Source organism: Oncorhynchus gorbuscha, unplaced genomic scaffold (assembly GCF_021184085.1).
Source record: "Oncorhynchus gorbuscha isolate QuinsamMale2020 ecotype Even-year unplaced genomic scaffold, OgorEven_v1.0 Un_scaffold_2050, whole genome shotgun sequence".
NCBI lineage: Eukaryota > Metazoa > Chordata > Actinopteri > Salmoniformes > Salmonidae > Oncorhynchus > Oncorhynchus gorbuscha.
The window spans coordinates 32,501-95,865 of record NW_025746655.1 but is presented as its reverse complement, the minus strand read 5'-3'; the positions used below and the strand labels follow the sequence as shown (position 1 = coordinate 95,865).

Sequence of the window (63,365 nt, the reverse complement as noted above, 5' to 3'; positions counted from 1 at the left end):
TGTTGAGAGACGCTATGACTGTGTACACTGGTCTAGCTGTGACCTGACTTCAGGTTAGACATGGGGCCAGTGGTGCAATGGATAACGTGTCTGACTATGGATCAGAAGATTCTAGGTTCGACTCTGGCTGGCTCAATACTTTGTTTAATTGACTGAAATCAAGCTGGGAATGATACTGTATTAAAAAAACATGTAGCTTTTCCCCAAAATCAAACAGGCATAATGTCAACATTTAAAGATTTGTCTGTGATGTGTATTTTAAGTATGTGTCTTCCCATATGGTCTAGCGGTTAGGATTCCTTGTTTTCACCCAGGTGGCCTGGGTTCAACTCCCAATATGGGAAAGAATATCTTGTCATTAGGTACCCACTTGTGTAACAACAGATGCAGCAGTTTCTCACAACACAACAATATTCCCTCAGCAACATGAAATGTGACATGTTATGTATATTCAAATTATACAAAGCTTTTTAAACGTTGAATAAACTTCATGGCTGCCTTTCTTGCTCTGCAGTAAAAATTCATGCAACAACAGGAGGATCAAATTAAGATATGCATCTGAAACAGAAAACCGAGGAACCTTGTTGTTGACAGACGCTAAGACTGTGTACACTGGTCTAGCTGTGACCTGAATTCAGCTTAGACGTGGGGCCAGTGGCGCAATGGATAACGTGTCTGACTACAGATCAGAAGATTCTAGGTTTGACTCTGGCTGGCTCAATACTTTGTTTAATTTACTGAAATCAAGCTGGGAATGATACTGTATACCTTTCAGTGCTTCTGGCTGTTCTCACTTCAAACACATTTTAGACGGATTTCATCTGGACATTCCCCAACATCTCTGAGAAAAAAAAAAAAGATGTAGCTTTTAAATCCAACAGGCATGATGTCAACATTTAAAGATTTGTCTGTGATGTGTATTTTAAGTATGTGTCTTCCCATATGGTCTAGCGGTTAGGATTCCTGGTTTTCACCCAGGTGGCCTGGGTTCAACTCCTGATATGGGAAAGAATATATTTTCGTTAGGTAACCACTTGTGTAACAACAGATGCAGCAGTTTCACACAACACAACAATATTCCCTCAGCAACAGGAAATGTGACATGTTATGTATATTCAAATTATACAAAGCTTTTTAAACGTTGAATAAACTTCATGGCTGCATTTCTTGCTCTGCAGTAAAATTCATGCAACAACAGGAGGATCAAATTAAGATATGCATCTGAAACAGAAAACCGAGGAACCTTGTTGTTGACAGGCACGCCAAGACTGTGTACACTGGTCTAGCTGTGACCTGACTTCAGCTTATACGTGGGGCCAGTGGCGCAATGGATAACGTGTCTGACTACGGATCAGAAGATTCTAGGTTTGACTCCTGGCTGGCTCAATACTTTATTTAATTGACTGAAATCAAGCTGGGAATGATACTGTATAACTTTCAGTGCTTCTGGCTGTTCTCACTTCAAAGACATTTTAGACGGATTTCATCTGGACATTCCCCAACATCTCTGAGAAGAAAGATGTAGTTTTTGAATCCAACAGGCATAATGTCAACATTTAAAGATTTGTTTGTGATGTGTATTTTAAGTATATGTCTTCCCATATGGTCTAAGTGTTAGGATTCCTTTTTTTCACCCAGGTGGCCTGGGTTCGACTCCCGGTATGGGAAAGAATATCTTTTCGTTAGGTACCCACTTGTGTAACAACAGATGCAGCAGTTTCACACAACACAACAATATTCCCTCATCAACAGGAAATGTGACATGTTATGTAGATTCAAATTATACAAGGCTTTTTTAAACGTTAATACACTTCATGGCTGCATTTCTTGCTCTGCAGTAAAATTCATGCAACAACAGGAGGATCAAATTAAGATATGCATCTGAAACAGAAAACCAAGGAACCTTGTTGTTGACAGACGCTATGACTGTGTACATTTGTCTAGCTGTGACCTAACTTCAGCTTAGACGTGGTGCCAGTGAGGGTAGGCAACAACATCTCCTCCCCGCTGATCCTCAACACGGGGGCCCCACAAGGGTGCGTTCTGAGCCCTCTCCTGTACTCCCTGTTCACCCACGACTGCGTGGCCACGCACGCTCCAACTCAATCATCAAGTTTGCGGACGACACAACAGTGGTAGGCTTGATTACCAACAACGACGAGACGGCCTACAGGGAGGAGGGGAGGGCCCTCGGAGTGTGGTGTCAGGAAAATAACCTCACACTCAACGTCAACAAAACTAAGGAGATGATTGTGGACTTCAGGAAACAGCAGAGGGAACACCCCCCCTATCCACATCGATGGAACAGTAGTGGAGAGGGTAGCTAGTTTTAAGTTCCTCGGCATACACATCACAGACAAACTGAATTGGTCCACTCACACTGACAGCGTCGTGAAGAAGGCGCAGCAGCGCCTATTCAACCTCAGGAGGCTGAAGAAATTCGGCTTGTCACCAAAAGCACTCACAAACTTCTACAGATGCACAATCGAGAGCATCCTGGCGGGCTGTATCACCGCCTGGTACGGCAACTGCTCCGCCCTCAACCGTAAGGCTCTCAGAGGGTAGTGAGGACTGCACAACGCATCACCGGGGCAAACTACCTGCCCTCCAGGACACCTACACCACCCGTTGTTACAGGAAGGCCATAAAGATCATCAAGGACATCAACCACCCGAACCACTGCCTGTTCACCCCGCTATCATCCAGAAGGCGAGGTCAGTACAGGTGCATCAAAGCTGGGACCGAGAGACTGAAAAACAGCTTCTATCTCAAGGCCATCAGACTGTTAAACAGCCACCACTAACATTGAGTGGCTGCTGCCAACACACTGTCATTGACACTGACCCAACTCCAGCCATTTTAATAATGGGAATTGATGGGAAATGATGTAAATATATCACTAGCCACTTTAAACAATGCTACCTTTATATAATGTTACTTACCTACATTATTCATCTCATATGCATATGTATATACTGTACTCTACATCATCGACTGCATCCTTATGTAACACATGTATCACTAGCCACTTTAACTATGCCACTTTGTTTACTTTGTCTACACACTCATCTCATATGTATATACTGTACTCGATACCATCTACTGTATGCTGCTCTGTACCATCACTCATTCATATATCCTTATGTACATGTTCCTTATCCCCTTACACTGTGTATAAGACAGTAGTTTTGGAATTGTTAGTTAGATTACTTGTTGGTTATCACTGCATTGTCGGAACTAGAAGCACAAGCATTTCGCTACACTCGCATTAACATCTGCTAACCATGTGTATGTGACAAATAAAATTTGATTTGATTTGATTTGAATGGATAAAGTGTCTGACTACGGATCAGAAGATTCTAGGTTCGACTCCTGGCTGGCTCAATACTTTGTTTAATTGACTGAAATCAAGCAGGGAATGATACTGTATTAAAAAAAGATGTAGCTTTTAAATCAAACAGGCATAATGTCAACATTTAAAGATTTGTCTGTGATGTGTATTTTAAGTATGTGTCTTCCCATATGGTCTAGCAGTTAGGATTCCTGGTTTTCACCCAGGTTGCCTGGGTTCAACTCCCGGTATGGAAAAGAATATCTTGTCGTTAGGTACTCACTTGTGTAACAAAAGATGCAGCAGTTTCTCAGAACACAACAGTATTCCCTCAGGAAATGTTAAATTTATGTAGATTCAAATTATACAAGGGTTTTTAAACGTTGAATAGGATTCCTGGTTTTCACCCAGGTGGTATGGGAATGAATATCTTTTCGTAAGGTACCCACTTGTGTAACAACAGATGCAGCAGTTTCTCACAACACAACAATATTCCCTCAGCAACAGGAAATGTGACAAGTTATGTAGATTCAAATTATACAAGGCTTTTTAAACGTTGAATAGGATTCCTGGTTTTCACCCAGGTGGCCTAGGTTCAACTCCCGGTATCAGAAAGAATAACTTGTCGTTAGGTACGCACTTGTGTAACAACAGATGCAGCAGTTTCACAAAACAATATTCCCTCAGCAACAGGAAATGTGACATGTTATGTATATTCAAATTATACAAAGCTTTTTAAACGTTGAATAAACTTCATGGCTGCATTTCTTGCTCTGCAGTAAAATTCATGCAACAACAGGAGGATCAAATTAAGATATGCATCTGAAACAGAAAACCAAGGAACCTTGTTATTGACAGACGCTACACTGGTCTAGCTGTGACCTGACTTCAGCTTAAATGTGTGGCCAGTGGCGCAATGGATAAAGTGTCTGCCTACGGATAAGAAGATTCTAGGTTCAACTCCTGGCTGGCTCAATACTTTATTGAATTGACCAAAATCAATTTATTGAATTGACCGAAATCATCTGGACATTCCCCAACATCTCTGAGAAAAAAAGATGTCGCTTTTCAATCCAACAGGCATAATGTCAACATTTAAAGATTTATCTGTGATGTGTATTTTTCAGTATGTGTCTTCCCATATGGTCTAGCGGTTAGGATTCCTGGTTTTCGCCCGGGTTCAACTCCCGTTATGGGAAAGAATATATTTTCGTAGGGTATCCACTTGTGTAACAACAGATGCAGCAGTTTCTCACAACACAACAATATTCCCTCAGCAACAGGAAATGTGACATGTTATGTAGATTCAAATTATACAAGGGTTTTTAAACGTTGAATACACTTCATGGCTGCATTTCTTGCTCTGCAGTAAAATTCATGCAACAACAGGAGGATCAAATTAAGATATGCATCTGAAACAGAAACCAAGGAACCTTGTTTTTGACAGACGCTATGACTGTGTTAACTGGTCTAGCTATGACCTGACTTCAACTTAGACGTGGTGCCAGTGGCACAATGGATAATGTGTCTAATAACAGAGCAGAACATTCAAGGTTTGACTCCTGGCTGCCTCAATAGTTTATTTAATTGACTGAAATCAAGCTGGGAATGATACTGTATAGCTTTCAGTGCTTTTGGCTGTTCTCACTTCAAACACATTTTAGACGGATTTCATCTGGACATTCCCCATCACCTCTGGGAAAAAAATGTTTAGCTTTTGAATCCAACAGGCATGATGTCAACATTTAAAGATTTGTCTGTGATGTGTATTTTAAGTATGTGTCTTTGCATATGGTCTAGCGGTTAGGATTCCTGGTTTTCACCCAGGTGGCAAGGGTTCAACTCCCGGTATGGGAAAGAATATCTTTTGGTGTGGTACGCACTTGTGTAACAACAGATGCAGCAGTTTCACACAACACAACAATATTCCCTCAGCAACAAGAAATGTGACATGTTATGTAGATTCAAATTATATAAGGTTTTTTAAACGTTGAATACACTTCATGGCTGCATTTCATGCTCTGCAGTAAAATTCATGCAACAACAGGAGGATCAAATTAAGATATGCATCTGAAACAGAAAACCAAGGAACCTTGTTGTTGAGAAACGCTATGACTGTGTACACTGGTCTAGCTGTGACCTGACTTCAGCTTAGACGTGGTGCCACTGGCGCAATGGATAACGTGTCTGACTACGGATCAGAAGATTCTAGGTTTGACTCCTGGCTGTCTCAATACTTTGTTTAATTGACTGAAATCAAGCAGGGAATGATACTCTATTAAAAAAAGATGTAGCTTTTAAATCAAACAGGCATAATGTCAACATTTAAAGATTTGACTGTGATGTGTATTTTAAGTATGTTTCTTCCCATATGGTCTAGCGGTAAGGATTCCTGGTTTTCACCCAGGTGGCCAGGTTTCAACTCCCGGTATGGGAAAGAATATATTTTCTTTAGGTACCCACTTGTGTAACAACAGATGCAGCAGTTTCTCACAACACAACAATATTCACTCAGCAACAGGAAATGTGACATGATATGTAGATTCAAATTATATAAGGTTTTTTAAACGTTGAATACACTTAATGGCTGAATTTCTTAAAGATTTAATGATTTGTCTGTGATGTGTATTTTAAGTATGTGACTTCCCATATGGTCTAGCAGTTAGGATTCCTGGTTTTCACCCAGGTGTCCTGGGTTCAACTCCCGGTATGGGAAAGAATATCTTGTCATTAGATACGCACTTGTATAACAACAGATGCAGCAGTTTCTCACAACACAACAATATTCCCTCATCAACAGGAAATGTGACATGTTATGTAGATTCAAATTATACAATTATTTTTAAACGTTGAATACACTTCATGGCTGCATTTCTTGCTCTGCAGTAAAATGCATGCAACAACAGGAGGATCAAATTAAGATATGCATCTGAAACAGAAAACCAAGGAACCTTGTTGTTGACAGACGCCATGACTGTGTACACTGGTCTAGCTGTGACCTGACTTCAGCTTAGACGTGGGGCCAGTGGCGCAATGGATAATGTGTCTGACTACGGATCAGAAGATTCTAGGTTCGACTCCTGGCTGGCTCAATACTTTATTTAATTGACTGAAATCAAGCTGGGAATGATACTGTATACCTTTCTGTGCTTCTGGCTGTTCTCACTTCAAACACATTATAGATGGATTTCATCTGGACATTCCCCAACATCTCTGAGAAAAAAAGATGTAGTTTTTGAATCCAACAGGCATAATGTCAACATTTAAAGATTTGTCTGTGATGTGTATTTTAAGTATATGTCTTCCCATTTGGTCTAGCTGTTAGGATTCCTCGTTTTCAAGCAGGTGGCCCTGGTTCAACTCCCGTTATGGGAAAGACTATCTTGTCGTTAGGTACTCACTTGTGTAACAACAGATGCAGCAGTTTCTCACAACACAACAATATTCCCACAGGAAATGTGACATGTTATGTAGATTCAAATTATACAAAGCTTTTTAAACGTTGAATAGGATTCCTGGTTTCACCCAGGTGGCCTAGGATCAACTCCCGGTATAAGAAAGAATAACTTGTCGTTAGGTACGCACTTGTGTAACAACAGATGCAGCAGTTTCAACCACCTGAACCACTGCCTGTTCACCCCGCTATCATCCAGAAGGCGAGGTCAGTACAGGTGCATCAAAGCTGGGACCGAGAGACTGAAAAACAGCTTCTATCTCAAGGCCATCAGACTGTTAAACAGCCACCACTAACATTGAGTGGCTGCTGCCAACACACTGTAATTGACACTGACCCAACTCCAGCCATTTTAATAATGGGAATTGATGGGAAATGATGTAAATATATCACTAGCCACTTTAAACAATGCTACCTTATATAATGTTACTTACCCTACATTATTCATCTCATATGCATATGTATATACTGTACTCTACATCATCGACTGCATCCTTATGTAACACATGTATCACTAGCCACTTTAACTATGCCACTTTGTTTACTTTGTCTACACACTCATCTCATATGTATATACTGTACTCGATACCATCTACTGTATGCTGCTCTGTACCATCACTCATTCATATATCCTTATGTACATGTTCCTTATCCCCTTACACTGTGTATAAGACAGTAGTTTTGGAATTGTTAGTTAGATTACTTGTTGGTTATCACTGCATTGTCGGAACTAGAAGCACAAGCATTTCGCTACACTCGCATTAACATCTGCTAACCATGTGTATGTGACAAATAAAATTTGATTTGATTTGATTTGAATGGATAACGTGTCTGACTACGGATCAGAAGATTCTAGGTTCGACTCTGGCTGGCTCAATACTTTGTTTAAGTGACTGAAATCAAGCAGGGAATGATACTGTATTAAAAAAGATGTAGCTTTTAAATCAAACAGGCATAATGTCAACATTTAAAGATTTGTCTGTGATGTGTATTTTAAGTATGTGTCTTCCCATATGGTCTAGCGGTTAGGATTCCTTCTTTTCAACCAGGTGGCCCGGGTTCAACTCCCGGTATGGGAAAGAATATCTTGTCATTAGGTACCCACTTGTGTAACAACAGATGCAGCAGTTTCTCACAACACAACAATATTCCCTCAGCAACAGGAAATGTGACTTGTTATGTAGATTCAAATTATACAAGGCTTTTTAAACGTTGAATACACTTCATGGCTGCATTTCTTGCTCTGCAGTAAAATTCATGCAACAACAGGAGGATCAAATTAAGATATGCATCTGAAACAGAAAACCAAGGAACCTTGTTGTTGACAGATGCTATGACTGTGTACACTGGTCTAGCTGTGACCTGACTTCAGCTTAGACGTGGTGCCAGTGGCGCAATGGATAACGTGTCTGACTATGGATCAGAAGATTCTAGGTTCGACTCCTGGCTGGCTCAATACTTTGTTTAATTGACTGAAATCAAGCAGGGAATGATACTGTATACCTTTCAGTGCTTCTGGCTGTTCTCACTTCAAAACACATTTTAGACGGATTTCATCTGGACATTCCCCAACATCTCTGAGAAAAAAGATGTAGCATTTAATTCCAACAGGCATAATGTCAACATTTAAAGATTTGTCTGTGATGTGTATTTTAAGTTTTTGTCTTCCCATATGGTCTAGCGGTTAGGATTCCTGGTTTTCACACAGGTGGCCTGGGTTCGACTCCCGGTATGGGAAAGAATATCTTTTCGTTAGGTACCCACTTGTGTAACAACAGATGCAGCAGTTTCACACAACACAACAATATTCCCTCATCAACAGGAAATGTGACATGTTATGTAGATTCAAATTATATACGTTTTTTTAAACGTTGAATACACTTCATGGCTGCATTTCTTGCTCTGCAGTAAAATTCATGCAACAACAGGAGGATCAAATTAAGATATGCATCTGAAACAGAAAACCAAGGAACCTTGTTGTTGACAGGCGCCATGACTGTGTACACTGGTCTAGCTGTGACCTGACTTCAGCTTAGACGTGGGGCCAGTGGCGCAATGGATAATGTGTCTGACTACGGATTAGAAGTTTCTAGGTTTGACTCCTGGCTGGCTCAATACTTTATTTAATTGACTGAAATCAAGCTGGGAATGATACTGTATACCTTTCTGTGTTTCTGGCTGTTCTCACTTCAAACACATTATAGATGGATTTCATCTGGACATTCCCCAACATCTCTGAGAAAAAAAGATGTAGTTTTTGAATCCAACAGGCATAATGTCAACATTTAAAGATTTGTCTGTGATGTGTATTTTAAGTATGTGTCTTCCCATATGGTCTAGCGGTTAGGATTTCTGGTTTTCACCCAGGTGGCCTGGGTTCAACTCCCGGTATGGGAAAGAATATATTTTTGTTATGTTACCCACTTGTGTAACAACAGATGCAGCAGTTTCTCACAACACAACAATATTCCCTCAGCAACAGGAAATGTGACTTGTTATGCAGATTCAAATTATATAAGGCTTTTTAAACGTTGAATACACTTCATGGCTGCATTTCTTGCTCTGCAGTAAAATTCATGCAACAACAGGAGGATCAAATTAAGATATGCATCTGAAACAGAAAACCAAGGAACCTTGTTGTCGACAGACTGTGTACACTGGTCTAGCTGTGACCTGACTTAAGCTTAGACGTGGGGCCAGTGGCGCAATGGATAATGTGTCTGACTAGGGATCAGAAGATTCTAGGATCTACTCCTGGCTGACTCAATACTTTATTTAATTGAATGAAATCAAGCTGGGAATGATACTGTATACCTTTCTGTGCTTCTGGCTGTTCTCACTTCAAACACATTATAGATGGATTTCATCTGGACATTCCCCAACATCTCTGAGAAAAAAATATGTAGTTTTTGAATCCAACAGGCATAATGTCAACATTTAAAGATTTGTCTGTGATGTGTATTTTAATTATGTGTCTTCCCATATGGTCTAGCGGTTAGGATTCCTGGTTTTCACCCAGGTGGCCTGGGTTCAACTCCCGGTATGGGAAAGAATATATTTTTGTTATGTTACCCACTTGTGTAACAACAGATGCAGCAGTTTCTCACAACACAACAATATTCCCTCAGCAACAGGAAATGTGACTTGTTATGTAGATTCAAATTATATAAGTCTTTTTAAACGTTGAATACACTTCATGGCTGCATTTCTTGCTCTGCAGTAAAATTCAAGCAACAACAGGAGGATCAAATTAAGATATGCATCTGAAACAGAAAACCATCACTCATTCATATATCCTTATGTACATGTTCCTTATCCCCTTACACTGTGTATAAGACAGTAGTTTTGGAATTGTTAGTTAGATTACTTGTTGGTTATCACTGCATTGTCGGAACTAGAAGCACAAGCATTTTGCTACACTCGCATTAACATCTGCTAACCATGTGTATGTGACAAATAAAATTTGATTTGATTTGATTTGAATGGATAACGTGTCTGACTACGGATCAGAAGATTCTAGGTTTGACTCCTGGCTGGCTCAATACTTTGTTTAATTGACTGAAATCAAGCAGGGAATGATACTGTATTAAAAAAAGATGTAGCTTTTAAATCAAACAGGCATAATGTCAACATTTAAAGATTTGACTGTGATGTGTATTTTAAGTATGTTTCTTCCCATATGGTCTAGCGGTAAGGATTCCTGGTTTTCACCCAGGTGGCCAGGTTTCAATTCCCGGTATGGGAAAGAATATATTGTCGTTAGGTACGTACTTGTGTAACAACAGATGCAGCAGTTTCTCACAACACAACAATATTCCCTCAGCAACAGGAAATGTGACTTGTTATGTAGATTCAAATTATACATGGCTTTTTAAACGTTGAATACACTTCATGGCTGCATTTCTTGCTCTGCAGTAAAATTCATGCAACAACAGGAGGATCAAATTAAGATATGCATCTGAAACAGAAAACCAAGGAACCTTGTTGTTGACAGACGCCATGACTGTGTACACTAGTCTAGCTGTGACCTGACTTCAGCTTAGACGTGGGGCCAGTGGCGCAATGGATAACGTGTCTGACTACGGATCAGAAGATTCTAGGTTCGACTCCTGGCTGGCTCAAAACTTTGTGTAATTGACTGAAATCAAGCAGGGAATGATACTGTATTAAAAAGATGTAGCTTTTAAATCAAACAGGCATAATGTCAACATTTAAAGATTTGTCTGTGATGTGTATTTTAAGTATGTGTCTTCCCGTATGGTCTAGCGGATAGGATTCCGTGTTTTCACCCAGGTGGCCCGGGTTCAACTCCTGATATGGGAAAGAATATATTTTTGTTAGGTAACCACTTGTGTAACAACAGATGCAGCAGTTTCACACAACACAACAATATTCCCTCATCAACAGGAAATGTGACATGTTATGTAGATTCAAATTATATACGTTTTTTTAAACGTTGAATACACTTCATGGCTGCATTTCTTGCTCTGCAGTAAAATTCATGCAACAACAGTAGGATCAAATTAAGATATGCATCTGAAACAGAAAACCAAGGAACCTTGTTGTTGACAGACGCCATGACTGTGTACACTGGTCTAGCTGTGACCTGACTTCAGTTTAGACGTGGGGCCAGTGGCGCAATGGATAATGTTTCTGACTACGGATCAGAAGATTCTAGGTTCAACTCCTGGCTTGCTCAATACTTTATTTAATTGACTGAAATCAAGCTGGGAATGATACTGTATACCTTTCAGTGCTTTTGGCTGTTCTCACTTCAAACACATTTTAGACGGATTTCATCTGGACATTCCCCAACATCTCTGAGGAAAAAAGATGTCGCTTTTAAATCCAACAGGCATGATGTCAACATTTAAAGATTTGTCTGTGATGTGTATTTTAAGTGTCTTCCCATATGGTCTAGCGGTTAGGATTCCTGGTTTTCACCCAGGTGGCCCGGGTTCAACTCCCGGTATGGGAAAGATCATCTTATCGTTAGGTACTCATTTGTGTAACAACAGATGCAGCAGTTTCACACAACACAACAATATTGCCTCAGCAACAGGAAATGTGACTTGTTATGTAGATTCAAATTATATAAGGCTTTTTAAACGTTGAATACACTTCATGGCTGCATTTCTTGCTCTGCAGTAAAATTCATGCAACAACAGGAGGATCAAATTAAGATATGCATCTGAAACAGAAAACCAAGGAACCTTGTTGTTGACAGACGCCATGACTGTGTACACTGGTCTAGCTATGACCTGACTTCAGCTTAGACGTGGTGCCAGTGGCGAAATGGATAACGTGTCTGACTACAGATCAGAAGATTCTAGGTTCGACTCCTGGCTGGCTCAATACTTTATTTAATTGACTGAAATCAAGCTGGGAATGATACTGTATACCTTTCAGTGCTTCTGGCTGTTCTCACTTTAAACACATTTTAGACGGATTTCATCTGGACATTCCCCAACATCTCTGAGAAAAAAAAGATGTAGTTTTTGAATCCAACAGGCATAATGTCAACATTTAAAGATTTGTCTGTGATGTGTATTTTAAGTATTTGTCTTCCCATATGGTCTAGCGGTTAGGATTCCTGGTTTTCACCCAGGTGGCCCGTGTTCAACTCCCGGTATGGGAAAGAATAACTTGTCATTAGGTACGCACTTGTGTAACAACAGATGCAGTACTTTCACACAACACAACAATATTCACTCAGCAACAGGAAATGTGACATGTTATGTAGATTCATATTGTATAACTTTTTTTAAACGTTGAATACACTTCATGGCTGCATTTCTTGCTCTGCAGTAAAATTCATGCAACAACAGGAGGATCAAATTAACATATGCATCTGAAACAGAAAACCAAGGAACCTTGTTTTTGACAGATGCTATGACTGTGTACACTGGTCTAGCTGTGACCTGACTTTAGCTTAGATGTGGGGCCAGTGGCGCAATGGATAATGTGTCTGACTACGGATCAGAAGATTCTAGGTTCGACTCCTGGCTGGCTCAATACTTTGTTTAATTGACTGAAATCAAGCTCGGAATGATACTGTATATCTTTCAGTGCTTCTGGCTGTTCTCACTTTAAACACATTTTAGATGGATTTCATCTGGACATTCCCCAACATCTCTGAGAAAAAAGATGTAGTTTTTGAATCCAACAGGCATAATGTCAACATTTAAAGATTTGTCTGTGATGTGTATTTTAAGTATGTGTCTTCCCATATGGTCTAGCGGTTAGGATTCCTGGTTTTCACCCAGGTGGCCCGGGTTCAACTCCCGGTATGGGAAAGAATAACTCATCGTTAGGTACCCACTTGTGTAACAACATATGCAGCAGTTTCACACAACACAACAATATTCCCCCAGCAACCGGAAATGTAACATGTTATGTAGATTCAAATTATACAAAGCTTTTTAAACGTTGAATAAACTTCATGGCTGCATTTCTTGCTCTGCAGTAAAATTAATGCAACAACAGGAGGATCAAATTAAGATATGCATCTGAAACAGAAAACCAAGGAACCTTGTTTTTGACAGACGCTATGACTGTGTAAACTGGTCTAGCTGTGACCTGACTTCAACTTAGACGTGGTGCCAGTGGCGCAATGGATAATGTGTCTGACTACAGAGCAGAACAATCAATGTTCGACTCCTGGCTGGCTCAATACTTTGTTTAATTGACTGAAATCAAGCTGGGAATGATACTGTATACCTTTCAGTGCTTTTGGCTGTTCTCACTTCAAACACATTTTAGACGGATTTCATCTGGACATTCCCCAACATCTCTGAGAAAAAAAGATGTAGCTTTTAAATCCAACAGGCATGATGTCAACATTTAAAGATTTGTCTGTGATGTGTATTTTAAGTATATGTCTTCCCATATGGTCTAGCGGTTAGGATTCCTGGTTTTCACCCAGGTGGCACGTGTTCAACTCCCGGTATGGGAAAGAATATATTTTCGTTAGGTACCCACTTGTGTAACAACATATGCAGCAGTTTCACACAACACAACAATATTCCCTCAGCAACAAGAAATGTGACATGTTATGTATATTCAAATTACACAAAGCTTTTTAAACGTTGAATAAACTTCATGGCTGCATTTCTTGCTCTGCAGTAAAATTCATGCAACAACAGGAGGATCAAATTAAGATATGCATCTGAAACAGAAAACCAAGGAACCTTGTTATTGACAGACGCTACACTGGTCTAGCTGTGACCTGACTTCAGCTTAAATGTGTGGCCATTGGAGCAATGGATAAAGTGTCTGACTACGGATCAGAAGATTCTAGGTTCAACTCCTGGCTGGCTCAATACTTTATTGAATTGACCAAAATCAATTTATTTAATTGACCGAAATCATCTGGACATTCCCCAACATCTCTGAGAAAAAAAGATGTCGCTTTTCAATCCAACAGGCATAATGTCAACATTTAAAGATTTGTCTGTGATGTGTATTTTTCAGTATGTGTCTTCCCATATGGTCTAGCGGTTAGGATTCCTGGTTTTCGCCCGGGTTCAACTCCCGTTATGGGAAAGAATATATTTTCGTAGGGTATCCACTTGTGTAACAACAGATGCAGCAGTTTCTCACAACACAACAATATTCCCTCAGCAACAGGAAATGTGACATGTTATGTAGATTCAAATTATACAAGGGTTTTTAAACGTTGAATACACTTCATGGCTGCATTTCTTGCTCTGCAGTAAAATTAATGCAACAACAGGAGGATCAAATTAAGATATGCATCTGAAACAGAAAACCAAGGAACCTTGTTTTTGACAGACGCTATGACTGTGTAAACTGGTCTAGCTGTGACCTGACTTCAACTTAGACGTGGTGCCAGTGGCGCAATGGATAATGTGTCTGACTACAGAGCAGAACAATCAATGTTCGACTCCTGGCTGGCTCAATACTTTGTTTAATTGACTGAAATCAAGCTGGGAATTATACTGTATACCTTTCAGTGCTTTTGGCTGTTCTCACTTCAAACACATTTTAGACGGATTTCATCTGGACATTCCCCAACATCTCTGAGAAAAAAAGATGTAGCTTTTAAATCCAACAGGCATGATGTCAACATTTAAAGATTTGTCTGTGATGTGTATTTTAAGTATATGTCTTCCCATATGGTCTAGAGGTTAGGATTCCTGGTTTTCACCCAGGTGGCACGTGTTCAACTCCCGGTATGGGAAAGAATATATTTTCGTTAGGTACCCACTTGTGTAACAACATATGCAGCAGTTTCACACAACACAACAATATTCCCTCAGCAACAAGAAATGTGACATGTTATGTATATTCAAATTACACAAAGCTTTTTAAACGTTGAATAAACTTCATGGCTGCATTTCTTGCTCTGCAGTAAAATTCATGCAACAACAGGAGGATCAAATTAAGATATGCATCTGAAACAGAAAACCAAGGAACCTTGTTATTGACAGACGCTACACTGGTCTAGCTGTGACCTGACTTCGGCTTAAATGTGTGGCCATTGGCGCAATGGATAAAGTGTCTGACTACGGATCAGAAGATTCTAGGTTCAACTCCTGGCTGGCTCAATACTTTATTGAATTGACCAAAATCAATTTATTGAATTGACCGAAATCATCTGGACATTCCCCAACATCTCTGAGAAAAAAAGATGTCGCTTTTCAATCCAACAGGCATAATGTCAACATTTAAAGATTTGTCTGTGATGTGTATTTTTCAGTATGTGTCTTCCCATATGGTCTAGCGGTTAGGATTCCTGGTTTTCGCCCGGGTTCAACTCCCGTTATGGGAAAGAATATATTTTCGTAGGGTATCCACTTGTGTAACAACAGATGCAGCAGTTTCTCACAACACAACAATATTCCCTCAGCAACAGGAAATGTGACATGTTATGCAGATTCAAATTATACAAGGGTTTTTAAACGTTGAATACACTTCATGGCTGCATTTCTTGCTCTGCAGTAAAATTCATGCAACAACAGGAGGATCAAATTAAGATATGCATCTGAAAATGAAAACCAAGGAACCTTGTTTTTGACAGACGCTATGACTGTGTACACTGGTCTAGCTGTGACCTGACTTCAGCTTAGTCGTTGGGCCAGTGTCGCAATGGATAACATGTCTGACTACGGACCCGAAGATTCTAGGTTCGACTCCTGGCTGGCTCAATACTTTGTTTAATTGACTGAAATCAAGCTGGGAATGATACTGTATACAGGCATAATGTCAACATTTAAAGATTTGACTGTGATGTGTATTTTAAGTATGTTTCTTCCCATATGGTCTAGCGGTAAGGATTCCTGGTTTTCACCCAGGTGGCCAGGTTTCAATTCCCGGTATGGGAAAGAATATATTGTCGTTAGGTACGTACTTGTGTAACAACAGATGCAGCAGTTTCTCACAACACAACAATATTCCCTCAGCAACAGGAAATGTGACTTGTTATGTAGATTCAAATTATACATGGCTTTTTAAACGTTGAATACACTTCATGGCTGCATTTCTTGCTCTGCAGTAAAATTCATGCAACAACAGGAGGATCAAATTAAGATATGCATCTGAAACAGAAAACCAAGGAACCTTGTTTTTGACAGACGCTATGACTGTGTAAACTCGTCTAGCTGTGACCTGACTTCAACTTAGACGTGGTGCCAGTGGCGCAATGGATAATGTGTCTAATTCAGAGCAGAACATTCAAGGTTCGACAGCCTGGCTGCCTCAATAGTTTATTTAATTGACTGAAATCAAGCTGGGAATGATACTGTATAGCTTTCAGTGCTTGTGGCTGTTCTCACTTCAAACTCATTTTAGACGGATTTCATCTGGACATTCCCCATCACCTCTGAGAAAAAAAATGTAGCTTTTGAATCCAACAGGCATAATGTCATCATTTAAAGATTTGTCTGTGATGTGTATTTTAAGTATGTGTCTTCCCATATGGTCTAGCGGTTAGGATTCCTGGTTTTCACACAGGTGGCCTGGGTTCAACTCCCGGTATGGGAAAGAATATATTTTTGTTATGTTACCCACTTGTGTAACAACAGATGCAGCAGTTTCTCACAACACAACAATATTCCCTCAGCAACAGGAAATGTGACTTGTTATGCAGATTCAAATTATACAAAGCTTTTTAAACGTTGAATAAACTTCATGGCTGCATTTCTTGCTCTGCAGTAAAATTCATGCAACAACAGGAGGATCAAATTAAGATATGCATCTGAAACAGAAAACCAAGGAACCTTGTTTTTGACAGACGCTATGACTGTATAAACTGGTCTAGCTGTGACCTGACTTCAACTTAGACGTGGTGCCAGTGGCGCAATGGATAATGTGTCTAATTACAGAGCAGAACATTCAAGGTTCAACAGCCTGGCTGCCTCAATAGTTTATTTAATTGACTGAAATCAAGCTGGGAATGATACTGTATAGCTTTCAGTGCTTGTGGCTGTTCTCACTTCAAACTCATTTTAGACGGATTTCATCTGGACATTCCCCATCACCTGTGAGAAAAAAAATGTAGCTTTTGAATCCAACAGGCATAATGTCAACATTTAAAGATTTGTCTGTGATGTGTATTTTAAGTATGTGTCTTCCCATATGGTCTAGCAGTTAGGATTCCTGGTTTTCACCCAGGTTGCCTGGGTTCAACTCCCGGTATGGGAAAGAATATCTTGTCGTTAGGTACGCACTTGTGTAACAACAGATGCAGCAGTTTCTCACAACACAAAAATATTCGCTCAGGAAATGTGACATGTTATGTAGATTCAAATTATACAAGGCTTTTTAAACGTTAAATACACTTCATGGTTGCATTTCTTGCTCTGCAGTAAAATTCATGCAACAACAGGAGGATCAAATTAAGATATGCATCTGAAACAGAAAACCAAGGAACCTTGTTGTTGACAGACGCTATGACTGTGTACATTTGTCTAGCTGTGACCTGACTTCAGCTTAGACGTGGTGCCAGTGAGGGTAGGCAACAACATCTCCTCCCCCGCTGATCCTCAACACGGGGCCCCACAAGGGTGCGTTCTGAGCCCTCTCCTGTACTCCCTGTTCACCCACGACTGCGTGGCCATGCACGCCTCCAACTCAATCATCAAGTTTGCGGACGACACAACAGTGGTAGGCTTGATTACCAACAACGACGAGACGGCCTACAGGGAGGAGGTGAGGGCCCTCGGAGTGTGGTGTCAGGAAAATAACCTCACACTCAACGTCAACAAAACTAAGGAGATGATTGTGGACTTCAGGAAACAGCAGAGGGAACACCCCCTATCCACATCGATGGAACAGTAGTGGAGAGGGTAGCTAGTTTTAAGTTCCTCGGCATACACATCACAGACAAACTGAATTGGTCCACTCACACTGACAGCGTCGTGAAGAAGTGCAGCGCCTATTCAACCTCAGGAGGCTGAAGAAATTCGGCTTGTCACCAAAAGCACTCACAAACTTCTACAGATGCACAATCGAGAGCATCCTGGCGGGCTGTATCACCGCCTGGTACGGCAACTTCTCCGCCCTCAACCGTAAGGCTCTCCAGAGGGTAGTGAGGACTGCACAACGCATCACCGGGGCAAACTACCTGCCCTCCAGGACACCTACACCACCCGTTGTTACAGGAAGGCCATAAAGATCATCAAGGACATCAACCACCCGAACCACTGCCTGTTCACCCCGCTATCATCCAGAAGGCGAGGTCAGTACAGGTGCATCAAAGCTGGGACCGAGAGACTGAAAAACAGCTTCTATCTCAAGGCCATCAGACTGTTAAACAGCCACCACTAACATTGAGTGGCTGCTGCCAACACACTGTCATTGACGCTGACCCAACTCCAGCCATTTTAATAATGGGAATTGATGGGAAATGATGTAAATATATCACTAGCCACTTTAAACAATGCTACCTTATATAATGTTACTTACCCTACATTATTCATCTCATATGCATATGTATATACTGTACTCTACATCATCGACTGCATCCTTATGTAACACATGTATCACTAGCCACTTTAACTATGCCACTTTGTTTACTTTGTCTACACACTCATCTCATATGTATATACTGTACTCGATACCATCTACTGTATGCTGCTCTGTACCATCACTCATTCATATATCCTTATGTACATGTTCCTTATCCCCTTACACTGTGTATAAGACAATAGTTTTGGAATTGTTAGTTAGATTACTTGTTGGTTATCACTGCATTGTCGGAACTAGAAGCACAAGCATTTCGCTACACTCGCATTAACATCTGCTAACCATGTGTATGTGACAAATAAAATTTGATTTGATTTGATTTGAATGGATAACGTGTCTGACTACGGATCAGAAGATTCTAGGTTCGACTCCTGGCTGGCTCAATACTTTGTTTAATTGACTGAAATCAAGCAGGGAATGATACTGTATTAAAAAAGATGTAGCTTTTAAATCCAACAGGCATGATGTCAACATTTAAAGATTTGTCTGTGATGTGTATTTTAAGTATGTGTCTTCCCATATGGTCTAGCGGTTAGGATTCCTGGTTTTCACCCAGGTGGCCTGGGTTCAACTCCCGGTATGGGAAAGAATATATTTTTGTTATGTTACCCACTTGTGTAACAACAGATGCAGCAGTTTCTCACAACACAACAATATTCCCTCAGCAACAGGAAATGTGACTTGTTATGTAGATTCAAATTATACAAAGCTTTTTAAACGTTGAATACACTTCATGGCTGCATTTCTTGCTCTGCAGTAAAATTCATGCAACAACAGGAGGATCAAATTAAGATATGCATCTGAAACAGAAAACCAAGGAACCTTTTTGTTGACAGACGCCATGACTGTGTACACTGTTCTAGCTGTGACCTGACTTCAGCTTAGACGTGTGGCCAGTGGTGAAATGGATAACGTGTCTGACTACTGATCAGAAGATTCTAAGTTTGACTCCTGGCTGGTTCAATACTTTATTTAATTGACTGCAATCAAGCTGGGAATGATACTGTATACCTTTCTGTGCTTCTGGCTGTTCTCACTTCAAACACATTATAGATGGATTTCATCTGGACATTCCCCAACATCTCTGAGAAAAAAAGATGAAGTTTTTGAATCCAACAGGCATAATGTCAACATTTAAAGATGTGTCTGTGATGTGTATTTTAAGTATGTGTCTTCCCATATGGTCTAGCGGTTAGGATTCCTGGTTTTCACCCAGGTGGCCCGGGTTCAACTCCCGGTATGGGAAAGAATATATTTTTGTTATGTTACCCACTTGTGTAACAACAGATGCAGCAGTTTCTCAAAACACAACAATATTCCCTCAGCAACAGGAAATGTGACTTGTTATGTAGATTCAAATTATATAAGTCTTTTTAAACGTTGAATACACTTCATGGCTGCATTTCTTGCTCTGCAGTAAAATTCATGCAACAACAGGAGGATCAAATTAAGATATGCATCTGAAACAGAAAACCAAGGAACCTTGTTGTCGACAGACTGTGTACACTGGTCTAGCTGTGACCTGACTTCAGCTTAGATGTGGGGCCAGTGGCGCAATGGATAATGTGTCTGACTACGGATCAGAAGATTCAAGGTTTGACTCCTGTAGATTCAAATTATACAAAGCTTTTTAAACGTTGAATACACTTCATGGCTGCATTTCTTGCTCTGCAGTAAAATTCATGCAACAACAGGAGGATCAAATTAAGATATGCATCTGAAACAGAAAACCAAGGAACCTTGTTGTTGACAGACGCCATGACTGTGTACACTGGTCTAGCTGTGACCTGACTTCAGCTTAGATGTGGGGCCAGTGGCGCAATGGATAATGTGTCTGACTACGGATTAGAAGTTTCTAGGTTTGACTCCTGGCTGGCTCAATACTTTATTTAATTGACTGAAATCAAGCTGGGAATGATACTGTATACCTTTCTGTGCTTCTGGCTGTTCTCACTTCAAACACATTATAGATGGATTTCATCTGGACATTCCCCAACATCTCTGAGAAAAAAAGATGTAGTTTTTGAATCCAACAGGCATAATGTCAACATTTAAAGATTTGTCTGTGATGTGTATTTTAAGTATGTGTCTTCCCATATGGTCTAGCGGTTAGGATTCCTGGTTTTCACCCAGGTGGCCTGGGTTCAACTCCCGGTATGGGAAAGAATATATTTTTGTTATGTTACCCACTTGTGTAACAACAGATGCAGCAGTTTCTCACAACACAACAATATTCCCTCAGCAACAGGAAATGTGACTTGTTATGCAGATTCAAATTATATAAGGCTTTTTAAACGTTGAATACACTTCATGGCTGCATTTCTTGCTCTGCAGTAAAATTCATGCAACAACAGGAGGATCAAATTAAGATATGCATTTGAAACAGAAAACCAAGGAACCTTGTCGACAGACTGTGTACACTGGTCTAGCTGTGACCTGACTTAAGCTTAGATGTGGGGCCAGTGGCGCAATGGATAATGTGTCTGACTACGGATTAGAAGTTTCTAGGTTTGACTCCTGGCTGGCTCAATACTTTATTTAATTGACTGAAATCAAGCTGGGAATGATACTGTATACCTTTCTGTGCTTCTGGCTGTTCTCACTTCAAACACATTATAGATGGATTTCATCTGGACATTCCCCAACATCTCTGAGAAAAAAAGATGTAGTTTTTGAATCCAACAGGCATAATGTCAACATTTAAAGATTTGTCTGTGATGTGTATTTTAAGTATGTGTCTTCCCATATGGTCTAGCGGTTAGGATTCCTGGTTTTCACCCAGGTGGCCTGGGTTCAACTCCCGGTATGGGAAAGAATATATTTTTGTTATGTTACCCACTTGTGTAACAACAGATGCAGCAGTTTCTCACAACACAACAATATTCCTCAGCAACAGGAAATGTGACTTGTTATGCAGATTCAAATTATATAAGGCTTTTTAAACGTTGAATACACTTCATGGCTGCATTTCTTGCTCTGCAGTAAAATTCATGCAACAACAGGAGGATCAAATTAAGATATGCATCTGAAACAGAAAACCAAGGAACCTTGTCGACAGACTGTGTACACTGGTCTAGCTGTGACCTGACTTAAGCTTAGATGTGGGGCCAGTGGCGCAATGGATAATGTGTCTGACTACGGATTAGAAGTTTCTAGGTTTGACTCCTGGCTGGCTCAATACTTTATTTAATTGACTGAAATCAAGCTGGGAATGATACTGTATACCTTTCTGTGCTTCTGGCTGTTCTCACTTCAAACACATTATAGATGGATTTCATCTGGACATTCCCCAACATCTCTGAGAAAAAAGATGTAGTTTTTGAATCCAACAGGCATAATGTCAACATTTAAAGATTTGTCTGTGATGTGTATTTTAAGTATGTGTCTTCCCATATGGTCTAGCGGTTAGGATTCCTGGTTTTCACCCAGGTGGCCTGGGTTCAACTCCCGGTATGGGAAAGAATATATTTTTGTTATGTTACCCACTTGTGTAACAACAGATGCAGCAGTTTCTCACAACACAACAATATTCCCTCAGCAACAGGAAATGTGACTTGTTATGCAGATTCAAATTATATAAGGCTTTTTAAACGTTGAATACACTTCATGGCTGCATTTCTTGCTCTGCAGTAAAATTCATGCAACAACAGGAGGATCAAATTAAGATATGCATCTGAAACAGAAAACCAAGGAACCTTGTCGACAGACTGTGTACACTGGTCTAGCTGTGACCTGACTTAAGCTTAGATGTGGGGCCAGTGGCGCAATGGATAACGTGTCTGACTAGGGATCAGAAGATTCTAGGATCTACTCCTGGCTGACTCAATACTTTATTTAATTGAATGAAATCAAGCTGGGAATGATACTGTATACCTTTCTGTGCTTCTGGCTGTTCTCACTTCAAACACATTATAGATGGATTTCATCTGGACATTCCCCAACATCTCTGAGAAAAAAGATGTAGTTCTTGAATCCAACAGGCATAATGTCAACATTTAAAGATTTGTCTGTGATGTGTATTTTAAGTATGTGTCTTCCCATATGGTCTAGCGGTTAGGATTCCTGGTTTTCACCCAGGTGGCCCGGATTCAACTCCTGGTATGGGAAAGAATATATTTTTGTTATGTTACCCACTTGTGTAACAACAGATGCAGCAGTTTCTCACAACACAACAATATTCCCTCAGCAACAGGAAATGTGACTTGTTATGTAGATTCAAATTATATAAGTCTTTTTAAACGTTGAATACACTTCATGGCTGCATTTCTTGCTCTGCAGTAAAATTCAAGCAACAACAGGAGGATCAAATTAAGATATGCATCTGAAACAGAAAACCATCACTCATTCATATATCCTTATGTACATGTTCCTTATCCCCTTACACTGTGTATAAGACAGTAGTTTTGGAATTGTTAGTTAGATTACTTGTTGGTTATCACTGCATTGTCGGAACTAGAAGCACAAGCATTTCGCTACACTCGCATTAACATCTGCAAACCATGTGTATGTGACAAATAAAATTGGATTTGATTTGATTTGAATGGATAACGTGTCTGACTACGGATCAGAAGATTCTAGGTTTGACTCCTGGCTGGCTCAATACTTTGTTTAATTGACTGAAATCAAGCAGGGAATGATACTGTATTAAAAAAAGATGTAGCTTTTAAATCAAACAGGCATAATGTCAACATTTAAAGATTTGTCTGTGATGTGTATTTTAAGTATGTGTCTTCCCATATGGTCTAGTGGTTAGGATTCCTTGTTTTCACCCAGGTGGCCTGGGTTCAACTCCTGATATGGGAAAGAATATCTTTTCGTTAGGTAACCACTTGTGTAACAACAGATGCAGCAGTTTCACACAACACAACAATATTCCCTCAGCAACAGGAAATGTGACATGTTATGTATATTCAAATTATACAAAGCTTTTTAAACGTTGAATAAACTTCATGGCTGCATTTCTTGCTCTGCAGTAAAATTCATGCAACAACAGGAGGATCAAATTAAGATATGCATCTGAAACAGAAAACCAAGGAACCTTGTTGTTGACAGACGCCAAGACTGTGTACACTGGTCTAGCTGTGACCTGACTTCAGCTTATACATGGGGTCAGTGGCGCAATGGATAACGTGTCTGACTACGGATCAGAAGATTCTAGGTTCGACTCCTGGCTGGCTCAATACTTTATTTAATTGACTGAAATCAAGCTGGGAATGATACTGTATAACTTTCAGTGCTTCTGGCTGTTCTCACTTCAAACACATTTTAGACGGATTTCATCTGGACATTCCCCAACATCTCTGAGAAGAAAGATGTAGTTTTTGAATCCAACAGGCATAATGTCAACATTTAAAGATTTGTCTGTGATGTGTATTTTATGTATATGTCTTCCCATATGGTCTAAGAGTTAGGATTCCTGGTTTTCACCCAGGTGGCCTGGGTTCGACTCCCAGTATGGGAAAGAATATATTTTCGTTAGGTACCCACTTGTGTAACAACAGATGCAGCAGTTTCACACAACACAACAATATTCCCTCATCAACAGGAAATGTGACATGTTATGTAGATTCAAATTATATACGTTTTTTAAAACGTTGAATACACTTCATGGCTGCATTTCTTGCTCTGCAGTAAAATTCATGCAACAACAGGAGGATCAAATTAAGATATGCATCTGAAACAGAAAACCAAGGAACCTTGTTGTCGACAGACTGTGTACACTGGTCTAGCTGTGACCTGACTTAAGCTTAGACGTGGGGCCAGTGGCGCAATGGATAACGTGTCTGACTAGGGATCAGAAGATTCTAGGATCTACTCCTGGCTGACTCAATACTTTATTTAATTGAATGAAATCAAGCTGGGAATGATACTGTATACCTTTCAGTGCTTCTGGCTGTTCTCACTTCAAACACATTATAGATGGATTTCATCTGGACATTCCCCAACATCTCTGAGAAAAAAGATGTAGTTTTTGAATCCAACAGGCATAATGTCAACATTTAAAGATTTGTCTGTGATGTGTATTTTAAGTATGTGTCTTCCCATATGGTCTAGCAGTTAGGATTCCTGGTTTTCACCCAGGTGGCCCGGGTTCAACTCCCGGTATGGGAAAGAATATATTTTTGTTATGTTACCCACTTGTGTAACAACAGATGCAGCAGTTTCTCACAACACAACAATATTCCCTCAGCAACAGGAAATGTGACTTGTTATGTAGATTCAAATTATACAAAGCTTTTTAAACGTTGAATACACTTCATGGCTGCATTTCTTGCTCTGCAGTAAAATTCATGCAACAACAGGAGGATCAAATTAAGATATGCATCTGAAACAGAAAACCAAGGAACCTTTTTGTTGACAGACGCCATGACTGTGTACACTGTTCTAGCTGTGACCTGACTTCAGCTTAGATGTGTGGCCAGTGGTGAAATGGATAACGTGTCTGACTACGGATCAGAAGATTCAAGGTTTGACTCCTGGCTGGTTCAATACTTTATTTAATTGACTGAAATCAAGCTGGGAATGATACTGTATACCTTTCAGTGCTTCTGGCTGTTCTCACTTCAAACACATTATAGATGGATTTCATCTGGACATTCCCCAACATCTCTGAGAAAAAAAGATGTAGTTTTTGAATCCAACAGGCATAATGTCAACATTTAAAGATGTGTCTGTGATGTGTATGTTAAGTATTTGTCTTCCCATATGGTCTAGCGGTTAGTATTCCTGGTTTTCACCCAGGTGGCCTGGGTTCAACTCCCGGTATGGGAAAGAATATATTTTTGTTATGTTACCCACTTGTGTAACAACAGATGCAGCAGTTTCTCACAACACAACAATATTCCCTCAGCAACAGGAAATGTGACTTGTTATGTAGATTCAAATTATATAAGTCTTTTTAAACGTTGAATACACTTCATGGCTGCATTTCTTGCTCTGCAGTAAAATTCATGCAACAACAGGAGGATCAAATTAAGATATGCATCTGAAACAGAAAACCAAGGAACCTTGCTGTCGACAGACTGTGTACACTGGTCTAGCTGTGACCTGACTTCAACTTAGATGTGGGGCCAGTGGCGCCATTGGCGCAATGCATAACGTGTCTGACTACGGATCAGAAGATTCAAGGTTTGACTCCTGGCTGGCTCAATACTTAAATTAATTGACTGAAATCAAGCTGGGAATGATACTGTATACCTTTCAGTGCTTCTGGCTGTTCTCACTTCAAACACACTTTAGACGGATTTCATCTGGACATTCCCCAACATCTCTGAGAAAAAAAGATGTGTCTTTTAAATCCAACAGGCATGATGTCAACATTTAAAGATTTGTCTGTGATGTGTATTTTAAGTATGTGTCTTCCCATATGGTCTAGCGGTTAGGATTCCTGGTTTTCACCCAGGTGGCCCAGGTACAACTCCCGGTATAGGAAAGAATAACTTGTCATTAGGTACGCACTTGTGTAACAACAGATGCAGTACTTTCACACAACACAACAATATTCCCTCAGCAACAGGAAATGTGACTTGTTATGTAGATTCAAATTATACAATTCTTTTTAAACGTTGAATACACTTCATGGCTGCATTTCTTGCTCTGCAGTAAAATTCATGCAACAACAGGAGGATCAAATTAAGATATGCATCTGAAACAGAAAACCAAGGAACCTTGTTGTTGACAGACGCCATGACTGTGTAAACTGGTCTAGCTTTGACCTGACTTCAGCTTAGACGTGGGGCCAGTGGAGCATTGGATAACGTGTCTGACTATGAATCAGAAGATTCTAGGTTCGACTCCTGGCTGGTTCAATACTTTGTTTAATTGACTGAAATCAAGCAGGGAATGATACTGTATACCTTTCAGTGCTTCTGGCTGTTCTCACTTCAAACACACTTTAGACGGATTTCATCTGGACATTCCCCAACATCTCTGGCAAAAAAGATGTTGCTTTTAAATCCAACAGGCATAATGCAAACATTTAAAGATTTGTCTGTGATGTGTATTTTAAGTATGTGTCTTCCCATATGGTCTAGCGGTTAGGATTCCTGGTTTTCACCCAGTTGGCCGGGTTCAACTCCCGGTATGGGAAATAATATATTTTCTTTAGGTACCCACTTGTGTAACAACAGATGCAGCAGTTTCTCACAACACAACAATATTCCCTCAGCAACAGGAAATGTGACTTGTTATGTAGATTAAAATTATACAAGGCTTTTTAAACGTTGAATAGACTTCATGGCTGCATTTCTTGCCCTGTAGTAAAATTCATGCAACAACAGGAGGATCAAATTAAAATATGCTTCTGAAACGGAAAACCTTGTTTTTGACAGACGCTGTGACTGTGTACACTGGTCTAGCTGTGACCTGACTTCAGCTTAGACGTGGGGCCAGTGGCACAATGGATAACGTGTCTGACTACAGATCAGAAGATTCTAGGTTCTACTCCTGGCTTGCTAAATATATGGTTTAATTGACTTAAATCAAGCTGTGAATGATACTGTATACCTTTCAGTGCTTCTGGCTGTTCTCACTTCAAACACATTTTAGACGGATTTCATCTGGACATTCCCCAACATCTCTGAGAAAAAAAAATGTAGTTTTTGAATCCAACAGGCATAATATCAACATTTAAAGATTTGTCTGTGATGTGTATTTTAAGTGTGTGTCTACCCATATGGTCTAGCGGTTAGGATTCCTGGTTTTCACCCAGGTGGCCCGGGTTCAACTCCCGGTATGGGAAAGAATATCTTGTCGTTAGGTACCCACTTGTGTAACAACAGATGCAGCAGTTTCTCACAACACAACAATATTCCCTCAGCAACAGGAAATGTGACATGTCATGTAGATTCAAATTATACAAGTCTTTTTAAACGTTGAATACACTTCATGGCTGCATTTCTTGCTCTGCAGTAAAATTCATGCAACAACAGGAGGATCAAATTAAGATATGCATCTTAAACAGAAAACCAAGTAAACTTGTTGTTGACAGACGCTATGACTGTGTACACTGTTCTAGCTGTGACCTGACTTCAGCTTAGATCTGGGGCCAGTGGTGCAATGGATAACGTGTCTGACTATGATTCAGAAGATTCTATGTTCGACTCCTGGCTAGCTCAGTACTTTTTTTAATTGACTGAAATCAAGCTGGGAATGATACTGTATACCTTTCAGTGCTTCTGGCTGTTCTCACTTCAAACACATTTTAGACGGATTTCATCTGGACATTCCCCAACATCTCTGAGAAAAAAAGATGTAGCTTTTAAATCCAACAGGCATAATGTTAACATTTAAAGACTTGTCTGTGATATGAATTTTTAAGTATGTGTCTTCCCTTATGGTCTAGCGGTTAGGATTCCTGGTTTTCACCCAGGTGGCCCGGGTTCAACTCCCGGTATGGGAAAGAATATATTTTCGTAGGGTATCCACTTGTGTATCAACAGATGCTTTTAAATCCAACAGGCATAATGTCAACATTTAAAGATTTGTCTGTGATGTGTATTTTAAGTATGTGTCTTCCCATATGGTCTAGCAGTTAGGATTCCTGGTTTTCACCCAGGTTGCCTGGGTTCAACTCCCGGTATGGGAAAGAATATCTTGTCGTTAGGTACGCACTTGTGTAACAACAGATGCAGCAGTTTCTCACAACACAACAATATTCGCTCAGGAAATGTGACATGTTATGTAGATTCAAATTATACAAGGCTTTTTAAACGTTGAATAGACTTCATGGCTGCATTTCTTGCTCTGCAGTAAAATTCATGCAACAACAGGAGGATCAAATTAAGATATGCATCTGAAACAGAAAACCAAGGAACCTTGTTGTTGACAGACGCCATGACTGTGAACACTGGTCTAGCTGTGACCTGACTTCAGCTTAGACGTTGGGCCAGTGGCGAAATGGATAACGTGTCTGACTACGGATCAGAAGATTCTAGGTTTTACTCCTGGCTGGCTCAATACTTTATTTAATTGACTGAAATCAAGCTGGGAATGATACTGTATACCTTTCAGTGCTTCTGGCTGTTGTCACTTCAAACACATTTCAGACGGATTTCATCTGGACATTCCCCAACATCTCTGAGAAAAAAAGATGTCGCTTTTAAATCCAACAGGCATAATGTCAACATTTAAAGATTTGTCTGTGATATGTATTTTAAGTTTTTGTCTTCCCATATGGTCTAGCGGTTAGGATTCCTGGTTTTCACCCAGGTGGTATGGGAAAGAATATCTTTTCGTAAGGTACCCACTTGTGTAACAACAGATGCAGCAGTTTCTCACAACACAACAATATTCCCTCAGCAACAGGAAATGTGACTTGTTATGTAGATTAAAATTATACAAGGCTTTTTAAACGTTGAATACACTTCATGGCTGCATTTCTTGCTCTGCAGTAAAATTCATGCAACAACAGGAGGATCAAATTAACATATGCATCTGAAACAGAAAACCAAGGAACCTTTTTGCTGACAGACGCCATGACTGTGTACACTGTTCTAGCTGTGATCTGACTTCAGCTTAGACGTGGGGCCAGTGGCGCAATGGATAACGTGTCTGACTACGGATCAGAAGATTCTAGGTTTGACTCTGGCTGGCTCAATACTTTATTTAATTGACTGAAATCAAGCTGGGAATGATACTGTATACCTTTCAGTGCTTCTGGCTGTTCTCACTTCAAACACATTTTAGACAGATTTCATCTGGACATTCCTCAACATCTCTGAGAAAAAAAGATGTAGTTTTTGAATCCAACAGGCATGATGTCAACATTTAAAGATTTGTCTGTGATGTGTATTTTAAGTATGTGTCTTCCCATATGGTCTAGCGGTTAGGATTCCTGGTTTTCACCCAGGTGGCCTGGGTTCAACTCCCGTATGGGAAAGAATAACTTGTCATTAGGTACGCACTTGTGTAACAACAGATGCAGTACTTTCACACAACACAACAATATTCACTCAGCAACAGGAAATGTGACATGTTATGTAGATTCATATTATATAATGTTTTTAAACGTTGAATACACTTCATGGCTGCATTTCTTGCTCTGCAGTAAAATTCATGCAACAACAGGAGGATCAAATTAAGATATGCATCTGAAACAGAAAACCAAGGAACCTTGTTGTTGACAGACGCCATGACTGTGTACACTGGTCTAGCTATGACCTGACTTCAGCTTAGACGTGGGGCCAGTGGCGCAATGGATAACGTGTCTGACTACGGATCAGAAGATTCTAGGTTCGACTCCTGGCTGGCTCAATACTTTATTTAATTGACTGAAATCAAGCTGGGAATGATACTGTATATCTTTCAGTGCTTCTGGCTGTTCTCACTTTAAACACATTTTAGATGGATTTCATCTGGACATTCCCCAACATCTCTGAGAAAAAAAGATGTAGTTTTTGAATCCAACAGGCATAATGTCAACATTTAAAGATTTGTCTGTGATGTGTATTTTAAGTATGTGTCTTCCCATATGGTCTAGAGGTTAGGATTCCTTGTTTTCACCGAGGTGGCCCGGGTTCAACTCCCGGTATGGGAAACAATAACTTGTCATTAGGTACGCACTTGTCTAACAACAGATGCAGTTCTTTCACACAACACAACCATATTCACTCAGCAACAGGAAATGTGACATGTTATGTAGATTCATATTATATAACATTTTTTAAACGTTGAATACACTTCATGGCTGCATTTCTTGCTCTGCAGTAAAATTCATGCAACAACAGGAGGATCAAATTAACATATGCATCTGAAACAGAAAGCCAAGGAACCTTGTTGTTGAGAGACGCTATGACTGTGTACACTGGTCTAGCTGTGACCTGACTTCGTTTTAGACGTGGGGCCAGTGGCGCAATGGATAACGTGTCTGACTACGGATCAGAAGATTCTAGGTTCGACTCCTGGCTGGCTCAATACTTTATTTAATTGACTGAAATCAAGCTCGGAACGATACTGTATATCTTTCAGTGCTTCTGGCTGTTCTCACTTTAAACACATTTTAGATGGATTTCATCTGGACATTCCCCAACATCCCTGAGAAAAAAGATGTAGTTTTTGAATCCAACAGGCATAATGTCAACATTTAAAGATTTGTCTGTGATGTGTATTTTAAGTATGTTTCTTCCCATATGGTCTAGCGGTTAGGATTCCTGGATTTCACCCAGGTGGCCCGGGTTCAACTCCCGGTATGGGAAAGAATAACTCATCGTTAGGTACGCACTTGTGTAACAACAGATTCAGCAGTTTCACAAAACAGTATTCCCTCAGCAACAGCAAATGTGACATGTCATGTAGATTCCAATTATACAAGGCTTTTTAAAAGATGAATACACTTCATGGCTGCATTTCTTGCTCTGCAGTAAAATTCATGCAACAACAGGAGGATCAAATTAAGATATGCATCTGAAACAGAAAACCAAGGAACCTTGTTGTTGACAGACGCCATGACTGTGTACACTGGTCTAGCTGTGACCTGACTTCAGCTTAGACGTGGGGCCAGTGGCGCAATGGATAACGTGTCTGACTACGGATCAGAAGATTCTAGGTTTGACTCCTGGCTGGCTCAATACTTTATTTAATTGACTGAAATCAAGCTGGGAATGATACTGTATATCTTTCAGTGCTTCTGGCTGTTCTCACTTTAAACACATTTTAGATGGATTTCATCTGGACATTCCCCAACATCTCTGAGAAAAAAAGATGTAGTTTTTGAATCCAACAGGCATAATGTCAACATTTAAAGATTTGTCTGTGATGTGTATTTTAAGTATGTGTCTTCCCATATGGTCTAGCGGTTAGGATTCCTGGTTTTCACCCAGGTGGCCCGGGTTCAACTCCCGGTATGGGAAAGAATAACTTGTCATTAGGTACGCACTTGTCTAACAACAGATGCAGTACTTTCACACAACACAACAATATTCACTCAGCAACAGGAAATGTGACATGTTATGTAGATTCATATTATATAACATTTTTTAAACGTTGAATACACTTCATGGCTGCATTTCTTGCTCTGCAGTAAAATTCATGCAACAACAGGAGGATCAAATTAACATATGCATCTGAAACAGAAAGCCAAGGAACCTTGTTGTTGAGAGACGCTATGACTGTGTACACTGGTCTAGCTGTGACCTGACTTCATTTTAGACGTGGGGCCAGTGGCGCAATGGATAACGTGTCTGACTACGGATCAGAAGATTCTAGGTTCGACTCCTGGCTGGCTCAATACTTTATTTAATTGACTGAAATCAAGCTCGGAACGATACTGTATATCTTTCAGTGCTTCTGGCTGTTCTCACTTTAAACACATTTTAGATGGATTTCATCTGGACATTCCCCAACATCCCTGAGAAAAAAAGATGTAGTTTTTGAATCCAACAGGCATAATGTCAACATTTAAAGATTTGTCTGTGATGTGTATTTTAAGTATGTGTCTTCCCATATGGTCTAGCGGTTAGGATTCCTGGATTTCACCCAGGTGGCCCGGGTTCAACTCCCGGTATGGGAAAGAATAACTCATCGTTAGGTACGCACTTGTGTAACAACAGATTCAGCAGTTTCACAAAACAGTATTCCCTCAGCAACAGCAAATGTGACATGTCATGTAGATTCCAATTATACAAGGCTTTTTAAAAGATGAATACACTTCATGGCTGCATTTCTTGCTCTGCAGTAAAATTCATGCAACAACAGGAGGATCAAATTAAGATATGCATCTGAAACAGAAAACCAAGGAACCTTGTTGTTGACAGACGCCATGACTGTGTACACTGGTCTAGCTGTGACCTGACTTCAGCTTAGACGTGGGGCCAGTGGCGCAATGGATAACGTGTCTGACTACGGATCAGAAGATTCTAGGTTTGACTCCTGGCTGGCTCAATACTTTATTTAATTGACTGAAATCAAGCTGGGAATGATACTGTATATCTTTCAGTGCTTCTGGCTGTTCTCACTTTAAACACATTTTAGATGGATTTCATCTGGACATTCCCCAACATCTCTGAGAAAAAAATATGTAGTTTTTGAATCCAACAGGCATAATGTCAACATTTAAAGATTTGTCTGTGATGTGTATTTTAAGTATGTGTCTTCCCATATGGTCTAGCGGTTAGGATTCCTGGTTTTCACCCAGGTGGCCCGGGTTCAACTCCCGGTATGGGAAAGAATAACTTGTCATTAGGTACGCACTTGTCTAACAACAGATGCAGTACTTTCACACAACACAACAATATTCACTCAGCAACAGGAAATGTGACATGTTATGTAGATTCATATTATATAACATTTTTAAACGTTGAATACACTTCATGGCTGCATTTCTTGCTCTGCAGTAAAATTCATGCAACAACAGGAGGATCAAATTAACATATGCATCTGAAACAGAAAGCCAAGGAACCTTGTTGTTGAGAGACGCTATGACTGTGTACACTGGTCTAGCTGTGACCTGACTTCATTTTAGACGTGGGGCCAGTGGTGCAATGGATAACGTGTCTGACTACGGATCAGAAGATTCTAGGTTCGACTCCTGGCTGGCTCAATACTTTATTTAATTGACTGAAATCAAGCTCGGAACGATACTGTATATCTTTCAGTGCTTCTGGCTGTTCTCACTTTAAACACATTTTAGATGGATTTCATCTGGACATTCCCCAACATCCCTGAGAAAAAAGATGTAGTTTTTGAATCCAACAGGCATAATGTCAACATTTAAAGATTTGTCTGTGATGTGTATTTTAAGTATGTGTCTTCCCATATGGTCTAGCGGTTAGGATTCCTGGATTTCACCCAGGTGGCCCGGGTTCAACTCCCGGTATGGGAAAGAATAACTCATCGTTAGGTACGCACTTGTGTAACAACAGATTCAGCAGTTTCACAAAACAGTATTCCCTCAGCAACAGCAAATGTGACATGTCATGTAGATTCCAATTATACAAGGCTTTTTAAAAGATGAATACACTTCATGGCTGCATTTCTTGCTCTGCAGTAAAATTCATGCAACAACAGGAGGATCAAATTAAGATATGCATCTGAGACAGAAAACCAAGGAACCTTGTTTTTGACAGACGCCATGACTGTGTACACTGGTCTAGCTGTGACCTGACTTCAGCTTAGATGTGGTGCCAGTGGCGAAATGGATAACGTGTCTGACTACGGATCAGAAGATTCTAGGTTCGACTCCTGGCTGGCTCAATACTTTATGTAATTGACTGAAATCAAGCTGTGAATGATACTGTATACCTTTCAGTGCATCTGGCTGTTCTCACTTTAAAAACATTTTAGACGGATTTCATCTGGACATTCCCCAACATCTCTGAGAAAAAAAAGATGTAGTTTTTGAATCCAACAGGCATAATGTCAACATTTAAAGATTTGTCTGTGATGTGTATTTTAAGTATGTGTCTTCCCATATGGTCTAGCGGTTAGGATTCCTGGTTTTCACCCAGGTGGCCCGGGTTCAACTCCTGATATGGGAAAGAACATATTTTCTTTAGGTACCCACTTGTGTAACAACAGATGCAGCAGTTTCTCACAACACAATATTCCCTCAGCAACAGGAAATGTGACTTGTTATGTAGATTAAAATTATACAAGGCTTTTTAAACGTTGAATACACTTCATGGCTGCATTTCTTGCTCTGCAGTAAAATTCATGCAACAACAGGAGGATCAAATTAACATATGCATCTGAAACAGAAAACCAAGGAACCTTTTTGCTGACAGACGCCATGACTGTGTACACTGTTCTAGCTGTGACCTGACTTCAGCTTAGACGTGGGGCCAGTGGCGCAATGGATAACGTGTCTGACTACGGATCAGAAGATTCTAGGTTCGACTCCTGGCTGGCTCAATATTTAATTGACTGAAATCAAGCTGGGAATGATACTGTATACCTTTCAGTGCTTCTGGCTGTTCTCACTTCAAACACATTTTAGACAGATTTCATCTGGACATTCCCCAACATCTCTGAGAAAAAAAGATGTAGTTTTTGAATCCAACAGGCATGATGTCAACATTTAAAGATTTGTCTGTGATATGTATTTTAAGTATGTGTCTTCCCATATGGTCTAGCGTTTAGGATTCCTGGTTTTCACCCAGGTGGCCTGGGTTCAACTCCCGGTATGGGAAATAATAACTTGTCATTAGGTACGCACTTGTGTAACAACAGATGCAGTACTTTCACACAACACAACAATATTCACTCAGCAACAGGAAATGTGACATGTTATGTAGATTCATATTATATAATGTTTTTTAAACGTTGAATACACTTCATGGCTGCATTTCTTGCTCTGCAGTAAAATTCATGCAACAACAGGAGGATCAAATTAAGATATGCATCTGAAACAGAAAACCAAGGAACCTTGTTGTTGAGAGACGCTATGACTGTGTACACTGGTCTAGCTATGACCTGACTTAAGCTTAGATGTGGGGCCAGTGGCGCAATGGATAACGTGTCTGACTACGGATCAGAAGATTCTAGGTTCGACTCCTGGCTGGCTCAATAATTTACTTAATTGACTGAAATCAAGCTGGGAATGATACTGTTTACCTTTCAGTGCTTCTGGCTGTTCTCACTTCAAACACATTATAGATGGATTTCATCTGGACATTCCCCAACCTCTCTGAGAAAAGAGATGTTGCTTTTAAATCCAACAGGCATAATGTCAACATTTAAAGATTTGTCTGTGATGTGTATTTTAAGTATGTGTCTTCCCATATGGTCTAGCAGTTACGATTCCTGGTTTTCACCCAGGTTGCCTGGGTTCAACTCCCGGTATGGGAAAGAATATCTTGTCGTTAGCTACTCACTTGTGTAACAAAAGATGTAGCATTTTCTCAGAACACAACAGTATTCCCTCAGGAAATGTTACATTTTATGTAGATTCAAATTATACAAGGGTTTTTAAACGTTGAATAGGATTCCTGGTTTTCACCCAGGTGGTATGGGAAAGAATATCTTTTCGTAAGGTACCCACTTGTGTAACAACAGATGCAGCAGTTTCTCACAACACAACAATATTCCCTCAGTAACAGGAAATGTGACTTGTTATGTAGATTCAAATTATACAAGGGTTTTTAAACGTTGAATAGGATTCCTGGTTTTCACCCAGGTGGCCTAGGTTCAACTCCCGGTATAAGAAAGAATAACTTGTCGTTAGGTACGCACTTGTGTAACAACAGATGCAGCAGTTTCACAAAACAATATTCCCTCAGCAACAGGAAATGTCACATGTTATGTAGATTCATATTATATAACGTTTTTTAAACGTTGAATACACTTCATGGCTGCATTTCTTGCTCTGCAGTAAAATTCATGCAACAACAGGAGGATCAAATTAACATATGCATCTGAAACAGAAAACCAAGGAACCTTGTTGTTGAGAAACGCTATGACTGTGTACACTGGTCTAGCTGTGACCTGACTTCATCTTAGACGTGTTGCCAGTGGTGCAATGGATAACTTGTTTGACTACGGATTAGAAGATTCTAGGTTCGACTCCTGGCTGTCTCAATACTTTGTTTAATTGACTGAAATCAAGCAGGGAATGATACTGTATTATAAAAAGATGTAGCTTTTATATCAAACAGGCATAATGTCAACATTTAAAGATTTGACTGTGATGTGTATTTTAAGCTGGGAATGATACTGTATACCTTTCAGTGCTTCTGGCTGTTCTCACATTAAACACATTTTAGACGGATTTCATCTGGACATTCCCCAAAATCTCTGAGAAAAAAGATGTAGCTTTTAAATCCAACAGGCATGATGTCAACATTTAAAGATTTGTCTGTGATGTGTATTTTAAGTATGTGTCTTCCCATATGGTCTAGAGGTTAGGATTCCTGGTTTTCACCCAGGTGGCCCGGGTTCAACTCCCGGTATGGGAAAGAATAACTTGTCATTAGGTACGCACTTGTGTAACAACAGATGCAGTACTTTCACACAACACAACAATATTCACTCAGCAACATGAAATGTGACATATCATGTAGATTTGAATTATACAATTATTTTTAAACGTTGAATACACTTCATGGCTGCATTTCTTGCTCTGCAGTAAAATTCATGCAACAACAGATTGAGATATGCATCTGAAACAGAAAACCAAGGTACCTTGTTGTTGACAGACGCTATGACTGTGTACATTTGTCTAGCTGTGACCTGACTTCAGCTTAGACGTGGTGCCAGTGAGGGTAGGCAACAACATCTCCTCCCCGCTGATCCTCAACACGGGGGCCCCACAAGGGTGCGTTCTGAGCCCTCTCCTGTACTCCCTGTTCACCCACGACTGCGTGGCCACGCACGCCTCCAACTCAATCATCAAGTTTGCGGACGACACAACAGTGGTAGGCTTGATTACCAACAACGACGAGACGGCCTACAGGGAGGAGGTGAGGGCCCTCGGAGTGTGGTGTCAGGAAAATAACCTCACACTCAACGTCAACAAAACTAAGGAGATGATTGTGGACTTCAGGAAACAGCAGAGGGAACACCCCCTATCCACATCGATGGAACAGTAGTGGAGAGGGTAGCTAGTTTTTAGTTCCTCGGCATACACATCACAGACAAACTGAATTGGTCCACTCACACTGACAGCGTCGTGAAGAAGGCGCAGCAGCGCCTATTCAACCTCAGGAGGCTGAAGAAATTCGGCTTGTCACCAAAAGCACTCACAAACTTCTACATATGCACAATCGAGAGCATCCTGGCGGGCTGTATCACCGCCTGGTACGGCAACTGCTCCGCCCTCAACCGTAAGGCTCTCCAGAGGGTAGTGAGGACTGCACAACACATCACCGGGGGCAAACTACCTGCCCTCCAGGACACCTAAACCACCCGTTGTTACAGGAAGGCCATAAAGATCATCAAGGACATCAACCACCCGAACCACTGCCTGTTCACCCCGCTATCATCCAGAAGGCGAGGTCAGTACAGGTGCATCAAAGCTGGGACCGAGAGACTGAAAAACAGCTTCTATCTCAAGGCCATCAGACTGTTAAACAGCCACCACTAACATTGAGTGGCTGCTGCCAACACACTGTCATTGACACTGACCCAACTCCAGCCATTTTAATAATGGGAATTGATGGGAAATGATGTATATATATCACTAGCCACTTTAAACAATGCTACCTTATATAATGTTACTTACCCTACATTATTCATCTCATATGCATATGTATATACTGTACTCTACATCATCGACTGCATCCTTATGTAACACATGTATCACTAGCCACTTTAACTATGCCACTTTGTTTACTTTGTCTACACACTCATCTCATATGTATATACTGTACTCGATACCATCTACTGTATGCTGCTCTGTACCATCACTCATTCATATATCCTTATGTACATGTTCCTTATCCCCTTACACTGTGTATAAGACAGTAGTTTTGGAATTGTTAGTTAGATTACTTGTTGGTTATCACTGCATTGTCGGAACTAGAAGCACACGCATTTCGCTACACTCGCATTAACATCTGCTAACCATGTGTATGTGACAAATAAAATTTGATTTGATTTGATTTGAATGGATAACGTGTCTGACTACGGATCAGAAGATTCTAGGTTCGACTCCTGGCTGGCTCAATACTTTGTTTAAGTGACTGAAATCAAGCAGGGAATGATACTGTATTAAAAAAGATGTAGCTTTTAAATCAAACAGGCATAATGTCAACATTTAAAGATTTGTCTGTGATGTGTATTTTAAGTATTTGTCTTCCCATATGGTCAAGCGGTTAGGATTCCTGGTTTTCACCCAGGTGGCCCGGGTTCAACTCCCAGTATGGGAAAGGATATCTTGTCATTAGGTACCCACTTGTGTAACAACAGATGCAGCAGTTTCACACAACACAACAATATTCTCTCAGCACATGAAATGTGACATGTCATGTAGATTTGAATTATACAATTTTTTAAAATGTTGAATACACTTCATGGCTGCATTTCTTGCTCTGCAGTAAAATTCATGCAACAACAGGAGGATCAAATTAAGATATGCATCTGAAACAGAAAAAAAAGGAAACTTGTTGTTGAGAGAAGCTATGACTGTGTACACTGGTCTAGCTGTGACCTGACTTCGTTTTAGACGTGGGGCCAGTGGCACAATGGATAACGTGTCTGACTACAGATCAGAAGATTCTATGTTCAACTCCTTGCTGGCTCAATAATTTACTTAATTGACTGAAATCAAGCTGGGAATGATACTGTTTACCTTTCAGTGCTTCTGGCTGTTCTCACTTCAAACACATTATAGATGGATTTCATCTGGACATTCCCCAACCTCTCTGAGAAAAGAGATGTTGCTTTTAAATCCAACAGGCATAATGTCAACATTTAAAGATTTGTCTGTGATGTGTATTTTAAGTATGTGTCTTCCCATATGGTCTAGCAGTTAGGATTCCTGGTTTTCACCCAGGTTGCCTGGGTTCAACTCCCGGTATGGGAAAGAATATCTTGTCGTTAGGTACTCACTTGTGTAACAAAAGATGCAGCATTTTCTCAGAACACAACAGTATTCCCTCAGGAAATGTTAAATTTTATGTAGATTCAAATTATACAAGGGTTTTTAAACGTTGAATAGGATTCCTGGTTTTCACCCAGGTGGTATGGGAAAGAATATCTTTTCGTAAGGTACCCACTTGTGTAACAACAGATGCAGCAGTTTCTCACAACACAACAATATTCCCTCAGCAACAGGAAATGTGACAAGTTATGTAGATTCAAATTATACAAGGCTTTTTAAACGTTGAATAGGATTCCTGGTTTTCACCCAGGTGGCCTAGGTTCAACTCCCGGTATAAGAAAGAATAACTTGTCGTTAGGTACGCACTTGTGTAACAACAGATGCAGCAGTTTCACAAAACAATATTCCCTCAGCAACAGGAAATGTGACATGTCATGTAGATTCAAATTATACAAGGCTTTTTAAACGTTGAATTCACTTAATGGTTGCATTTCTTGCTCTGCAGTAAAATTAATGCAGCAACAGGAGGATCAAATTAAGATATGCATCTGAAACTGAAAACCAAGGAACCTTGTTGTTGACAGACGCTATGACTGTGTACACTGGTCTAGTTGTGACCTGACTTCAGCTTAGACGTGGGGCCAGTGGCGCAATGGATAAAGTGTCTGACTACGGATCAGAAGATTCTAGGTTCGACTCCTGGCTGGCTCAATACTTTGTTTAATTGACTGAAATCAAGCAGGGAATGATACTGTATAACTTTCAGTGCTTCTGGCTGTTCTCACTTCAAACACATTTTAGACGTATTTCATCTGGACATTCCCCAACATCTCTGAGAAAAAAAGATGTAGTTTTTGAATCCAACAGGCATAATATCAACATTTAAAGATTTGTCTGTGATGTGTATTTTAAGTAAGTGTCTACCCATATTGTCTAGCGGTTAGGATTCCTGGTTTTCACCCAGGTGGCCCTGGTTCAACTCCCAGTATGGGAAAGAATATCTTGTCGTAAGGTACGTACTTGTGTAACAACAGATGCAGCACTTTCTCACAATACAACAATATTCCCTCAGTGACATGTCATGTAGATTCAAATTATACAAGTCTTTTTAAACGTTGAATACACTTCATGGCTGCATTTCTTGCTCTGCAGTAAAATTCATGCAACAACAGGAGGATCAAATTAAGATATGCATCTTAAACAGAAAACCAAGGAAACTTGTTGTTGACAGACGCTATGACTGTGTACACTGGTCTAGCTGTGACCTGACTTCAGTTTATATGTGGGGCCAGTGGCGCAATGGGTAATGTATCTGACTACAGATCAGAAGATTCTAGGTTCGACTCCTGGCTGACTCAATACTTTATTTAATTGACTGAAATCAAGCTGGGAATTATACTGTATACCTTTCAGTGCTTCTGGCTGTTGTCACTTCAAACACATTTTAGACGGATTTCATCTGGACATCTCTGAGAAAAAAAGATGTAGTTTTTGAATCCAACAGGCATAATGTCAACATTTAAAGATTTGTCTGTGATGTGTATTTTAAGTATGTGTCTTCCCATATGGTCTAGCGGTTAGGATACCTGGTTTTCACCCAGGTGGCCCGGGTTCAACTCCCGGTATGGGAAAGAATAACTTGTCATTAGGTACGCACTTGTATAACAACAGATGCAGTACTTTCACACAACACAACAATATTCACTCAGCAACAGGAAATGTGACATGTTATGTAGATTCATATTATATAACGTTTTTTAAACGTTGAATACACTTCATGGCTGCATTTCTTGCTCTGCAGTAAAATTCATGCAACAACAGGAGGATCAAATTAACATATGCATCTGAAACAGAAAACCAAGGAACCTTGTTGTTGAGAAACGCTATGACTGTGTACACTGGTCTAGCTGTGACCTGACTTCGGCTTAGATGTGGTGCCACTGGCGCAATGGATAACGTGTCTGACTACGGATCAGAAGATTGTAGGTTCAACTCCTGGCTGTCTCAATACTTTGTTTAATTGACTGAAATCAAGCAGGGAATGATACTGTATTTAAAAAAGATGTAGCTTTTAAATCAAACAGGCATAATGTCAACATTTAAAGATTTGACTGTGATGTGTATTTTAAGTATGTTTCTTCCCATATGGTCTAGCGGTAAGGATTCCTGGTTTTCACCCAGGTGGCCAGGTTTCAATTCCCGGTATGAGAAAGAATATATTGTCGTTAGGTACCCACGTGTGCAACAACAGATGCAGCAGTTTCTCACAACACAACAATATTCCCTCAGTAACAGGAAATGTGACTTATTATGTAGATTCAAATTATACAAAGCTTTTTAAACGTTGAATACACTTCATGGCTGCATTTCTTGCTCTGCAGTAAAATTCATGCAACAACAGGAGGATCAAATTAAGATATGCATCTGAAACAGAAAACCAAGGAAACTTGTTGTTGAGAGACGCTATGACTGTGTACACTGGTCTAGCTGTGACCTGACTTCAGCTTAGACGTGGGGCCAGTGGCGCAATGGATAACGTGTCTGACTACGGATCAGAAGATTCTAGGTTCGACTCCTGGCTTGATCAATACTTTATTTAATTGACTGAAATCAAGCTGGGAATGATACTGTATAACTTTCAGTGCTTCTGGCTGTTCTCACTTCAAACACATTTTAGACGGATTTCATCTGGACATTCCCCAACATCTCTGAGAAAAAAAGATGTAGCTTTTAAATCCAACAGGCATAATGTCAACATTTAAAGATTTGTCTGTGATGTGTATTTTAAGTATATGTCTTCCCATATGGTCTAAGGTTAGGATTCCTGGTTTTCACCCAGGTAGCCCGGGTTCGACTCCCGGTATGGGAAAGAATATCTTTTCGTTAGGTACCCACTTGTGTAACAACAGATGCAGCAGTTTCACACAACACAACAATATTCCCTCATCAACAGGAAATGTGACATGTTATGTAGATTCAAATTATATAAGTTTTTTTAAACGTTGAATACACTTCATGGCTGCATTTCTTGCTCTGCAGTAAAATTCATGCAACAACAGGAGGATCAAATTAAGATATGCATCTGAAACAGAAAACCAAGGAACCTTTTTGTTGACAGACGCTATGACTGTGTACACTGGTCTAGCTGTGACCTGAATTCGGCTTAGACGTGGTGCCACTGGCGCAATGGATAACGTGTCTGACTACGGATCAGAAGATTCTAGGTTCGACTCCTGGCTGTCTCAATACTTTGTTTAATTGACTGAAATCAAGCAGGGAATGATACTGTATTAAAAAAAGATGTAGCTTTTAAATCAAACAGGCATAATGTCAACATTTAAAGATTTGACTGTGATGTGTATTTTAAGTATGTTTCTTCCCATATGGTCTAGCGGTAAGGATTCCTGGTTTTCACCCAGGTGGCCAGGTTTCAATTCCCGGTATGAGAAAGAATATATTGTCGTTAGGTACCCACGTGTGCAACAACAGATGCAGCAGTTTCTCACAACACAACAATATTCCCTCAGCAACAGGAAATGCGACTTGTTATGTAGATTCAAATTATACAAAGCTTTTTAAACGTTGAATACACTTCATGGCTGCATTTCTTGCTCTGCAGTAAAATTCATGCAACAACAGGAGGATCAAATTAAGATATGCATCTGAAACAGAAAACCAAGGAAACTTGTTGTTGAGAGACGCTATGACTGTGTACACTGGTCTAGCTGTGACCTGACTTCAGCTTAGAGTTGGGGCCAGTGGCGCAATGGATAACGTGTCTGACTACGGATCAGAAGATTCTAGGTTCGACTCCTGGCTTGGTCAATACTTTATTTAATTGACTGAAATCAAGCTGGGAATGATACTGTATAACTTTCAGTGCTTCTGGCTGTTCTCACTTCAAACACATTTTAGACGGATTTCATCTGGACATTCCCCAACATCTCTGAGAAAAAAAGATGTAGCTTTTAAATCCAACAGGCATAATGTCAACATTTAAAGATTTGTCTGTGATGTGTATTTTAAGTATATGTCTTCACATATGGTCTAAGAGTTAGGATTCCTGGTTTTCACCCAGGTGGCCCGGGTTCGACTCCCGGTATGGGAAAGAATATCTTTTCGTTAGGTACCCACTTGTGTAACAACAGATGCAGCAGTTTCACACAACACAACAATATTCCCTCATCAACAGGAAATGTGACATGTTATGTAGATTCAAATTATATAAGTTTTTTTAAACGTTGAATACACTTCATGGCTGCATTTCTTGCTCTGCAGTAAAATTCATGCAACAACAGGAGGATCAAATTAAGATATGCATCTGAAACAGAAAACCAAGGAACCTTTTTGTTGACAGACGCTATGACTGTGTACATTGGTCTAGCTGTGACCTGACTTCATTTTAGACGTGGGGCCAGTGGCACAATGGATAACGTGTCTGACTACAGATCAGAAGATTCTAGGTTCGACTCCTGGCTTGCTCAATATTTTGTTTAATTGACTGAAATCAAGCTGTGAATGATACTGTATTTTCAGTGCTTCTGGCTGTTCTCACTTCAAACACATTTTACACGGATTTCATCTGGACATTCCCCAACATCTCTGAGAAAAAAAGATGTAGCTTTTAAATCCAACAGGCATGATGTCAACATTTAAAGATTTGTCTGTGATGTGTATTTTAAGTATTTATCTTCCCATATGGTCTAGGCCTTATGATTCCTGGTTTTCACGCAGGTGTCCCGGGTTCAAGTCCCGATATCGGAAAGAATATATTTTCGTTAGGTACCCACGTGTGCAACAACAGATGCAGCAGTTTCACACAACACAACAATATTCCCTCAGCAACAGGAAATGTGACTTGTTATGTAGATTCATATTATACAATTATTTTTAAACATTGAATACACTTCATGGCTGCATTTCTTGCTCTGCAGTAAAATTCATGCAACAACAGGAGGATCAAATTAACATATGCATCTGAAACAGAAAACCAAGGAACCTTGTTGTTGAGAAACGCTATGACTGTGTACACTGGTCTAGCTGTGACCTGAATTCGGCTTAGACGTGGTGCCACTGGCGCAATGGATAACGTGTCTGACTACGGATCAGAAGATTCTAGGTTCGACTCCTGGCTGTCTCAATACTTTGTTTAATTGACTGAAATCAAGCAGGGAATGATACTGTATTAAAAAAAGATGTAGCTTTTAAATCAAACAGGCATAATGTCAACATTTAAAGATTTGACTGTGATGTGTATTTTAAGTATGTTTCTTCCCATATGGTCTAGCGGTAAGGATTCCTGGTTTTCACCCAGGTGGCCAGGTTTCAATTCCCGGTATGAGAAAGAATATATTGTCGTTAGGTACCCACGTGTGCAACAACAGATGCAGCAGTTTCTCACAACACAACAATATTCCCTCAGCAACAGGAAATGCGACTTGTTATGTAGATTCAAATTATACAAAGCTTTTTAAACGTTGAATACACTTCATGGCTGCATTTCTTGCTCTGCAGTAAAATTCATGCAACAACAGGAGGATCAAATTAAGATATGCATCTGAAACAGAAAACCAAGGAAACTTGTTGTTGAGAGACGCTATGACTGTGTACACTGGTCTAGCTGTGACCTGACTTCAGCTTAGACGTGGGGCCAGTGGCGCAATGGATAACGTGTCTGACTACGGATCAGAAGATTCTAGGTTCGACTCCTGGCTTGTTCAATACTTTATTTAATTGACTGAAATCAAGCTGGGAATGATACTGTATAACTTTCAGTGCTTCTGGCTGTTCTCACTTCAAACAAATTTTAGACGGATTTCATCTGGACATTCCCCAACATCTCTGAGAAAAAAAGATGTAGCTTTTAAATCCAACAGGCATAATGTCAACATTTAAAGATTTGTCTGTGATGTGTATTTTAAGTATATGTCTTCACATATGGTCTAAGAGTTAGGATTCCTGGTTTTCACCCAGGTGGCCCGGGTTCGACTCCCGGTATGGGAAAGAATATCTTTTCGTTAGGTACCCACTTGTGTAACAACAGATGCAGCAGTTTCACACAACACAACAATATTCCCTCATCAACAGGAAATGTGACATGTTATGTAGATTCAAATTATATAAGTTTTTTTAAACGTTGAATACACTTCATGGCTGCATTTCTTGCTCTGCAGTAAAATTCATGCAACAACAGGAGGATCAAATTAAGATATGCATCTGAAACAGAAAACCAAGGAACCTTTTTGTTGACAGACGCTATGACTGTGTACACTGGTCTAGCTGTGACCTGATTTCATTTTAGACGTGGGGCCAGTGGCACAATGGATAACGTGTCTGACTACAGATCAGAAGATTCTAGGTTCGACTCCTGGCTTGCTCAATATTTTGTTTAATTGACTGAAATCAAGCTGTGAATGATACTGTATTTTCAGTGCTTCTGGCTGTTCTCACTTCAAACACATTTTACACGGATTTCATCTGGACATTCCCCAACATCTCTGAGAAAAAAAGATGTAGCTTTTAAATCCAACAGGCATGATGTCAACATTTAAAGATTTGTCTGTGATGTGTATTTTAAGTATTTATCTTCCCATATGGTCTAGGCCTTATGATTCCTGGTTTTCACCCAGGTGGCCCAGGTTCAACTCCTGGTATGGGAAAGAATATATTTTCGTTAGGTACCCACTTGTGTAACAACAGATGCAGCAGTTTCACACAACACAACAATATTCCCTCAGCAACAGGAAATGTGACATGTTATGTATATTCAAATTATACAAAGCTTTTTAAACGTTGAATAAACTTCATGGCTGCATTTCTTGCTCTGCAGTAAAATTCATGCAACAACAGGAGGATCAAATTAAGATATGCATCTGAAACAGAAAACCAAGGAACCTTGTTGTTGACAGACGCTATGACTGTGTACATTTGTCTAGCTGTGACCTGACTTCAGCTTAGACGTGGTGCCAGTGAGGGTAGGCAACAACATCTCCTCCCCGCTGATCCTCAACACGGGGGCCCCACACTGGTGCGTTCTGAGCCCTCTCCTGTACTCCCTGTTCACCCACGACTGCGTGGCCACGCACGCCTCCAACTCCATCATCAAGTTTGCGGACGACACAACAGTGGTAGGCTTGATTACCAACAACGACGAGACGGCCTACAGGGAGGAGGTGAGGGCCCTCGGAGTGTGGTGTCAGGAAAATAACCTCACACTCAACGTCAACAAAACTAAGGAGATGATTGTGGACTTCAGGAAACAGCAGAGGGAACACCCCCTATCCACATCGATGGAACAGTAGTGGAGAGGGTAGCTAGTTTTAAGTTCCTCGGCATACACATCACAGACAAACTGAATTGGTCCACTCACACTGACAGCGTCGTGAAGAAGCGCAGCAGCGCCTATTCAACCTCAGGAGGCTGAAGAAATTCGGCTTGTCACCAAAAGCACTCACAAACTTCTACAGATGCACAATCGAGAGCATCCTGGCGGGCTGTATCACCGCCTGGTACGGCAACTGCTCCGCCCTCAACCGTAAGGCTCTCCAGAGGGTAGTGAGGACTGCACAACGCATCACCGGGGGCAAACTACCTGTCCTCCAGGACACCTACACCACCCGTTGTTACAGGAAGGCCATAAAGATCATCAAGGACATCAACCACCCGAACCACTGCCTGTTCACCCCGCTATCATCCAGAAGGCGAGGTCAGTACAGGTGCATCAAAGCTGGGACCGAGAGACTGAAAAACAGCTTTTATCTCAAGGCCATCAGACTGTTAAAGAGCCACCACTAACATTGAGTGGCTGCTGCCAACACACTGTCATTGACACTGACCCAACTCCAGCCATTTTAATAATGGGAATTGATGGGAAATGATGTAAATATATCACTAGCCACTTTAAACAATGCTACCTTATATAATGTTACTTACCCTACATTATTCATCTCATATGCATATGTATATACTGTACTCTACATCATCGACTGCATCCTTATGTAACACATGTATCACTAGCCACTTTAACTATGCCACTTTGTTTACTTTGTCTACACACTCATCTCATATGTATATACTGTACTCGATACCATCTACTGTATGCTGCTCTGTACCATCACTCATTCATATATCCTTATGTACATGTTCCTTATCCCCTTACACTGTGTATAAGACAATAGTTTTGGAATTGTTAGTTAGATTACTTGTTGGTTATCACTGCATTGTCGGAACTAGAAGCACAAGCATTTCGCTACACTCGCATTAACATCTGCTAACCATGTGTATGTGACAAATAAAATTTGATTTGATTTGATTTGAATGGATAACGTGTCTGACTACGGATCAGAAGATTCTAGGTTCGACTCCTGGCTGGCTCAATACTTTGTTTAATTGACTGAAATCAAGCAGGGAATGATACTGTATTAAAAAATACCTTTCAGTGCTTCTGGCTGTTCTCACTTTAAACACATTTTAGACGGATTTCATCTGGACATTCCCCAACATCTCTGAGAAAAAAAGATGTAGCTTTTAAATCCAACAGGCATAATGTCAAAATTTAAAGATTTGTCTGTGATGTGTATTTTAAGTATGTGTCTTCCCATATGGTCTAGCGGTTAGGATCCCTGGTTTTCACCCAGGTGGCCCGGGTTCAACTCCCGGTATGGGAAAGAATAACTTGTCATTAGGTATGCACTTGTGTAACAACAGATGCAGTACTTTCACACAACACAACAATATTCACTCAGCAACATGACATGTCATGTAGATTCGAATTATACAATTATTTTTAAACGTTGAATACACTTCATGGCTGCATTTCTTGCTCTGCAGTAAAATTCATGCAACAACAGGAGGATCAAATTAACATATGCATCTGAAACAGAAAACCAAGGAACCTTGTTTTTGACAGATGCTATGACTGTGTACACTGGTCTAGCTGTGACCTGACTTTAGCTTAGACGTGGGGCCAGTGGCGCAATGGATAACGTGTCTGACTACGGATCAGAAGATTCTAGGTTTGACTCCTGGCTTGCTCAATACTTTGTTTAATTGACTGAAATCAAGCTGGGAATGATACTGTATACCTTTCAGTGCTTCTGGCTGTTCTCACTTTAAACACATTTTAGACGGATTTCATCTGGACATTCCCCAACATCTCTGAGAAAAAAAGATGTAGCTTTTAAATCCAACAGGTATAATGTCAACATTTAAAGATTTGTCTGTGATGTGTATTGTAAGTACGTGTCTTCCCATATGGTCTAGCGGTTAGGATCCCTGGTTTTCACCCAGGTGGCCCGGGTTCAACTCCCGGTATGGGAAAGAATAACTTGTCATTAGGTAAGCACTTGTGTAACAACAGATGCAGTACTTTCACACAACACAACAATATTCACTCAGCAACAGGAAATGTGACATGTTATGTAGATTCATATTATATAACGTTTTTTAAACGTTGAATACACTTCATGGCTGCATTTCTTGCTCTGCAGTAAAATTCATGCAACAACAGGAGGATCAAATTAACATATGCATCTGAAACAGAAAACCAAGGAACCTTGTTTTTGACAGATGCTATGACTGTGTACACTGGTCTAGCTGTGACCTGACTTCAACTTAGACGTGGTGCCAGTGGCGCAATGGATAACGTGTCTGACTACGGATCAGAAGATTCTAGGTTCGACTCCTGGTTCGCTCAATAATTTACTTAATTGACTGAAATCAAGCTGGGAATGATACTGTTTACCTTTCAGTGCTTCTGGCTGTTCTCACTTCAAACACATTATAGATGTATTTCATCTGTACATTCCCCAACCTCTCTGAGAAAAAAAAGATGTTGCTTTTAAATCCAACAGGCATAATGTCAACATTTAAAGATTTGTCTGTGATGTGTATTTTAAGTATGTGTCTTCCCATATGGTCTAGCAGTTAGGATTCCTGGTTTTCACCCAGGTTGCCTGGGTTCAACTCCCGGTATGGGAAAGAATATCTTGTCGTTAGGTACGCACTTGTGTAACAACAGATGCAGCAGTTTCTCACAACACAAAAATATTCGCTCAGGAAATGTGACATGTTATGTAGATTCAAATTATACAAGGCTTTTTAAACGTTAAATACACTTCATGGTTGCATTTCTTGCTCTGCAGTAAAATTCATGCAACAACAGGAGGATCAAATTAAGATATGCATCTGAAACAGAAAACCAAGGAACCTTGTTGTTGACAGACGCTATGACTGTGTACATTTGTCTAGCTGTGACCTGACTTCAGCTTAGACGTGGTGCCAGTGAGGGTAGGCAACAACATCTCCTCCCCGCTGATCCTCAACACGGGGGCCCCACAAGGGTGCGTTCTGAGCCCTCTCCTGTACTCCCTGTTCACCCACGACTGCGTGGCCACGCACGCCTCCAACTCAATCATCAAGTTTGCGGACGACACAACAGTGGTAGGCTTGATTACCAACAACGACGAGACGGCCTACAGGGAGGAGGTGAGGGCCCTCGGAGTGTGGTGTCAGCAATCCTAACCGCTAGACCATATGGGAAGACACATACTTAAAATACACATGGTCTAGCGGTTAGGATTCCTGGTTTTCACCCAGGTGTCCCGGGTTCAACTCCTGGTATGGGAAAGAATAACTCATCGTTAGGTACGCACTTGTGTAACAACAGATTCAGCAGTTTCACAAAACAGTATTCCCTCAGCAACAGCAAATGTGACATGTCATGTAGATTCAAATTATACAAGGCTTTTTAAACGATGAATACACTTCATGGCTGCATTTCTTGCTCTGCAGTAAAATTCATGCAACAACAGGAGGATCAAATTAAGATATGCATCTGAAACAGAAAACCAAGGAACCTTGTTTTTGACAGATGCCATGACTGTGTACACTGGTCTAGCTGTGACCTGATTTCAGCTTAGACGTGGTGCCAGTGGTGAAATGGATAACGTGTCTGACTACGGATCAGAAGATTCTAGGTTCGACTCCTGGCTGGCTCAATACTTTATTTAATTGACTGAAATCAAGCTGGGAATGATACTGTATACAGGCATAATGTCAACATTTAAAGATTTGACTGTGATGTGTGTTTTAAGTATGTTTCTTCCCATATGGTCTAGTGGTTAGGATTCCTGGTTTTCACCCAGGTGTCCTGGGTTCAGCTCCCGGTATGGGAAAGAATATCTTGTCGTTAGGTACGCACTTGTGTAACAACAGATGCAGCAGTTTCTCACAACACAACAATATTCCCTCAGCAACAGGAAATGTGACTTGTTATGTAGATTCAAATTATACAAGGCTTTTTAAACGTTGAATACACTTCATGGCTGCATTTCTTGCTCTGCAGTAAAATTCATGCAACAACAGGAGGATCAAATTAACATATGCATCTGAAACAGAAAACCAAGGAACCTTGTTGTTGAGAGACGCTATGACTGTGTACACTGGTCTAGCTGTGACCTGACTTCATCTTAGACGTGGTGCCAGTGGCGCAATGGATAACTTGTTTGACTACGGATTAGAAGATTCTAGGTTCGACTCCTGGCTGTCTCAATACTTTGTTTAATTGACTGAAATCAAGCAGGGAATGATACTGTATTAAAAAAAGATGTAGCTTTTATATCAAACAGGCATAATGTCAACATTTAAAGATTTGACTGTGATGTGTATTTTAAGTATGTTTCTTCCCATATGGTCTAGCGGTAAGGATTCCTGGTTTTCACCCAGGTGGCCCGGGTTCAACTCCCGGTATGGGAAAGAATATATTTTCGTTAGGTACCCACTTGTGTAAGAACAGATGCAGCAGTTTCTCACAACACAACAGTATTCCCTAAGCAACAGGAAATGTTAAATTTTATGTAGATTCAAATTATACAAGGGTTTTTAAACGTTGAATAGGATTCCTGGTTTTCACCCAGGTGCCCCGGGTTCAACTCCCGGTATGGGAAAGAATATATTTTCGTTAGGTACCCACTTGTGTAACAACAGATGCAGCAGTTTCTCACAACACAACAATATTCTCTCAGAAACAGGAAAAGTCATGTAGATTCAAATTATACAAGGCTTTTTAAACTTTGAATACACTTCATGGCTGCATTTCTTGCTCTGCAGTAAAATTCATGCAACAACAGGAGGATCAAATTGCAGTGGTTTCACATAACACAACACTATTCCCTCAGCAACAGGAAATGTTAAATTTTATGTAGATTCAAATTATACAAGGGTTTTTAAACGTTGAATAGGATTCCTGGTTTTCACCCAGGTGGCGTAGGTTCAACTCCCGGTATAAGAAAGAATAACTTGTCGTTAGGTACGCACTTGTGTAACAACAGATGCAGCAGTTTCACAAAACAATATTCCCTCAGCAACAGGAAATGTGACATGTCATGTAGATTCAAATTATACAAGGCTTTTTAAACGTTGAATACACTTCATGGCTGCATGTCTTCCTCTGCAGTAAAATTAATGCAACAACAGGAGGATCAAATTAAGATATGCATCTGATACAGAAAACCAAGGAACCTTGTTGTTGACAGACGCTATGACTGTGTACACTGGTCTAGCTGTAACCTGACTTTACCTTAGACGTGGGGCCAGTGGCGCAATGGATAATGTGTCTGACTATGGATCAGTAGATTCTAGGTTCGACTCCTGGCTGCCTCATTATTATATTTAATTGACTGAAATCAAGCTGGGAATGATACTGTATACCTTTCAGTGCTTCTGGCTGTTGTCACTTCAAACACATTTTAGATGGATTTCATCTGGACATTCCCCAACATCTCTGAGAAAAAAAGATGATGCTGTTAAATCCAACAGGCATAATATCAACATTTAAAGATTTGTCTGTGATGTGTATTTTAAGTATGTGTCTTCCCATATGGTCTAGCAGTTAGGATTCCTGGTTTTCACCCAGGTGCCCTGGGTTCAGCTCCCGGTATGGGAAAGAATATCTTGTCGTTAGGTACGCACTTGTGTAACAACAGATGCAGCAGTTTCTCACAACTGTAACAATATTCCCTCAGCAACAGGAAATGTGACATGTTATGTAGATTGAATTTATACAAGGCTTTTTAAACGTTGAATACACTTCATGGCTTCATTTCTTGCCCTGCAGTAAAATTCATGCAACAACAGGAGGATCAAATTAACATATGCATCTGAAACAGAAAACCAAGGAACCTTTTTGTTGAGAAACGCTATGACTGTGTACACTGGTCTAGCTGTGACCTGACTTCATCTTAGACGTGGTGCCAGTGGCGCAATGGATAACTTGTTTGACTACGGATTAGAAGATTCTAGGTTCGACTCCTGGCTGTCTCAATACTTTGTTTAATTGACTGAAATCAAGCAGGGAATGATACTGTATTAAAAAAAGATGTAGCTTTTATATCAAACAGGCATAATGTCAACATTTAAAGATTTGACTGTGATGTGTATTTTAAGTATGTTTCTTCCCATATGGTCTAGCGGTAAGGATTCCTGGTTTTCACCCAGGTGGCCCGTGTTCAACTCCCGGTATGGGAAAGAATAACTTGTCATTAGGTACGCACTTGTGTAACAACAGATTCAGCAGTTTCACAAAACACAACAATATTCCCTCAGCAACAGCAAATGTGACATGTCATGTAGATTCCAATTATACAATGCTTTTTAAACGATGAATACACTTCATGGCTGCATTTCTTGCTCTGCAGTAAAATTCATGCAACAACAGGAGGATCAAATTAAGATATGCATCTGAAAAAGAAAACCAAGGAACCTTGTTGTTGACAGACGCTATGACTGTGTACATTTGTCTAGCTGTGACCTGACTTCGGCTTAGACGTGGTGCCAGTGAGGGTAGGCAACAACATCTCCTCCCCGCTGATCCTCAACACGGGGCCCCACAAGGGTGCGTTCTGAGCCCTCTCCTGTACTCCCTGTTCACCCACGACTGCGTGGCCACGCACGCCTCCAACTCAATCATCAAGTTTGCGGACGACACAACAGTGGTAGGCTTGATTACCAACAACGACGAGACGGCCTACAGGGAGGAGGGGAGGGCCCTCGGAGTGTGGTGTCAGGAAAATAACCTCACACTCAACGTCAACAAAACTAAGGAGATGATTGTGGACTTCAGGAAACACCAGAGGGAACACCCCCCTATCCACATCGATGGAACAGTAGTGGAGAGGGTAGCTAGTTTTAAGTTCCTCGGCATACACATCACAGACAAACTGAATTGGTCCACTCACACTGACAGCGTCGTGAAGAAGGCGCAGCAGCGCCTATTCAACCTCAGGAGGCTGAAGAAATTCGGCTTGTCACCAAAAGCACTCACAAACTTCTACAGATGCACAATCGAGAGCATCCTGGCGGGCTGTATCACCGCCTGGTACGGCAACTGCTCCGCCCTCAACCGTAAGGCTCTCCAGAGGGTAGTGAGGACTGCACAACGCATCACCGGGGCAAACTACCTGCCCTCCAGGACACCTACACCACCCGTTGTTACAGGAAGGCCATAAAGATCATCAAGGACATCAACCACCCGAACCACTGCCTGTTCACCCCGCTATCATCCAGAAGGCGAGGTCAGTACAGGTGCATCAAAGCTGGGACCGAGAGACTGAAAAACAGCTTCTATCTCAAGGCCATCAGACTGTTAAACAGCCACCACTAACATTGAGTGGCTGCTGCCAACACACTGTCATTGACACTGACCCAACTCCAGCCATTTTAATAATGGGAATTGATGGGAAATGATGTAAATATATCGCTAGCCACTTTAAACAATGCTACCTTATATAATGTTACTTACCCTACATTATTCATCTCATATGCATATGTATATACTGTACTCTACATCATCGACTGCATCCTTATGTAACACATGTATCACTAGCCACTTTAACTATGCCACTTTGTTTACTTTGTCTACACACTCATCTCATATGTATATACTGTACTCGATACCATCTACTGTATGCTGCTCTGTACCATCACTCATTCATATATAGTATGTGTCTTCCCATATGGTCTAGCGGTTAGGATTCCTGGTTTTCACCCAGGTAGACTAGGTTCAACTGCCGGTATGGAAACAATATATTTTCGTTAGGTACCCACTTGTGTAACAACAGATGCAGCAGTTTCTCACAACACAACAATATTCCCTCAGCAACAGGAAATGTGACATGTTATGTAGATTCAAATTATACAAGGCTTTTTAAACGTTGAATAGACTTCATGGCTGCATTTCTTGCTCTGCAGTAAAATTCATGCAACAACAGGAGGATCAAATTAAGATATGCATCTGAAACAGAAAACCAAGGAACCTTGTTGTTGACAGACGCCATGACTGTGAACACTGGTCTAGCTGTGACCTGACTTCAGCTTAGACGTTGGGCCAGTGGCGAAATGGATAACGTGTCTGACTACGGATCAGAAGATTCTAGGTTTTACTCCTGGCTGGCTCAATACTTTATTTAATTGACTGAAATCAAGCTGGGAATGATACTGTATACCTTTCAGTGCTTCTGGCTGTTCTCACTTTAAACACATTTTAGATGGATTTCATCTGGACATTCCCCAACATCTCTGAGAAAAAAAAGATGTCGCTTTTAAATCCAACAGGCATAATGTCAACATTTAAAGATTTGTCTGTGATGTGTGTATTAACTATGTGTCTTCCCATATGGTCTAGCGGTTAGGATTCCTGGTTTTCACCCAGGTGGCCTAGGTTCAACTCCCGGTATGGGAAAGAATATATTTTCGTTAGGTACCCACTTGTGTAACAACAGATGCAGCAGTTTCACACAACACAACAATATTCCCTCAGCAACAGGAAATGTGACATGTTATGTATATTGAAATTATACAAAGCTTTTTAAACGTTGAATAAACTTCATGGCTGGATTTCTTGTTCTGCAGTAAAATGCATGCAACACCAGGAGGATCAAATTAAGATATGCATCTGAAACAGAAAAAAATAACCTTGTTGAGAGACGCTATGACTGTGTACACTTGTCTAGCTGTGACCTGACTTCAGCTTAGATGTGGGGCCAGTGGCGCAATGGATAATGTTTCTGACTATGGATCAGAAGATTCTAGTTTTGACTCCTGGCTGGCTCAATACTTTGTTTAATAGACTGAAATCAAGCTGGGAATGATACTGTATACCTTTCAGTGCTTCTGGCTGTTCTCACTTCAAACACATTTTAGACGGATTTCATGTGGACATTCCCCAACATCTCTGAGAAAAAAAAGATGTAGCTTTTAAATCCAATAGGCATGATGTCAACATTTAAAGATTTGTCTGGGATGTGTATTTTAAGTATGTATCTGCCTATATGGTCTAGCGCTTATGATTCCTGGTTTTCACCCAGGTGGCCTGGGTTCAACTCCCGGTATGGGAAAGAATATATTTTCGTAGGGTATCCACTTGTGTAACAACAGATGCTTTTAAATCCAACAGGCATAATGTCAACATTTAAAGATTTGTCTGTGATGTGTATTTTAAGTATGTGTCTTCCCATATCGTCTAGCAGTTAGGATTCCTGGTTTTCACCCAGGTTGCCTGGGTTCAACTCCCGGTATGGGAAAGAATATCTTGTCGTTAGGTACGCACTTGTGTAACAACAGATCCAGCAGTTTCTCACAACACAACAATATTCGCTCAGGAAATGTGACATGTTATGTAGATTCAAATTATACAAGGCTTTTTAAACGTTAAATACACTTCATGGTTGCATTTCTTGCTCTGCAGTAAAATTCATGCAACAACAGGAGGATCAAATTAAGATATGCATCTGAAACAGAAAACCAAGGAACCTTGTTGTTGACAGACGCTTTTGACTGTGTACATTTGTCTAGCTGTGACCTGACTTCAGCTTAGACGTGGTGCCAGTGAGGGTAGGCAACAACATCTCCTCCCCGCTGATCCTCAACACGGGGGCCCCACAAAGGTGCGTTCTGAGCCCTCTCCTGTACTCCCTGTTCACCCACGACTGCGTGGCCAAGCACGCCTCCAAATCAATCATCAAGTTTGCGGACGACACAACAGTGGTAGGCTTGATTACCAACAACGACGAGACGGCCTACAGGGAGGAGGTGAGGGCCCTCGGAGTGTGGTGTCAGGAAAATAACCTCACACTCAACGTCAACAAAACTAAGGAGATGATTGTGGACTTCAGGAAACAGCAGAGGGAACACCCCCCATCCACATCGATGGAACAGTAGTGGAGAGGGTAGCTAGTTTTAAGTTCCTCGGCATACACATCACAGACAAACTGAATTGGTCCACTCACACTGACAGCGTCGTGAAGAAGGCGCAGCAGCGCCTATTCAACCTCAGGAGGCTGAAGAAATTCGGCTTGTCACCAAAAGCACTCACAAACTTCTACAGATGCACAATCGAGAGCATCCTGGCGGGCTGTATCACCGCCTGGTACGGCAACTGCTCCGCCCTCAACCGTAAGGCTCTCCAGAGGGTAGTGAGGACTGCACAACGCATCACCGGGGGCAAACTACCTGCCCTCCAGGACACCTACACCACCCGTTGTTACAGGAAGGCCATAAAGATCATCAAGGACATCAACCACCCGAACCACTGCCTGTTCACCCCGCTATCATCCAGAAGGCGAGGTCAGTACAGGTGCATCAAAGCTGGGACCGAGAGACTGAAAAACAGCTTCTATTTCAAGGCCATCAGACTGTTAAACAGCCACCACTAACATTGAGTGGCTGCTGCCAACACACTGTCATTGACACTGACCCAACTCCAGCCATTTTAATAATGGGAATTGATGGGAAATGATGTAAATATATCACTAGCCACTTTAAACAATGCTACCTTATATAATGTTACTTACCCTACATTATTCATCTCATATGCATATGTATATACTGTACTCTACATCATCGACTGCATCCTTATGTAACACATGTATCACTAGCCACTTTAACTATGCCACTTTGTTTACTTTGTCTACACACTCATCTCATATGTATATACTGTACTCGATACCATCTACTGTATGCTGCTCTGTACCATCACTCATTCATATATCCTTATGTACATGTTCCTTATCCCCTTACACTGTGTATAAGACAGTAGTTTTGGAATTGTTAGTTAGATTACTTGTTGGTTATCACTGCATTGTCGGAACTAGAAGCACAAGCATTTCGCTACACTCGCATTAACATCTGCTAACCATGTGTATGTGACAAATAAAATTTGATTTGATTTGATTTGAATGGATAACGTGTCTGACTACGGATCAGAAGATTCTAGGTTCGACTCCTGGCTGGCTCAATACTTTGTTTAATTGACTGAAATCAAGCAGGGAATGATACTGTATTAAAAAAAGATGTAGTTTTTGAATCCAACAGGCATAATATCAACATTTAAAGATTTGTCTGTGATGTGTATTTTAAGTTTGTTTCTTCCCATATGGTCTAGCGGTTAGGATTCCTGGTTTTCACCAAGGTGGCCCGGGTTCAACTCCCGGTATGGGAAAGGATATCTTGTCATTAGGTACCCACTTGTGTAACAACAGATGCACCACTTTCACACAACACAACAATATTCCCTCAGCAACAACAAATGTGACATGTCATGTAGATTCAAATTATACAAGGCTTTTAAACGTTGAATAGACTTCATGGCTGCATTTCTTGCCCTGTAGTAAAATTCATGCAACAACAGGAGGATCAAATTAAAATATGCTTCTGAAACAGAAAACCTTGTTTTTGACAGACACTATGACTGTGTACACTGGTCTAGCTGTGACCTGACTTAAGCTTAGACGTGGGGCCAGTGGTGCTATGTATAACGTGTCTGACTACGGATCAGAAGATTCTAGGTTCGACTCCTAGCTTGCTCAATAATTTGTTTAATTGACTGAAATCAAGCTGGGAATGATACTGTATACCTTTCAGTGCTTCTTGCTGTTCTCACTTCAAACACATTTTAGACGGATTTCATCTGGGCATTCCCCAACATCTCTGAGAAAAAAGATGTAGCTTTTAATTCCAACAGGCATAATGTCAACATTTAAAGATTTGTCTGTGATGTGTATTTTAAGTATGTGTCTTCCCATATGGTCTAGCGGTTAGGATTCCTGGTTTTCACCAAGGTAGACTGGGTTCAACTCCCGGTATGGGAAACAATATATTTTCGTTAGGTACCCACTTGTGTAACAACAGATGCAGCAGTTTCACACAACACAACAAAATTCCCTCAGCAACAGGAAATGTGACATGTTATGTATATACAAAGCTTTTTAAACGTTGAATAAACTTCATGGCTGGATTTCTTGCTCTGCAGTAAAATTCATGCAACAACAGGAGGATCAAATTAAGATATGCATCTGAAACAGAAAACCAAGGAACCTTGTTGTCGACAGACTGTGTACACTGGTCTAGCTGTGACCTGACTTAAGCTTAGATGTGGGGCCAGTGGCGCAATGGATGACGTGTCTGACTACGGATGAGAAGATTCTAGGTTGGACTCCTGGCTACCTCAATACTTTGTTTAATCGACTGAAATCAAGCTGGGAATGATACTGTATACCTTTCAGTGCTTCTGGCTGTTCTCACTTCAAACACATTTTAGACAGATTTCATCTGGACATTCCCCAACATCTCTGAGAAAAAAGATGTAGTTTTTGAATCCAACAGGCATAATATCAACATTTAAAGATTTGTCTGTGATGTGTATTTTAAGTATGTGTCTACCCATATGGTCTAGCGGTTAGGATTCCTGGTTTTCACCCAGGTGGCCCGGGTTCAACTCACGGTATGGGAAAGACTATCTTGTCGTTAGGTACTCACTTGTGTAACAACAGATGCAGCAGTTTCACACAACACAACAATATTCCCACAGGAAATGTGACATGTTATGTAGATTCAAATTATACAAAGCTTTTTAAACGTTGAATAAACTTCATGGCTGCATTTCTTGCTCTGCAGTAAAATTCATGCAACAACAGGAGGATCAAATTAAGATATGCATCTGAAACAGAAAACCAAGGAACCTTTTTGTTGACAGACGCCATGACTGTGTACACTGTTCTAGCTGTGACCTGACTTCAGCTTAGACGTGGGGCCAGTGGCGCAATGGATAACGTGTCTGACTACGGATCAGAAGATTCTAGGTTCGACTCCTGGCTGGCTCAATACTTTGTTTAATTGACTGAAATCAAGCTGGGAATGATACTGTATACCTTTCAGTGCTTCTGGCTGTTCTCACTTTAAACACATTTTAGATTGATTTCATCTGGACATTCCCCAACATCTCTGAGGAAAAAATATGTAGTTTTTGAATCCAACAGGCATAATGTCAACATTTAAAGATTTGTCTGTGATGTGTGTTTTAAGTAGGTGTCTTCCCATATGGTCTAGAGGTTAGGATTCCTGGTTTTCACCCAGGTGGCCCGGGTTCAACTCCCGGTATGGGAAAGAATAACTTGTCATTAGGTACTCACTTGTGTAACAACAGATGCAGTACTTTCACACAAAACAACAATATTCACTCAGCAACAGGAAATGTGATATGTTATGTAGATTCATATTATATAACGTTTTTTAAATGTTGAATACACTTCATGGCTGCATTTCTTGCTCTGCAGTAAAATTCATGCAACAACAGGAGGATCAAATTAAGATATGCATCTGAAACAGAAAACCAAGGAACCTTTTTGTTGACAGACACTATGACTGTGTACACTGGTCTAGCTGTGACCTGACTTAAGCTTAGATGTAGGGCCAGTGGTGCTATGGATAACGTGTCTGACTACGGTTCAGAAGATTCTAGGTTCGACTCCTGGCTGGCTCATTACTTTATTTAATTGACTGAAATCAAGCTGGGAATGATACTGTAAACCTTTCAGTGCTTCTGGCTGTTCTCACTTCAAACACATTTTAGACGGATTTCATCTGGACATTCCCCGACATCTCTGAGAAAAAAAGATTTAGCTTTTAAATCCAACAGGCATGATGTCAACATTTAAAGATTTGTCTGTGATGTGTGTATTAACTATGTGTCTTCCCATATGGTCTAGCGGTTAGGATTCCTGGTTTTCACCCAGGTGGTATGGGAAAGAATATCTTTTCGTAAGGTACCCACTTGTGTAACAACAGATGCAGCAGTTTCTCACAACACAACAATATTCCCTCAGCAACAGGAAATGTGACAAGTTATGTAGATTCAAATTATACAAGGCTTTTTAAACGTTGAATAGGATTCCTGGTTTTCACCCAGGTGGCCTAGGTTCAACTCCCGGTATAAGAAAGAATAACTTGTCGTTAGGTACGCACTTGTGTAACAACAGATGCAGCAGTTTCACAAAACAATATTCCCTCAGCAACAGGAAATGTGACATGTCATGTAGATTCAAATTATACAAGGCTTTTTAAACGTTGAATTCACTTAATGGTTGCATTTCTTGCTCTGCAGTAAAATTAATGCAACAACAGGAGGATCAAATTAAGATATGCATCTGAAACTGAAAACCAAGGAACCTTGTTGTTGACAGACGCTATGACTGTGTACACTGGTCTAGTTGTGACCTGACTTCAGCTTAGACGTGGGGCCAGTGGCGCAATGGATAATGTGTCTGACTACGGATCAGAAGATTCTAGGTTCAACTTCTGGCTGGCTCAATACTTTGTTTAATTGACTGAAATCAAGCAGGGAATGATACTGTATACCTTTCAGTGCTTCTGGCTGTTCTCACTTCAAACACATTTTAGACGTATTTCGTCTGGACATTCCCCAACATCTCTAAGAAAAAAAAGATGTAGCTTTTAAATCCAACAGGCATGATGTCAACATTTAAAGATTTGTCTGTGATGTGTATTTTAAGTATTTTGTCTTCCCATATGGTCTAGCGGTTAGGATTCCTGGTTTTCACCCAGGTGTCCCGGGTTCAACTCCCGGTATGGGAAAGGATATCTTGTCATTAGGTACCCACTTGTGTAACAACAGATGCAGCAGTTTCTCACAACACAACAATATTCCCTCAGCAACATGAAATGTGACATGTCATGTAGATTCAAATTATACAATTTTTTTAAACGTTGAATACACTTCATGGCTGCATTTCTTGCTCTGCAGTAAAATTCATGCAACAACAGGAGGATCAAATTAAGATATGCATCTGAAACAGAAAAAAAAGGAACCTTGTTGTTGAGAGACGCTATGACTGTGTACACTTGTCTAGCTGTGACCTGACTTCAGCTTAGACGTGGGGCCAGTGGCGCAATGGATAACGTGTCTGACTACGGATCAGAAGATTCTAGGTTCGACTCCTGGCTGGCTCAATACTTTATTTAATTGACTTAAATCAAGCTGGGAATGATACTGTATACCTTTCAGTGCTTCTGGCTGTTCTCACTTCAAACACATTTTAGACGGATTTCATCTGGACATTCCCCAACATCTCTGAGAAAAAAAGATGTAGCTTTTAAATCCAACAGGCATAATGTCAACATTTAAAGATTTGTCTGTGATGTGTATTTTAAGTATCTTTCTTCCCATATGGTCTAGCAGTTAGGATTCCTGCTTTTCACCCAAGGAAATGTGACATGTCGTGTAGATTCAAATTATACTACAAGGCTTTTTAAACGTTGAATACACTTCATGGCTGCATTTCTTGCTCTGCAGTAAAATTCATGCAACAACAGGAGGATCAAATTAAGATATGCATCTGAAACAGAAAACCAAGGAACCTTTTTGCTGACAGACGCCATGACTGTGTACACTGTTCTAGCTGTGACCTGACTTCAGCTTAGACGTGGGGCCAGTGGAGCAATGGATAACGTGTCTGACTACGGATCAGAAGATTCTAGGTTCGACTCCTGGCTGGCTCAATACTTTATTTAATTGACTGAAATCAAGCTGGGAATGATACTGTATACCTTTCAGTGCTTCTGGCTGTTCTCACTTCAAACACATTTTAGACAGATTTCATCTGGACATTCCCCAACATCTCTGAGAAAAAAAGATGTAGTTTTTGAATCCAACAGGCATGATGTCAACATTTAAAGATTTGTCTGTGATGTGTATTTTAAGTATATGTCTTCCCATATGGTCTAGCGGTTAGGATTCCTGGTTTTCACCCAGGTGGCGTGTTCAACTCCCGGTATGGGAAAGAACATATTTTCTTTAGGTACCCACTTGTGTAACAACAGATGCAGCAGTTTCTCACAACACAACAATATTCCCTCAGCAACAGGAAATGTGACTTGTTATGTAGATTAAAATTATACAAGGCTTTTTAAACGTTGAATACACTTCATGGCTGCATTTCTTGCTCTGCAGTAAAATTCATGCAACAACAGGAGGATCAAATTAACATATGCATCTGAAACAGAAAACCAAGGAACCTTTTTGCTGACAGACGCCATGACTGTGTACACTGTTCTAGCTGTGACCTGACTTCAGCTTAGACGTGGGGCCAGTGGTGCAATGGATAACGTGTCTGACTACGGATCAGAAGATTCTAGGTTCGACTCCTGGCTGGCTCAATACTTTATTTAATTGACTGAAATCAAGCTGGGAATGATACTGTATACCTTTCAGTGCTTCTGGCTGTTCTCACTTCAAACACATTTTAGACAGATTTCATAGTTTTGGAATTGTTAGTTAGATTACTTGTTGGTTATCACTGCATTGTCGGAACTAGAAGCACAAGCATTTCGCTACACTCTCATTAACATCTGCTAACCATGTGTATGTGACGAATAACATTTGATTTGATTTGATTTGAATGGATAACGTGTCTGACTACGGATCAGAAGATTCTAGGTTCGACTCCTGGCTGGCTCAATACTTTGTTTAATTGACTGAAATCAAGCAGGGAATTATACTGTATTAAAAAAAAGATGTAGCTTTTAAATCAAACAGGCATAATGTCAACATTTAAAGATTTGTCTGTGATGTGTATTTTAAGTATCTGTCTTCCCATATGGTCTAGTGGTTAGGATTCCTTGTTTTCACCCAGGTGGCCCGGGTTCAACTCCCTGTATGGGAAAGAATATATTTTCGTTAGGTACCCACTTGTGTAACAACAGATGCAGCAGTTTCTCACAACACAACAATATTCCCTCAGCAACAGGAAATGTGACTTGTTATGTAGATT

General features: G+C 40.4%; 16 non-coding genes across 16 annotated transcripts; all 16 read left to right on the top strand.

Moving 5' to 3' along the window:
* Window positions 1–8,167: 8,167 nt before the first annotated feature.
* On the top strand, window positions 8,168–8,240 carry trnah-aug. The gene has a single exon. It is a non-coding gene; the product is annotated as a tRNA-His (tRNA).
* Window positions 8,241–10,833: 2,593 nt separating this feature from the next.
* On the top strand, window positions 10,834–10,906 carry trnar-acg. The gene has a single exon. It is a non-coding gene; the product is annotated as a tRNA-Arg (tRNA).
* A 785-nt stretch (window positions 10,907–11,691) lies between these two features.
* trnae-uuc lies at window positions 11,692–11,763 on the top strand. Its single transcript has one exon. It is a non-coding gene; the product is annotated as a tRNA-Glu (tRNA).
* Window positions 11,764–13,009: 1,246 nt separating this feature from the next.
* trnae-uuc lies at window positions 13,010–13,081 on the top strand. Its single transcript has one exon. It is a non-coding gene; the product is annotated as a tRNA-Glu (tRNA).
* A 6,866-nt stretch (window positions 13,082–19,947) lies between these two features.
* Window positions 19,948–20,019, top strand: trnae-uuc. Its single transcript has one exon. It is a non-coding gene; the product is annotated as a tRNA-Glu (tRNA).
* A 9,934-nt stretch (window positions 20,020–29,953) lies between these two features.
* On the top strand, window positions 29,954–30,026 carry trnar-acg. The gene has a single exon. It is a non-coding gene; the product is annotated as a tRNA-Arg (tRNA).
* Window positions 30,027–30,612: 586 nt separating this feature from the next.
* Window positions 30,613–30,685, top strand: trnar-acg. Its single transcript has one exon. It is a non-coding gene; the product is annotated as a tRNA-Arg (tRNA).
* Window positions 30,686–31,549: 864 nt separating this feature from the next.
* On the top strand, window positions 31,550–31,621 carry trnae-uuc. The gene has a single exon. It is a non-coding gene; the product is annotated as a tRNA-Glu (tRNA).
* A 303-nt stretch (window positions 31,622–31,924) lies between these two features.
* Window positions 31,925–31,997, top strand: trnar-acg. Its single transcript has one exon. It is a non-coding gene; the product is annotated as a tRNA-Arg (tRNA).
* An 865-nt stretch (window positions 31,998–32,862) lies between these two features.
* Window positions 32,863–32,934, top strand: trnae-uuc. The gene has a single exon. It is a non-coding gene; the product is annotated as a tRNA-Glu (tRNA).
* A 1,612-nt stretch (window positions 32,935–34,546) lies between these two features.
* trnar-acg lies at window positions 34,547–34,619 on the top strand. Its single transcript has one exon. It is a non-coding gene; the product is annotated as a tRNA-Arg (tRNA).
* Window positions 34,620–35,200: 581 nt separating this feature from the next.
* Window positions 35,201–35,273, top strand: trnar-acg. The gene has a single exon. It is a non-coding gene; the product is annotated as a tRNA-Arg (tRNA).
* Window positions 35,274–40,805: 5,532 nt separating this feature from the next.
* On the top strand, window positions 40,806–40,877 carry trnae-uuc. Its single transcript has one exon. It is a non-coding gene; the product is annotated as a tRNA-Glu (tRNA).
* Window positions 40,878–50,928: 10,051 nt separating this feature from the next.
* On the top strand, window positions 50,929–51,000 carry trnae-uuc. Its single transcript has one exon. It is a non-coding gene; the product is annotated as a tRNA-Glu (tRNA).
* Window positions 51,001–59,326: 8,326 nt separating this feature from the next.
* Window positions 59,327–59,399, top strand: trnar-acg. The gene has a single exon. It is a non-coding gene; the product is annotated as a tRNA-Arg (tRNA).
* A 2,073-nt stretch (window positions 59,400–61,472) lies between these two features.
* Window positions 61,473–61,545, top strand: trnar-acg. Its single transcript has one exon. It is a non-coding gene; the product is annotated as a tRNA-Arg (tRNA).
* The last annotated feature ends 1,820 nt before the right edge of the window (window positions 61,546–63,365 follow it).